At 36.5% G+C, this 72,089-nt stretch overlaps 4 protein-coding genes and 1 pseudogene across 4 annotated transcripts; 1 reads left to right on the plus strand and 4 right to left on the minus strand.

Annotated features, from left to right (window-relative positions):
- Positions 1-7,794: 7,794 nt before the first annotated feature.
- On the minus strand, positions 7,795-8,367 carry LOC113271781 (Werner Syndrome-like exonuclease). The gene has a single exon (XM_026521730.1). It carries the CDS (start codon positions 8,365-8,367, stop codon positions 7,795-7,797), a length of 573 nt encoding a protein of 190 aa, XP_026377515.1.
- Positions 8,368-10,864: 2,497 nt separating this feature from the next.
- Positions 10,865-12,197, minus strand: LOC113271851. The gene is made up of 2 exons (XM_026521800.1): positions 11,990-12,197; positions 10,865-11,893 (listed from the first exon to the last, which is right to left on the minus strand). The coding sequence occupies exons 1-2, from the start codon at positions 12,195-12,197 to the stop codon at positions 10,965-10,967; spliced, it is 1,137 nt and encodes a 378-aa protein (XP_026377585.1). The 3' UTR covers positions 10,865-10,964.
- Positions 12,198-39,321: 27,124 nt separating this feature from the next.
- On the minus strand, positions 39,322-43,517 carry LOC113271999 (annotated as a pseudogene).
- A 6,594-nt stretch (positions 43,518-50,111) lies between these two features.
- LOC113326746 (probable LL-diaminopimelate aminotransferase, chloroplastic) lies at positions 50,112-53,385 on the minus strand. The gene is made up of 10 exons (XM_026574406.1): positions 53,189-53,385; positions 53,040-53,101; positions 52,871-52,938; positions 52,301-52,417; positions 52,020-52,082; positions 51,751-51,855; positions 51,481-51,531; positions 51,079-51,399; positions 50,603-50,809; positions 50,112-50,504 (listed from the first exon to the last, which is right to left on the minus strand). The coding sequence occupies exons 1-10, from the start codon at positions 53,263-53,265 to the stop codon at positions 50,211-50,213; spliced, it is 1,365 nt and encodes a 454-aa protein (XP_026430191.1). The 5' UTR covers positions 53,266-53,385; the 3' UTR covers positions 50,112-50,210.
- A 9,778-nt stretch (positions 53,386-63,163) lies between these two features.
- Positions 63,164-65,632, plus strand: LOC113281896 (tRNA (carboxymethyluridine(34)-5-O)-methyltransferase-like). Its single transcript, XM_026530804.1, has 3 exons — positions 63,164-63,268; positions 63,594-64,662; positions 65,102-65,632. The coding sequence occupies exons 2-3, from the start codon at positions 63,692-63,694 to the stop codon at positions 65,184-65,186; spliced, it is 1,056 nt and encodes a 351-aa protein (XP_026386589.1). The 5' UTR covers positions 63,164-63,268; positions 63,594-63,691; the 3' UTR covers positions 65,187-65,632.
- The last annotated feature ends 6,457 nt before the right edge of the window (positions 65,633-72,089 follow it).

Genomic DNA, 72,089 nt, shown 5'->3' on the forward strand with positions numbered 1-72,089 from the left:
GGTGGTACCATTGATGGAGGAGAAGTAAGAAGCTCAGCAGTATTAGCAAAAAGAAATTTAGCTTCATCAAACACTACATAAGTAGTGACATATATCCTGTGTGTGTGCAGATCCATACATCTGTAGCCCCTGTGATGAATATTATATCCTAAAAAGACACAAGAAGCTGATTTGGGACTAAGCTTGTCTTTCATATAAGCTACAATATTTGGATAACATAAACATCCAAACACCTTAAGAAGTGAATAATCTGGTGTAGACTTATATAAAACCTCATATGGAGACTTGTAAGCAAGAAGCTTACTTGGAAGTCTATTGATAAGAAACACAACTGCTAAAAATGAGTCAAACCAGAACTTCTTAGCAAGAGAGGCATGAAAAGCTAAAGTATTTCCCATTTTTGTCACATGTTTATGTTTTTTTTTTTGCTGAGCCATTTTGTTGATGCAAATGAGGAAAAGATATTCTTAAAGCAATACCACTTGAGTCTAGTAACTCTGAAAGGACCTTTTATAAGTTCAAGAGAACCATCACACTGAAACTGTTTTATCTTGACATCAAAAAGATTTTCAACAAGAGACTTGAACATCTTAAAGCAATGAACATTATCTGATTTAAATTTCATTGGATAAATCCATGAAAATTTTGTACAATCTTCCACAAAGAGAATATAGTACTTGTAGCCTAAATGGGATTTCACAGGGGCAGGACCCCAAATATCACAGTGAACTAACATGAAAGGTAAACTAGAAGTACTACCAGTAGAATGAAAAGGTAGACACTTATTCTTAGCTAGCTGACATGACTCACAGACTGCAGAAGAACATTTTGCTGACATCTTGATAGAAGTATCCTTATCAAGTTTCTGAATAATCTTTTGTGCAGGATGGCCTAGTCTTGAGTGCCATAAAGCTGAAGAAGCTACCAAAACAGTGAAAGAAGAACTATGAAGTGAAGCAGGAGAAACTTTTGAAGCAGCATTGTGTGGCTTAGAGTGACCAGATAGTATTGGATATAATCCATCCTTCATCTTTCCTCTAGCAAGAATAAGATTGCTCCTCAATGAATCTATTTTATACCCCCAAGGATAGAAAAGAAACACACAATTGTTATCCTTAGTAAACTGAGCCACAAACATTAAGTTGTGTTGTAAATGAGGTACATAAAGAACCTTGTTTTGATTAAAATGATTGGATGAAGCAGATAATGTAGAAGAGCCTATTAAAGATATTGGAATTAATTTACCATCACCAACCATGACTTGTTCTGACCAGAGTGAGGAGTAGGAAGATTCTGTAGAATTGATGCATCATTAGTCATATGACTAGATGCTCCTGAGTCAGGAATCCAAATTGGTACTGAGTTTCTATGACTCCAATGGCCTCCACATTCATTAACATTGTCAAAGGGAAACTGAACATTATGATCAAATTCTTGTGAATCCCGAGGTGAAGCAGCAGTACTTCCTGCATTAATATCCAGACTAAGAAAAGCTCTTTGTGGTGGTGCATCACTGTTTCTAGAAGCAGAATAAAGAAATCTACAACGATTTGCCTGATGACCATCCTTATGACATATCTGACAAGGAATGTCTCCATAATTAATGATTTGCTTCTGTGTAGGATTAAATGTAGCTTTCCGAAATCCCGGTGAAGAATGATTAGTTGAAGCAGATGAAGATGATGGTGTTGACTAGGTGTAAAGGAAGGCATAGGTTTTCTGTAGGATGAAGTAGAATTTTGTGATGAAGATTGTCTTCTAACAAAAAATGCAGAATTTGTGGGATTTGTGATTAGAGAGGAATATGAATATGAATCTTGTTCCTTCAAGTATTGTTCATGACTTAAAGGTCGAGATCGAAGATCAGAGAAAGACAATGGAGGTTCCCTATTTTTCACACTAACCACAAAGTGAATGAATTCTTTACCAAGACCATTAAGAGTATACATTACCAGATCAGAATCTTGAATTGGTTCACCAATTTCTGCAAGTGAGTCAGCAATTGTTTTAATCTGATGAAGAAATTCATAGATTGTTGAAGAGCCTTTCTTGATAGTATGAAGTGGAGATCACAACATTGACTTCCTAGCAAGAAATTGATCACTAAATAGCTTAGCTAGATGCAACCACTTTTCCCTTGTTGTGTGTTTACTAAGAAGCTCAGACGAGATAGTTCTATCAACAGTTGCATTAATACAAGATCCAACAAATTTGTCAATCTGCAACCATTATAGATAGTTTGGATTAGGTAAATGTATGTTGTTAATCACCACTGTAGGCGTCTCAGGATGAACAGATCCATCAACAAAATCATAAAGGTTTGTACAGATAAGAATAGAAGAGATCTGATCTTTCTGCACTAAGTAATTTGATCCATCTAACTTTCCAGAGACAAAATTGGAGATATTTTGAAACAGAATTGTAAATCGAGTATGAAAAACAAACGGATTATAGAGATTTGTTTGTTGTGATGGTTGATGTTGAATGTGTTGTTGTTGTGGGAAGGTAAAAGTTGTATTTTGATGTAATTGTTGTGGTATATAAGAGGACTGAATAAGAGTATGTTGTAATGGTGATTGTGTAGTAGCAGTAAACAATGGCGGTTGTATTGTTTGAGAAGTGAAAAGCGGTGTAGATCGGTGTGTGGAAGGCGGTGTTGGTGATTGTTGGGATGAAGAAGGTAAAGATTGATGTGTTGGAGGTGGTGAGAAGAGAATAATGGTGGAAACAAAGTTGCAGTAGACATATTTGTGTTGAGATTGTTGTTGTTGTTGACAGCGGAAGAAGATGCAAGTGTTGTTTGAGTAGTTCTCACCATTTTTAGGTTTAAGTTGCAGGTTTAATGGTGAGAAGTTGAAGATTAGGTTAAGTTACAGGATCAGAAGGAAGTTGAAATTCCCTTTTTGGTATCTGATACCATGTAAGAACTGTGAACTATTGTATTCAATGAATTGTTAGAACCAAAGATACATGATTTGTCTTTTATAGACTCTCAGACTCAAGAAAAAAAAGGATACAAGAAATGACCGACATACTGCGATAACAGCTGTAATACACCCAAATCTAGTGGTTACAATTAACTGTAAGAAAATAGTCCAGTGAAAATAGTTCGTACAATGTACGGAGAGAGTATTAGAAAATAGTCGTGTGAAGATTATCTTCACTGAAGAGTAAATTTCTGTGAAGACTATCTTCACTGAGTCTAACAGGAAGTATTGAGACAGGTGCAAGGAAATGTACACACAAGTGAACGTGAGAATATTTCATGACAAAGCATATTTCTAGCTAAGAGTCACATCACATATTATATCAGTAATTAACTTCATATCTAGAAATGTTAAGGGAAGTATTTCGCAGACCATCATTTAAACAACTCAAACACCGTTCTTGCCATTTTTGTTAAGAAGCACTATCTTAGTAGCGCGCGTTAGGAAGTCCAAACATCGTGGTTATTAACATAAACTAGGTAACAAATGTAAAATTGCAACATACAAAAAGTTTGAAAATGAATTTAGTGATGGTCTTTCCTTTATCGGCCATCAAATCATAAATTCAAGAGATTGCAAACAATTCAATCCAAACATATGAATCAGTAAAGAAAGCAGCGTATCAATCTCATTCAATAGGCTAAAGCATATACTTGAACACTTGTAGTCTTGTAAGGATTTTTCAAGCCCAATTAGAGGAACTTACAATTTCTTTATATCAAGCCCAACAACGTCACAAGATGAATCATATTATGGTAAAACGGAACAAAATAACAAATTTCATTTCATTAAAAAGATGTCATTCTAGACACCGGAAAACAAACAGCTGAACACAAACCCCATCAAGCCTTCTTAAAATAGGGCTTAAAAATATAACCTAAACACGAAATCACATAAACACAAACTACTAAACCATCAAGACTCCCATCCACACAACACCCTGTTTGCAATTGCAAAAGAAGCATAAGCGTCAATGGTAGCATATTTGATTTGCTCAGTGCTGAGTGTCTTTAAACCCCAGTTCACATGCGCCGGTTTCTCCATACGAAATCCCATAATTTGATGCATCAAGGATTTCAATCCAGCACCACGAAAATGCTTGGTACCAGAAACTTCGTCAGCAAGTAAACCCAACTCAGTACCGGACCAGCACTTTAGACCATAGTCCCGATCCAGCTTCATGATATCCTCCGTGATACCCACGCCAACAGAAGTGACTGATCGATCGGAAAGTAAGTTTCTCAAAGATTTTGGGATAAAATTTAAGTGAAGCAGCTGAATGATAATGCAACGAGTTTTATGACATAACTGAAGAGTTGCAACCTTGTTGTGGTATGAAGTTGAATCCCATTCGATGTCAAGACCAATAAGACGCTTCGAACGAAACTCATCAAGAACACGGTCGACAATCAATCCTTGATTTGTTACTGTTGTTGCTATGTTGACCCAATTGAATTGGACCGTATAGTTTCTTTTTCTTTCGAAATGACGGGCTAAGATTTTAATGATATAAAAGATAACAACACAACAAAGGGAAGAAACAAGAAGAGGAAAAATACAACGAGACACTAGACGGTCAATCATCCACAGGCCAGTAAATGCGTAGTTACTATAAGCCATTTTGTGCTGATCGGTAACTAGTATTTGAATGCTCAGATTCTGAGATATTTAATGATGGGTATGGAGAAACTGAAGCGCAATGCTCTATCATGTACGGGGTATTTATAGGCCGGGGATTGGAATTGCTTCGCCTTCACCATTGAAATTTGAGAAGCCAATTAATTCCTCTCTAATCTCTACCTCTCTAGTCAAACATTCAACATATGTGAAAAGAAGAATGTAGTTACTACCAAGAGTGAATTGTCTTGGAAATCAACCAATAATGTTTCATTTCCAATATTATCCCACATTCCAATGAAACATGCCCTTAGAATCCAAATATGGTACATTCATGACACTAAAGAGATGAAAAGGCAGACCTTAACACACCAAACCTACGACCAAGAAAAAAAAAGAACAATTTTTTGGGACCATGATTTATTTTTTTTGGGACGATGATTTTATTAGGCCACCTTCCCTATACTGATAAGGGGTATCCTAAAACGTTGAAATGACTAACCTACCCTTAACCTAATTTAATTTAAAACCAACCTAATAACCATCTATATATAACCACCACCTCCTCCCACCATCACCGCCGATTACCACCACCACCTCCGATTATCACCACCGCCGTTTACCACCACCACGACCTCCGATTATCACCACCACCAACCACCGATTACCACCACCTCCTCCTCCTACCACCACCACCACCGCCTATTTAAGAAATGTAACAACATCAATGCAATCACAATTAAGTTCTATTACATGATAATTTTATCGAGTATAAAAGACGCCAGTCGCAGCCTGATTCTGCCATGGGACCACTCCGGAGGTATTTTCCAACAAACCCTTTATTTTAATTTGATTTTGATTGCTTCAATCGAATAGAAATCATCAAAATAGGGTTTTAGTAGGAGTTACAGAGCCATGTTCGGTTAGGCCGATTTTCCAAAAATAGGGTTTTACTAATCGAACTTCTTGAAAATGAAGAACACAAAGAACAGTTTGGTGCTATTGGATTTAAAACTAAGTCACTGAACTCTCTGTTCGGTTGTTTCGCAAAATTTTTAAAACTACAAAGCAACCGAACTCCACCCTTAGAACCGAAAAAAAAAAAACAAATCCATTCTAACCGAACTGTGTTGTTGTGGCCACTATCTTGAGTTCCAAAATAACCGAACTTAGCCAATAGAATTCGGTTTTTTCGCAAAAAATTTTAAAACTACAAAGTAACCGAACTTAGCCAACAGAGTTCGGTTGATTCGTAAAAAATACTTTTAACCGAACTCCTTGTATTAGAACAACAGAAGTCCGTAAGTTCGGTTCCTTCGCAAAATAAGGATATCACCGAACTTTCGTAGTAACCGAACGTTTGCCTAATCGCATATATGCATATATAAGCCCTGTTCGGTTGATTCGCAAAATATGTTGAAGTTTGCGGACCAACCGAACTTCTAACACTAGGTTACTTTTAACCTGCAGTTCGGTTGAAAACTTAGTTGCATTGAAGTTTGCGAACTAACTGAACACACAAGATGTACCCAAATAAATTGTTAAGTTCAAAGTTCGGTTACCTACCATTTTATCCTAGGTAACCGAACATTACACTGTACGACCAAAACCTCCATTAACGAGCGAGTTCGGTAACCTGCGTGTTTGGAAAACGTAACCGAACTACACTTTCAGGTGTGTTCGGTTACATGTTCTTGACATATGGTAACCTAACTGACCCAAATCTACATAAAAATTTTCATTTTTTTGAAAGTTTGGAGCAATTCAACCAATATTATCTAAGTTTGAAGCACACCTGGGTACCCAAATACCCTTCCTCCGGTTGTGGTTGGTAAAATCCATCGTTTTTCATGTTTTCCTTCTTCATCTTCTCTAACTTTACTCTTTCAATAATTCTACTTCTTTAAAAAAAAAACCATCTGATTTTTTAATCTCACTAATTATCTTTAACTTAATCATCTCACTAATCATTACACTAACTATTATTAACAGTAACTAATCATCACCCAAAATTAATCAGCAGGGTAATTTAGGTATTAATATAAATATCCAGATAAGGGGTGATCTAGATTTACTTCTAATGTCTTTACCCAAAATAAAATCATAGTCCCAAAAAAAAAAACCATGGTCCCAAAAAAATCGTTTGAAAAAAAACAATTAGAGGAACTTATGGTTCCCACTTTCATAATATCAAGCCCAACTACTTCACGAGCCTAATAGACTAATCCATATTGAACAAGTTGCAGTGAACAGAACACTGGCACGACCAGTAAGTTCAAGTCCACGAACGCATGCAGTCTTATAATCACGTCCAAGTCTAGCGAGATTCTGACCATGAACACTTACGGCGCCATTACAAGCAAAACGACTAGACGGATCAGATAGTAATAAATGAAGAAAATATGCGAAAGCATTCTTCTCCGAATGTAGTTGCTTAACTTGTGCTATCAAACAGCAATTGCCGGAAAAATAAATTACAGCTTTTTGTCATTGTCAAGAAGTTGAAAATTGTGGGCTGTTATAACATTACTTTGTGTATACCATATATGCAGAATATGTTGCGGTAGTCATATTGTTGATGCCAACTTCAAGCCTTACAGTCCTTCAAAAAATAAATAAAAGCCTTACAGAATATTGGAAATGAAACCACTAAGATCTTAGATGGGTGCAAGCAAAATATACACAAGTGAACCTGAGTATATTTCATGACAAAGCAGATTTCAATGAATCACATATTGCTTAAGAAGCACTCTCTTAGTAGAACCTGAGGATATCTAGAAATGTTTAAGGAATTTATGAAACAAAAATATTTCGCAGACCATAACAACTCAAAAACCGTTCTTGCCATTTTTGTTAAGAAGCACTCTCTTAGTAGAGCGAGCGCATTAAGAAGTCCAAACATCGCAGTTATTATAACATACAAATTGCAAGATAAGATAAAGAAGTTTTTATTAGCAATCTCATGAAAATATGGAACCAAAACAGGCGAAGTCATAACTAAAATAGCAAATTCATTTCATTCATCATAAATCCAAATACATCAAAAGATGCCATCATCCTAAACACAAAAGAGCAAACTGCAAAACATGAACCATAACAAACCCCATAAAACTATCTTAACATTGGACTTGAAACATAACTAAAACACAAAATAGCATAAAACAGCAACACACACTACTAAACCAACCAACTAGTTATTTCCACCCAAAAGCTTGTTTCCAATTGCAAAAGAAGCATAAGCATCAATGGTAGCATATGTGATTTGATCAGTGTTGAGGATGTTTACACCCCAGTTCGAGCGGGTCGCAAATTCCGATTTCTCAATACGGCCTCCCACAATATGTTGCATCAGCGAAACCAATCCTGCGCCACCAAATTGCTGGGTACCGTAAACCCTGTCTGCAAGTGGACCCAACTCATGACCATACCAGCACTTAAGACCGTAGTCACGATCCAGCTTAGTTATATCCTGCGTGATGCCTACACCAACAAAATTCACTGATCGATCCGAAAGTAAGTTTTTCAAAGAGTTCGGGATAAAATCCAAGTGAAGTAACTGAATGATGATGCAACGACTTCCATGACATAACTGAAGTGTTGCAACCTTGCTGGTGGGTGAAGCTGAATTCCATTCGATGTCGAGACCAATAACACGTTTAGAACGGAACTCGTTAAGGACAGAGTCGATAAACAGAGATGAGTTTGTTACGGTTGTTACTATGTTGACACCATTGAACTGGACAGTGTAGTTACTGTTAGCCATTTTGTGCTGAAGCTGAATGACGGGATTCCAATGGCAAAATTCTGAGATATTCTTGTTGAAGGGTGTGGTGAAAATGAAGCCTAACAAGATATGGGTATTTATAGGCTAATTGCTCTTCAACTTCACCATTGGAAACTGAGAAGCCAATTAATTCCTCTTTATCTCTTTAGTCAACATTCAACATGAAAGGAAATAAACCAAATAATGTTTCATTTCCAATATTCTCCATTGACAATGGCACATTGGAATAAGATTTATTGTTAAAATCGAATTAAAAGTACTCGAAAATTCCAAGTATATCATTAAAGTCCGTAGATCTCCAAACCTACCAACTACCAATTGGGAAAGAAGAATCGGCATCCATAGAAAAAGCTTACTCAGCATGGAATGTGTATAGTGTAACCAAAGAAACAAATGCATCAATACTATAGTAGCATTAGCATACTTGATCTGGTCACTCTAGTAAGGATTCGTCCAGGTCAATTAGAGCAACTTAGGGTTTCTAGCTACTTTCTTAGCACGACCAAGCTCAATCCCACGAATGCATGCAATCATATAATCACGTCCAAGTAAAGCGAGATTCTCATGAATGCCGTTGCCAGCAAAATGAATAGCCGGATCAGATAGTAATAGATGAAGAAAAAATGCGAAATCATTCTTTTCTAAATGAAGTATCAAACAGCAATTACCAACTGTTATAACATCATTTTGTAACCATATGTAGCATATGTTAACTGTAGTCATGGTGTTGATGCCAACTTTATGCCTTACGAAATCCCTTTGCTTGACTGATCACCAACTGCATATGTGAGTGGAACCATTTGGATCTTGGACGGTTCGAAACTAGAATAGAAGTATTGAGACAGGCGCAGGAATCTTACACAGATTTTTAAGGTCATATATTGTTTGAGTATTAACAGTACTCTAGGAATGTTTAAGGATATTATCAAACACAAAAATTTCGCAGACTGTTTTTAATAACTAGAAAACCGTTCTTGCCATTTGTGTTAAGAAGCACTCTTTGTCAACCGCTTTAAGAAGTCCAAACATCCCAGTAAATTGTAGGCTAAGATAAAGATAGATTGCACTAGCTATAAAACAGGTAAGTCAAAACCAAAATAGCGAATTGATTTCATTCATCATAAGTCCAAATAATCAAATGGTTTCATCCAAACCACAGAAGAACAAACTGCTCTTCGCAAACCATATTGAAACCCCATCCAACACAAAATAACAGAAGAGAACAGCACCAACACAAAATAAACCATCAAGAACCCACAAACCAACTAGATGTTCTCACCCCTTAATCTTAGCAGTTGGCACAAGTGTTCTCCATATTCGAAATAAACATAAGCATCAATGGTAGCGTATTTGATTTGTTCAGTGTTGAGGATGTTTACACTCCAGTCCGAGCGAGCCACATTTACCGGTTTCTCAACAGAAAGTTCAAACAAGTTATGCATCGTGGAAGCAAATTCAGCACCACCACTTAGATGGCTAGCCCTACCGTAAAACCTGTCAGAAAGTGCACCCAACTCATTACCTGCCCAGCACTTAAGACCATAATCACGATCCAGCTTCGCAATATCCTGTGTGATACCAACACCGACAAAAGTGATAGATTGATCCAAAAGCAAGTTTCTTAAAGAGTTTGGGATATAATCCAAGTGAAGTAGTTGAATAATTATGCAACGAGTTCCATGACATAACTGAAGTGTTGCAACCTTGCTGTCGGGTGAAGCTGAATTCCATTCAATGTCAAGACCAATAACGCGCTTCGAACGAAACTCGTTAAGGACAGAGTCAATAAGCGACGCAGAATTCGTTAAAGTTGTTACTATGTTGTCACCAAGGTGCTGGACAGTATAGTTACTGTAGCCATATTGGAGTTGATCAGTGACTAAGATTTGAGTGTCAAGTTCTGAGTTACTTGTTGCTGGCTGTGGTGTACAATAATCCAATGCACTACGGGTGTATTTATATGCCAAGGCTTAGTATTGCTTCAACTTCACCATTGAAATTTGAGAAGCTAATTAATTCCTATCCATCTCTGTAGTCAACATTCAACATACTAGAATGGAAGTGGTTGTTGCTGCAACCAAGAGTGAATGTTTCGTTTCCAATATTCTCCATTAATTGTCAGTTTAAATTAGTGATCTTTTGTGCCTTGCCTAAGTACATTGGAAAGGGATTTATCGTTACAATCGAATTAAAAGAATTCAAAAATTTTAAAACCATCATTTAAGTCTCAATCACCCAACCATATACCCAACAACCTATCATCCATCCAGAAAGAAGAACAGGCATCCATAGAGAAGCCTGTTGCTTGATAAACATGGAATGTGAGAAACACGGAGTAATTGCGACCGAAGTGTAAGAGCTAAAGTGGATTGGTTTAGTAATGCATGGTTTATCCCAGAGCCTACTGAAACAATCCCTTACTTGATATACTCCAAACTTGAAATCCTTATAAAAAAAAAAAAAAAAAAAAAAAAACTGCATGCTACATGCATAACACAAGTTTCATCTAAAGACATGAAAGTAAAACTAAACTAACAATCAAAGAAACACATAATGCATTTGAATTGAAACATCAATCAAGCAACCTCCATGCCAGCACAAGCTTCCCTTAATTCCTCGACTCGATTCATTTCGGGTCTAACAGCTCCGTCAGTATCGGGTTCGTTGATTATCGGGAACTTAATTTCCCTTATTGGTGCAGTAATTACTTCATTATTCTCTTCTGCATTATTATCTTCCATATTACGGACACCTACTTGTTCTTTCACATGAGGTCTTACCTCTTCTTCCATGAACTCTTGATGACCAGAAGATACATTTCCTCCTGCAACTGGCGCGAATATGTCTGAATCTTCATCCATTGGTTCAACGGCTACTTTTTGATGGTGCTCGCTCTTTATATCTTTTATAGTAGGCTTATTTTCTTGATCAGTAGAGTCTCCGGTCACCTCATGGTTGATATTCATAGTTGCCGATGCTACCATCACTTGCAATATTCGAATTAACCCCGCTTTGCTAATATTCCAAAATGTAATGTTTGGTAATGGGTTCCATTTAGGCTCATAAGGTGGCATGGACTGATATTTCCCCGAGACAACAACTCCATACGCTTCTATGGCTTCAACGATGTCAGAAAATGCAAAAATAGTTGGAGACGCCCGTGAATCAATACCATAATTAGTATCCTCCTCATTATAGTTGGTGTTTAGAAAAGTAAAATTGTTTGGGCTATAAAAGAGTTCTATGTGCTCATTAGGATGAATCCCACCAACAAGAATTCCTTTACTTATCATCTTTGTGATTGCTGACATTCTCACTACTTTGAGTGATCTCTGCCTATTACTTGTTTCGCAATTCACCATGCAGTAAGTAGTCATGAGATGAGACTTGTAATCTGTTATTGCACCTAGTTGAGTCAGAAATGGTTGAGTTATGTTTTCTATCTTGTACTGAGATGTTGCCCAAAAATTGGCATCATCTTCTTCTTGCAATGAACCCTGAATGCCTAACAAAAGCACAAGGAAATGAGGTCAGTGCAAACAATATTTGGGTGGCTTTTGCAGCATAATGCAAACAAAATAAACAGCAGAATGATTCTCACCGGCTGTAGTTTCCCTTCCTGGTGAATGATCTTCATAATGTCCAAACCTCACCAAAAGCTTCACAAAAGCCTCTAACTCCTTTTGGCAACCATCATCTGAAAACTGGAGTCCATAAAGCAAGCCTGGCATTGCAAATGCAAAGCTTCGGAGCCCAACTCGGATGACTGGGGTATCCTTAGTTAGTGGCCATTGCAAATCATCCACCATGCAAATAGTTATCATAATCCTGCTTTGGGTTTGTACGATAACATGGAATGAGAAATCTCCTTGTCTAACAATGCTAACTGTTTGATCGATATCGTGACCATGACAACCGCCTCCGGACATTGACCATAAGGCTGAGCTTTTAATTCGTAGGACTTTGATGTCTGTTCCAAATGGATATTCCATTGTGCTTTCCATCTTTGGTTGTGACTCGTTAGATGATGATTCAGCATCCATTAGTATAAATCTCTACACCAAAAGGAAAGAAAAACATGAGCGCATGTAAGAAAAACTGAAATGTACTATCTTGAGATCAAGAATTATACAGATTCTTACCGAACACAGCAAGCTCGGTGAGAACTAGGCTAGTAGAGTAAGATAGATCTAGAGAAAGAAGGGGTGATGCAATGGTTTGAAGAGTACAAGGTGAAGGAATGGTGGTATTGGATAGATGAAAAGTAACTGAATATATAGAGATGATGAGTTGCATTGCAACCGTTGAGGTATAGCATTGTGTTATGCATGCAATGAGTAGTCAGTGAGAAATTAATGGTGTAATTAGCAAGTGTTAGAAGTTTGTTTCCCAGCCATGACAAATGCCCAAATACATACAAAATCAAATCAGTGAAAAACAGTTTAATGGAAACGTATATATGGAGTGACAGAGAGACGTCAGAGATAGATAGTCGGCCTTAACTGGTTGTATAAGCGCGGCTAGCATGCAAATAGAGTGGCAGGACGCGTGAGTAGAGAGAGAGAGAGAGATGGAACAAGAAAGGTTCACCTGAATATTCTGGTGCCAATTTTGCAATCTTGTTACTTGCCATCCAAAGACGGGCACGATAACGATCCAAACGACGCGTTGCACACGGCTTCTGCGTAGCGCCAGTAAGCCTCTGGCACCATGATTAGCAGGATTATTCGAATGCCAGAGCAATTCGGACACGTTAACGGTTCGAATTTTGTCGATAAAAAGTTCTTAATTGGAATTGTTTTAATACCATAGGAAACAAACTGGCTAGGTGTTGTTATTTATTAGCGCATTGCCAGTGGAAATAGAAAGAAATCCGGCCACCACTTTAGAATAAGTTTCAGGACAATGCGCGAAACACAACCAACTGTACGTCAATTAAGAATATAATCCAGTGGATGGTAAGAAGGATTTTCATTATGTATATTGCAACCTATAATTTGTTATAGACAGTAGAAAATTCAGTGCCCGTGTACTGCACTTTAGCAAATGCATTGGGGCCTTGGGGGTTGATTAATAGGTGCCTTCCAAGAAGCTTCTCAGTTCTCACATTGTTACAAAGTTTTGGAAAATAATAACCGTTTGTTTTTTCAGTAGATGTAAATTTGGAAGTATTATTAACAAACCCAAACTGGTAACTGGTAAGTTTCTGACAAGAATATAACAAGTTTCATTCTTTCATCGGTTTGACATTTCATTGGATGATGCAGTCTGAAGATGCTGCATGATTGGCAATTGGCTGCACATGCATTTAAGAAACAAGAAGAAATATTGGGAGTTTTTTCTTCGCATGCATTGTAGTATCCAACTTTCCATTTCAATCCAATGTGGCATATCTATCAATAGCGCCATGCCACCAACTACACGGTTTCAACTTACAAGTTTCTTTACAAAAGCTAATGTCAACACTATACCCATGGTCAGATAGTACTAAAACGTGTGTTGATAAAAATATCTTACTCAAATACGTGGGTAATTAACAACATAATCTTTTAGGAAAGTAGATTATTGAAAAGCTTGGAGATATTTTGTAAAAGCCATTAATTAAGCAGAGATTCTTATCACTAAATGATATAAAGCCAATGGAATCTTATTAGATTTGCAAGAAGAGAAAGATTTCGATGAGCACTAAAACGAGAAAAAAAGAAAAGCAAAAGGAAATCAGGAAAGATTAGTATAATATTGTAGTCGGAATAACTACCGCAACATTGCTAAATTGTGCTAATGGTAGTACGGGCAAAGCGATTTTTGATTTGGGGATTAGTACGAACCCACTATGGTGCGATATCAAATCTATCTTTTAACTTTGGACATTCAAAAACATATATGCACTTTCGGATCCTAAATTATTATAGTTTAATGCAGAAAACACTTTACTAACCAACACACTAACCAAATAAAGAAAACAGGAAAAGCAAAAGAGTAGAAGATGTCAAGTCCAACAAGCATTAGACAAGGTGATGAAGCTTTAACGATATGGTTTGAGTTCTTCTTATCTCTTGCCAGTGCTTGGTAGAGTGTTTTTCTCTACAGGAATGATTAATCAAAATGGGGTTTTTATTCCTCCGCAATCAGAGGTATCACCACCATAGTGGAAGTCCACCCGCCAAGCATTTAGAGTTTAGACGCCTTATTCAATCTACCAGATCAGTAATTTCCCTCGTAGAATTTGGTATTAACAACCTTTGACAATCTAGAAGTTTCAGTCCAATACAGTTTTTTTGATCAGAATTGAGATATTTATTCAGAGATAAAGAATGTACAAATAATCTACCAGAGGTAGAACAAAGCAAAATACAACAGATTACAGAAAGACTGTACTCCAATGATGAACATTGTAAGAGAAGTTCAAATGAATTCTATTACCTGCACTAGCAGCCCACATTAGCACAAGAGTTTTAACCTGTAAACACAAGTCGTCATCAGTTTTGTACACATAATTATTTTCAAAAGTGCGGCAGTTTCTTTCCCTCCATAAAATCCAAACCACAGCTGCCGGAATAAGATTCCAAACACTTCAGTGACTTGTAAGTATATTTGTTCACCGTAGTCGTCATCAGTGATAGCCTTGTTGATGTTTTGGGGAGATGCTAGCTTACAGAATTTTCTTGTAAAATGGTATTTTCGGTTAGAAATGGCGTAGAAACGAATTCATTGACCACGTAGTACCAAACGGAACTCTTCGAACAATCGTGTTTTTGGACCAAATTTTAAGTTACTGTGCCTGCGCACGCCCGAGCGCCTTAAGGAGCTAAACTCTATTGAGCCTTTCATTTTAGCGCCGTACAACAAAACTATACGTACCTCAAAGGGTACCAACTCAACTACCAACTTGGTTGAAGATTTAATATGTTGGTTGATTAATTGTCATCTACCACCCATAAAGTTCAGTACTCCAGTATTTTTATTTTTATTTTGTTAGACGAAAACAGTTAATTTGAATTGGTATAATCTCGCTATTGATTTAAAAATTTGGAACTCAATGATTCATGGCAATATGGCATTCACAGTTTTCCTATAGCAAGTCCTTCAAAAATTTCGAGAGAAACTCCAAATTCTTCTTCCTATATGGTAAGGGTATATAGGACATGAGGACTACTACGTACTTGAGGAGATTAATAAAAATGGTCAAACTTCGAAGTTTACCAGTCTATGTACAACAAACTAAATATCAAACAGAATGAAGATAAACTCTTGAAAATTGAAATTTTATACAAATGACGGGCAAGCAAACTAGCTAGCATTACACATGCCTACGCTACACCACACCATTACAAGAAACCTTGAAACATTCATAAATTTCTTTTTTTTTGCCTGATTGACATTCATAAAACATTCATGGTATCATATATTTTGAACACCACTTGGATGAATTTTCTTCTTCTTGTTTTTGTAACTACTCTTTTCAAAGACACCAAAGCAACCATATTTCATATCTTCTTTTTCTTCTTCCTTACCTTGATAAGCAGTAGTATTAGTCTCACTTTTATTACATATCTCATCGTTTTCCATTCTTTCTTTTTTCTTCATCATTTCCTTTTCCTTGCACATTTTTTGTAAAACATATGCACTAGCAAAATTTGCAGCAATCGATGTCATGGTTGAGAGAAAATTTGTGGTTTTGATTCAAGTATGTGAAGAAGAAGCACTAAGGGAGGGACAAATGAGCTTTTACAGAGAGAGATATTTTGGTTGAGCTTGTTCTGGAATTCAGTTGGGAGAGATTTCGTGGGAATTTATAGGCAAAGGAACAATAATTTCCTTTTGTACCACCAAAAAAGGCAGTTGGCCACTTTCCTTAACTTTACATAAAAAAGAAGAAATGTTTCCATTGGGCGCCAAGAAACAAGGCTGCTACAGTTGTTTCCTAGAAAGCCAGTTAGTCATTTTCTTTGCTTCTAGAGATTTATGGGTCTCATAATAGATAAGGGATCCCATGACTTTCATAGATTCTTTACTTCAGCTGCACACTTCAGAATTTGGAGTGACCTCAAAACGTTGTTGTCATTGTTAGTTGTGAAATGGATCCATCCTTTGGCAATACATAGTCAAGATAAGATACACGTGGCTCCGGTGTATCTTGTTAAGGGAAGTCTTACGTTCCAATCAAATTTTCACATCCAAGACATTTATTTAGAAAAGAAAATTTTGCATCTTCCACGGGTGAACACTGTTTTCAACCTTTGAGTCCAGGCAGAAGTAGGAACGAAAATTCCACATCTCGTTTCTTACATGTATCCTCACTAATCAAGTGCAGTGCATTGAGTCATTTGCTCTGAACACATTATCACCAACACAACGTATGAATCTACTTAAAATAAACTCAGAACGGGGACTGGCCTGCCTGATTCTGCAGATCGATGTAATTCAATTTTTACCGATATATTCTTGTTTTATTCATCAAAATAAATAAAAGAACAAATCAGCTGGCTGTTGATAAAAGGAAATCTGGTTTAAACTGTTGAACTAGGATATTTGTGACTAGGAGTGGCTTGGTGCATACGTGTAATTTCCTACCCTGGCTTGATAACAATTTAAGTTGGGTCATGGGAGAGTGCTAACCGGCTAAGCTCCACTACCTATTTTTTCTAAAAAATTCTTAATTTGGGGGTGGCTTAAACTAAGAATTTATTCTAAGCCAGGTGAAGCCTGGGGTGTTGATCCGCCCCTGACTGTTGCGTATCCGCGCCTAATCACTTTAGTCAAAAGCAAATAACATTCCTAGCACTCCGTATGCACTTTTTATCCTAAATCCTAATCTCGTACTAGGACGGTAAACACTGTATAAGATACGGCATGATTCATTACTATTCTTTAGCCTCTCAAGATGCTCCCACGCTTTTTCTATTTTTTTTATTGGGGCTGCTGTTGAATAACACCTCCACCAGTCTGGCTCATTGTTGCTGTAAAAGCTAACAATGGTACCTTCAGTACTTCAAAGCGTACCCATGGCTGCTAGCTACATTAATTCGGATAACAAAAAACCGTTTACGGTGGTTAGTTGGTCATCCACCACCCAGATTTTTTTAATCAACTTGGAACTAATATTTTGTCGGAACAAAGTTGAAAATATTTCTCCATTTGGTATCGTGGAATAGATTAATTTTAACGCGCAATTTTTGTAAAATCGTAGGAGATCATATCATATCACAGCACACAAAGGCACCTCTGGAACTAAGGTACCAAAAAATGAAACTAGCCAAAAACCGTAGTGACACAGAATATAAATGACAACAAATTCTTCAAATTGTATACATATTATTGCCAACTAGCTAGTTAATTGCTAAGTACACATACATAAATCACTATCATTATTTATGTGAAATATAATTTTCGTGAGATTTTCCTGCAGAACTAGATGCTTCGTGTACATCTGGGATGAATCTTTTTTTTCTTATTTTTATTACTACTATTTTCGAACACACTGCTAAAACAACCATGTTTCTACTTAAATGGTTAGACAAACTGGGAATGGGGAAATTTGTTGTTTAGTCCACTAAACCCGACCCGGGTTAATGGCTAGTCCAGCGGGATATAGGTTTTATCTGGTAGTCCAAAAAGGTTTAAAATCCTATGAAATTACCTCTATACCCATAAGTGTCAGATTACACAAGTTCAACAATTGCTTTTTCTTCTTTTCAGTTTTCTTCTCTCTTCTCGTCGGTTTTCTTCTCTCTTCTTCTTTCAGTCACAGAAAAATTTCAAAATAAATTCACCAGTTACAGAAAAATAGAAGTAAAAAAACTCATCAACAACAGTTACAGAAAATCGATATACAAAAACATAAGTTTCAGACCTAATTTTCATTACATTCAACTGAAGAGAGAAAATGGGATTGAATAGAACAATTAAGAGGACAATTAGAGAAGAAATCGTAAAAGAAAACCCTTCTCCAGCAAAAAGAAGAACAAAAAACAATGATGATTCACCAACAACAAACACAAAAGAAACCCCCCCGCTGCTACTTCACCAATAACAAGAAGTAAGACTAAAGTTGTTACTCCTTCACCAACAAAGAGGAAGAAAGCAAATGTACACCAGAAAAAAGGTAAGTTGTAGTCGATTTTATTTTCGATTTTTATGCTCAATAGAATCACTACATCTCTGTTGGTGATTCAACATGTTGTATATGTAATTTGACACTACTTATTGACATGCAGTGTGTGATTCATATGTTCTATGCTCAATAGAATCACTACATGTTTGTATGTAGTGTGTGGTGTACATGTTTTCAACTATTGTGTATGTAATTTGATACTACTTATTGACATGCAGTGTATGATTCATATGTTTTATGCTCAATATGTTGTCTACATATGAATATGTTGTCTGACACTTCTTTGAGAATGATACTACATATTTGACTTGACAAATATGTTGTCTAGTGTGTGTAATTTGTTCATACATATTGACATGCAGTGTGTGAAAACTGCTTTGAGATTGAATAACCAATAATGTGTATTGTTTGCAGTGTTAAAACCAAAACATAAAGCTATTCCTGCTTCACCAACAGTTAGTAATTCTTAATAACGAGGGGGCGTTTCCCCCTCGACCCCCGTAAATGGTGATACATATGGCATTGTTGTGTTTGTTTATGAATATGTAGTGATATTGTTTTTGGATATTTGTTTTGATATTATTTTTGGTTTACAACAGCAAAAGAAGCAGCGGCTACTACTAAAGCAAAAGCAAAAAAGGTGACAAGGGCTGCTACTCCTTCACCAAAAGAAGCAGTGTCTACTACTAAAGCAAAAGCAAAAAAGGCGACAAGGGCTGCTACTCCTTCACCAAAAGAAAAAGGGAAGAAAGCACTTTTCCTGAGAGATGCTACTCCTTCACCAAAAGCAAAAGGAAAGAAAGCAAATATACCCGTGAAAGAAGGTATGTAGTAATGTTTTTCTGATACTCCCTCCGTCTCTAAAAGATAGGCAGGTTTGTGTGTAAATTTACACACAAACCTGCCTATCTTTTAGAGACGGAGGGAGTACTTTATATTGATATGTAGTAGATACTATAAGTCTAATTTAACATTCAAATATTGATATGTAGTTATAATACCAGTATGTAGTGGTATCTGATATGTACCATATCAGCATGTAGTAATGTTTGTCTGATACTTCATAATGATATGTAGTAGATATTATAAGTATAATTTAACACGCAAATATTGATACGTAGTTATAATATCATTATGTAGTGGTATCTGATATGTACCATATCAGCATGTAGTAGATATTATAAGTATAATTTAACACGCAAATATTCATTACATAATTAAAAAAGTACATGGTAGATATTATAACTATATATTGTTGTTATAACTACATATCAATATGGTAATATCGATATGTTATGTAATGGTTTTAGATTCTTGTTATTGTGTAGGTGGTAATAAGCGTAAGAAAGCAGCTGGAAAACCACGAAGTTTATACCGAGCTGGTTTCAGGGGCTTGTATGGGCTTGTGAAGACTATTAAGAAGACAAAAAAAACTTAAGTTGAGTAACTTGCAGCTGTAGCTGATCGCTGAAGCATCATATGGGAACCTGTTACTAATGTTTTGGCACACAAGTTTTTAATTAGAACATTGGTTGAAGCTTGAAGAGGCAATCACCAAAATGTTACGTTGTTGCTAGAGAGGTCATGAGCCAAAAAAGCTTATATTTTGCTTTGAAAGGCACGACACACCGCATGAGCTGGTATCCACACCAGAAGAAATGTCACTCGTTTATGGGATGCCAAGAACTCCAAATAGGGAATATCATTATTTAAGGCTTACATTGGTCAATAAAACAAGTGGATGGCATGAAACTGCATTCTTCAAAAGGACTTTTCCTGCTGACATGAGACGTCGTGATAAAGTAACTAGGCCAACAATGGTGAAGGAAATCTTGAAAATCCTTAAAAGAACACCAATTAATGTGAAGTCTGATAAAGATTCTCTTGAAAGTGTGGGTGATCAATCACATGAAGATTCTCAAGAATCTGAAGAAGGCGAGGAAGACGAGGAAGATGTCGAAGATCTTGTTAGGCTTATCTTCCTATTCATGTGCACTTCATTATTTTTCACAACAAAAGATGCAAATGCTTTGACTGAAAAATATATTGGTTTCGTTCTTGATCTTGAGAAGTCCAAGAATATTTCACGGCCTGACCTCATTCATTCTCACTCACAGCAAGAGCTGAATGAAAACGAGGAAACATTAAAACACACTAATGGTTGTGTTATTTATTTGTTGGTAAGATTTTCTCTACTTTAAAACTCTTTTGTTTTGTGTGTTTTCTACATTTTGATAGTATATCTAACACTGCATATCAATACTTACAGCCTTGGTTTGCGGAGCATACCCATTTGATGCAGCCCGAGCCTATAGTGACAGAACCTGCAGGAGTGTATGTGCCAAGAGTGTCTAGATGGAATCATACAAAGATATGTACTGAGTTCCTAAAGGATATTGATCTTTCTGAGTTTGAGGTAAACTTGCAGTACATATTTTGTCGAAAAGAAATACATATTGATAGTAAATGTAGTTTTACATATTCATGTATAGTGATATTTGCATCGTGTTACTTTGTTGTGCAAGTATGTAGTTATTAACATTGAATCTGTGGTGATACATATCAATATGTAGTGATAGATACGTAAAACAAATACATGTATATAATATGTAGTTGCTTTTTACATTCTTGATTTTGTACAGTTCCATGATGAATTCATAGACGAGATCACAAACCATGAAAAACAAATTCTTAATCGTATCTCAAGAAGGATTCAAGAGGAAGAAAAAACTGAAACTTCCAGTGAAGAAGATAATGATTCTGAATCGGAAGAAGAGAAATAAGAAGAAAATGCAAGTCCAACGGAAGAAGAGAAGGAAGAAGATGACTCAGTATTGGGGGGGAGAGGATTGGAAAATAAAATACGATGATTTGAGGAGTACAATATCTGCCAAATGGAGCGATGTGAACACAATGCAGCAAGAGGGTGAAAAGGTTGACGCTTCAAAGCTTGTGCTGATGAGACAAGAAGTTTACTTGAAAGCTTTCCCTTTGCAGAGAGAAGTCAGCCATGAATATTATGTTAGCTTGGGATGTACACCTACTCAAAGCAACCCCAATGAAGCTTTGAATGTGGGCCCAACAGTTGAGGTTGAAATGCAAGTTTCTTCGAAAGATCAAACAGATGTTAATGTCACCTCTGAAGTTGGTTTGTCAACACCGAAAGATCAAACAAATGTTAATGCCACCTATGAAGTTGAATTGTCAACAACACTTGCAGTATTGAAGTTCCGTGATGTTGAAGTTCAGCGTTCTGAGGTTAGAAGCTGGGCTAAATCTAATTTGGAGCAAAAAGTCAAAGAGATACAAGCGAAAAATACCAAAGAAAAACAAGTAAGTAGTGTGCAGTCTAAGTATGATTTACTGTTCACTTTTTACTGTATTAAAGTAGATACTTACATTCTCGTAGTGGTATCTACCATTACATATTGATATGTACTGTTTCAGAAAGAGCAGCCGATGCACAAAATAGACATAAAATACTTACTTGCCTTGCATCTGGATCCGTCCGCTTGGGTAAGTTGTTATCTTACAGTGCATATCTACACGGTACATATTCATATTAAAGTATGTAGGAATAGGTACTCGCAATGTTGTTGTGTTTTATGTAGGAATAGGTACACTACATATCTATATTGCATAAAACATAATTAGATATAACTATTCAAGTACATCCATGTTTTCAGTTCAATGTCGAGTTCCAGGATAAGCTCAAAGGAGGAGCAGAAGGTTCTGTTACAAACCAATATTGGCGATGGATAAAAGTATCAAGAAGATTCTTGCACCAATGTGCCATCACAATCTTCATTGGACGCTACTTGAGTATGACTGCGAAAAAATGGTGTTCAGCCACTACAATTCTTCTAAGGCTGAATGGGGAGGAATATGTTATCCAAACGCCACAAAAATGGCAGATTACATGTACAAATCTATCAACATGTACTTGGTGGAGAACAATAAAGAAACATTGAAGAATGTAGTAGTCAATGAATGTGAAGCACCTCAACAAGGAAAATCACTAGACTGCCTACTATTTGTGATGCATTTTATGAAGATGAAGTCGAAAAGCAAATATGTGGGAGTAGCTTTGAGAGATGATGATGAAGTGCAATTGAAGATTCAGAACAAAAGGGTTGCTTTAGCATGCAAATTGCTGACAACATCTCCACCAGAAATCGGTTGGAAACTGACACAATAGAGTCCTAATTGCTAAAAGTAGTCTGACAGTACATATTAATATTTACCTATTTTACTTTTATTCTTGGTTACATTTCATGAGTTCAAGAATGTTCAAAAACATATCTTAAATGTTGTTTTTCCTTTTATTAGTGATTTTTAATTTGCACTTGGGTTAGGTTTAATGTATTGATATTTCAATTCTCTTACTTTGTTATGTAGTCTAACTTATTAGTGATTTTGTGTTGTTAATACGAGGGGCGCTGCCCCCTCGACCCCCGTAGATGGTGAATCAGTTAGGAAACCACAAAGTTTAAACTAATCTTAAGGAATGGTTTAAATTTGATTTAAGTGATGGAAATGTCAGTATGTAGTGGAAGATGGTTATCAATATACTACTACATATCAGTATGTAGTGGAAGATGGTTACACTACAATCAGTACATATCAGTAAGTACTGATTGTATTCTTGTTACAATATCAGTATGGTTACACTACAATCAGTACATATCATTATGTAGTGGAAGATGGTTATCAATATAATGCTACATATCAGTATGTAGCAGTATATCGATAATAGCTTTTGAATATAAGTATGGTTACACTACAATCAGTACATATCAGTATGTAGTGGAAGATGCTTATGCTACAATACTGACATGTAATATCAATATGTAATACTACAATACTGGTGATAGATACTGACATGTAAGATCAATATCAATATTTCATTATATGGTGAATGACAAACTAACAACATATTTTATTATTTGACACTTAATGACATATTTCATTATTCGAAAGATCAATATAACTACATATTGATAGACTTATAATGTTTGAAAACCAAAAGAAGTTCTAAGAAAACAACAAAAACAGTAATTTCAATGCACTTATAATATTTGTACTGTAAAGAAACAGTTATTAACCAAATTCAGTTGGTACTGACGAATCAAAGGAAAAAGTAGAATAGAACAAGGACTACATGTTGATAGCTGGTGGTGAGCTTTTCAAATAATAGAAGGTGGAAACAATGGCAACGTCATCGGCATCACATTCTGCTGCACGTTCAAAGCCTGTGATAAAAGAAAAGAAAAATCAAAACACTACTTACTTAAAAAATACATTGTATGGTATCATCCTACCCCAAGATATATTTTTAATATGTACTGATTGAAACACATACCTGTCACAAATCATTCTTCAGAAAGTTCATACTGACGGATAAGAGTGCATGTTGCCTTGTTGTGATGAGTTTTCAAATTACAATTTGAACACTTAACAGATTTTATACTATTCTCCCATGTACTTTTAATACGCTTTCCCTTTTTCCTGCCTGGTGGAGCCCTAATTACAGCTGGTGGGAGAACGGTATCGTCTACGTGATACTCATCAGGCCTATGAGAAAAATACAGAATCGTAACTACCCACTAATATGTAAACAGTATATTGTTCCTTAAAAAACAACACAAAAATGTACTTTTAAAGACACATACCTATCGTGGTTAAGAACAGGTCTAATAGATTTTGTATATAGCTCACGATAACAGGTAACTTTGAAGTAATCTTCGACGTAGTCAAGTATCCTTCCTCCAGATATAGTAGTAGCTGCAGTAGCGTGCGAGCATGGAAAACCATACACGCGGCATCGTTGGCAAGTACAAGTTTTTTTCTCTAGACCTACCATATGAGACCTGCACACACAAAACACACCATATTATCTACCGAGTATCTACACAGTACATATTCATATGTTATTTGCAGTACAAATAAGATACTAGTTTGTTGGATATCACATCACAAGGCATGCTTCTTAAAAATAAAAGAAAAAATAACTAAAATTCAGATGATAAAGATTAGGGATAAATGCTAACCTTGGAGGATGTACCTCAAAGCGGTTAGCATCTGACTGTCTAACTTTCCAGGGACGACCAATTTGAATGTGTAGTTCAATCAAGGCTTGATACACAGGGGTTAGCAGTTCTGGGTTCATCAACACACTCTCTTCACGACGTTCTGACATCAACTACATAATACGTAGCCTACAATACAAGGAAACAACAAGTCTATTATACTACATCATACGTAGATTAACAAAACACACATGCTTGTACTGTTACAAAAGAAACTAATAAAATCTTCACACTACATATATAGCTTGTACTGTGACTAAGGGAATTGATGAAAACCTGATCTTGTCAACGAACGCACACGCAAGTAACTGCTTCTCGTGGTTGATCCAATTATTGAAAGATTCGGCAACGCTTGAAGAAGTCTGACCATACCTACAACCCTTGAAGAACGCACTGTACCACTTTTCCCTTGGAATGTTGCGGCAGTAGTCAGCAACCCATGGCCTTCCCAAATTTACCATTTCTTGAAGTGCTTCCTCGTATCTTGCGGATAAAGCGCATATGTTTCCTTTCGGAAAGCATCAATAACTTCTTTATACTTTTCGTCAGACTTTGCGATAGGTAAGTTTTTGTTCAAGTGGAAGTAGCAATAGATTTGATGAGAATTAGGGAACACTTTGGGAATATATTTAACCAACCCTTCACCTCGTTCAGTCATAAAAGTGATTGGGCGATCATCATCCAAAGCTTCCTTCAGATTCTTGAAAAACCACTCCCAATTGTCATTAGTTTCACCAGAAACTAATGCATATGCGAGGGGATAAAAACCTGCAAAAGGAATTATTCTTTATGTTAAGCAACTGCTAAAACGAAAAACAACCAGTACATATCAACATGTTGATATGTAGTCTTTTTTATGCTAAAAGGAAAACAATAACCAACTGCTTGACTAAGTGAAAAACTAACACTACATGTTGACATGCAGTATGATTTGCCTCATACTCAACAAGGTCAATATGTAGAAGTATACTCATTATAAGTATTGTATTAAATGAGTAATATAACTACCAGACACTACTTATCAACATGTAGTCCTTGTTCTATACTAGTATTGTAGGAATTATTAGCTTGCCAAGACATGTTGTACTAGTTATATGTCCTTGTATAGACAGTACTAGTTGTACTATTTATATGAAAAATAAACAAAAACAAGTTAACTTGATTGCCATTAAGGCTTGTTGCCGCCATGAGACCTCCTCTAAAACTCCCAGTAAGGAACACAGAAAATCATCAGAAGATAGAGTTTATATCCCTCTCTACAAGCTCCAAAGAAAATAAAAAGTCTATTGAATCTCTTTGTAGCATCATTGAAGTCGAAATCAATAAATGACCCGGGGTATGTTTCCCTAACAACATTCACCCACCAAGCAAGATCAGTGTAACAGCTAACATCATCACCAAAAATATGTTTATGCGACAACTCAAGTGCATGATATGCGTGGTAATACTTGATGTCGATCCCGCCACAACCTTTAACATAATCTACAATCTCTCATGGCTTTATGAGAGGGTTGTGCCTGACGCGTTCATGAATTAAATTGTTCATAATTAAGCTTTCTCGAAACTTTTGGATTCTTCAACATAGAACCACCACCACAGGTGTGCCTCCCCACATATTCCTTTATCTTAAAAACATCAATAGAACTGCCAATGGAAGTTGCATGAAGCTTCCATGAACAACCTTCCATGCTACATACGGCGGTGAATCTCTCTAGGTCATTCTTCAACTTTCTTACCTCATACCCACTTCTCATGCAGTATTTTTGGCAAGCTATACGTACAGAATCAACACCACCATAAAATAATTGTTTTGTATCCTCGAAGATGTTCTCCCAACCATCTGAAAAAATCACATTTGGAACCTCTTTACCATCTTTCAAATAACTGTTTTTTTCACTGACAACTAAGTCTGCATTACTGTCAACTTCCATACGCCTAGAAGAACTAGATGCGCCAGCTGAAATTACATCAACCTGCAAATCAAAGAAGGGCGATTTCTTTGCAGAATGTAATGCAGCGATGCTTTGGAGCGTTATGTCGGCAAGAATATGAACTATCACTTGATTCTGGACATAGTTAACGGCAATAGTAGATGGAGTCAACCAGCTCCACATATTACAGATGGAAAATTTCAAATCCTCTAAAGTGGAAGACGATGTAACCAAATATGCAAAGTGGTATTACTTATGGTATACATGAGAGTAGCAAGCAATTTCTGAATCGTGAGCAACGCCAGACATGTTAACCCTGTAAAAAATGATCCAAAAATTACATTTTGATATGATACATAACAATTTTATACGTATTGATATGTACTGAGTCTAAAAAAAAGTCTTTGAATGGATATGTGTTGTATCATTTCGATATGTATTGACATATTTATAATATACGTATTGATATGTATGTACTGAGTCTAAAAAAGAGTCTTTGAATGGATATGTGGTGTATCATTTCGATATTTATTGACATGTTGTATGCATTACATATTGACATGTATTGAGTCTCTGAATAAATATGCGTTATACATTTTGATATCTATTGACATCTATTGTAGGATGAAAAGAGAGCATGTTATATGCAGTACGTATTGGTATGTAAATGTAGGATGAAAAGAGAGCATGTTATATGGTAGTTTACTACATATCAATATGTAACGTGCCTATGAATAAATATGTTCCATATATTTTGAGACACATGATCATATCAACAAAAATGCATGCTGATGAACTGCAACTATATCAAAATAAAAAATAAAATTACTACACGATTTGTCTAAATGAAACAAACATATCTCAAAAAATACAAAAAATCAGATTACAAGAAACTAAACAGAATAACAGCAGAGAAAAGATGATTATAGTAACATACCTTGTTTGAATCTCAGATAAACCTAATTGGAATCTGAGATACCTAATTGAAAGACACAAAAATCACAAAATTACTTAAAAGATCGAAAGGAAACTGAATTGAACTGAAATCATCATAAAAGAAAAGATAACAATGTACATCATAAACAATTGTTCTGATAGAAATCGGATCAGAATAAACCTAATTATTCATCATGATTTCAAGAACAACACCAAAGCAAAATGATTACAGTAAATACCTTGTTCGAATCTGAGATAAACCTAATTCGAAGCTGAGATGAACCTAATTGAATGACACTACCAGCAGTAGAGAGCGAGAAAACACAAAAACGCAGCAGCAGAGAAGCGAGAGACTGAATCTGAGATGAAGAAAAAAAAGGAACGATTATACAGTTGCAGAAGGGTATGTTTGGTATACTGAAAGTAGGCTTTTGTTTGAGTCGCACGTGCGTGGACTAGAGAATAAAAAATCTGGTCCAAAAACATGTTTTTGGACCAGTGGATAAATAAGTTCTCGTGGTGGACTACAGCATAATCGGAACTGGATTTTCTGGACTAAACAGTAATTCCTAAAACGGAGAAAGGGCTTAGAGCCCGAAGCGGAGGCCCTTTAAAACAAGGGTGTGCAGTTACATACATGTGTAAATATCTACTATTGTGCATAGTTTAATTACTACTTAGTACATATTCTTATCTCCAAATCCAAATGGCTTATTAGCTTTAGATATTCCAAAACATGCATGCACTTTTGGATCCCAAATCATCATAATTTAATACCAGAAATAGAAAAGAAAATGGAAAGAGAAGAAGATATATTGAATCCAAAAAATAACAACTATTCTCCAAGATTTAAATATATCGTCGAGTTCTTCTTATCTCTTCCCAGGGTGTTGTGTAGAGTGTTTTTCTACAGGAATTAATGATTACTCAAAATAGCGATATATTTCCGTAATCAAAGGTGTTTTAATTAGTGGAAGCCCACCCGTGGAACATTAAGAGCTTAGACACTTAAACCAAAAATCAAGTAAATCAATTCTAGTCAGAGAAAGGGCTATGGAATGTTCGCTGCAAAAACCGGTGAGAGCCAAGCTGAAAGAGTGACTTCGTGACCATGGGCAAGCAAATTTGTAAAACAAAGTAAATGTGCATGAACATGTGACTCATAAGTATTTTTCTTATTTTTATATAAAACTCCAATGGGGCCCGCATAAAAGAGTCTAAACACAATAAAAAATAGAAAACCTCTTGAAACGGTACAACTTCAGCCGTTTTGAGTGAGCTGCACATCTTTAGCCTCCTAGTGAAGACTGTCGGACGTACACTCATTGATCTGAATGAGTATATGAATGATTTTGGGTGTATGGTGAGAGCTTTCATCCCACAGTAACACCGAATTTTATCTATTTTGATCAAACTCATTCAAATCCAATGAGGGATCTCATTCCGTAGCCTTTTCTATGAGGAATGGGAGTAATTGACTAGTAGAACCACAAATTGAAGCGACTTCTTTGTCAGTCTGCCTTTTTGGACCGAAATTTTGTTTAATTCGCTCTCTCTGCGTACCAAAGAGTCTTAACGTGTTTAAGCTTTTTGTTTTAACGCCGTACAACCTCTGTACCCTGTTCAAGTACCTTAAGTGTACCGCCAACTAGCATCTTAATTTAAGATCGCATGCTATGTGCAGTGAATAGTTATAGATATTATGTCACGTTCGTTGATTTTTATAGTCGACTCACATGGTTACATCCTCTTGTATATAAGTTTGAGGATTTTTGTACCTTCTTGAGGTTTTAGAAGTTGGTTGAGAACCCATTTAGTAGGAAAATTAAGGATTTACATTCTAATCCGGGTGGTGAGAGTATAGGAATGTTTCATCATATTTGGCTCCAAGTGGTGTTGGTCATAGTGTTTCGTGTCCTCACACTCATGAACAAAATAGCAGGGGTTGAAGGAAAAAAATAGACATGTAGCTTACACAAGTCTAACTCTCTTAAATCATACTAATTTCTTTCTCTCTCTCCAAATATTTTCCCCAACGAATACCTCCTCTAACTAAATATCCCTCTGCTCATAGAGCCGATCTGAGCAGATCAAGCACCATAACTCGCTCTTTTTCGTTCTGATCTATTGTATGCTGTTAGAAACTTAAGTTTTAGTTACGGTTTGGTTTCATTACCGGAACTGTTATTGTTTGCAATTTTTATGGTTTTTCTTCATCGATATTTGGATGAATATAAGGTATATGATGTAATGTTTCGCAGGGAAGAAAGCAATCCATACAATAAGATGGTTGGATTTTATTTTGGCTTGTGTTAGTTTTATGTGATCTTGATGCTCTAGGTTGTTCTAGCAATCTAATATTTTATAGATATGTTTTTTCTTTGTTTATTATGGTTAGTTTTAAGACTTACTGGTTTGCCTGTGTACTTTATTTTATGCGGAATGTTGAGCAAGCAACAAGAACATCAACAACTAAGAAATCAAAGGAAAATGCAAGAAAATCAAGATCATCAACAAGTTCATCGATTATATCAATTGTTAGAAAGACTCCAACGCTGAGTCGGGCCAATTTCCGAACCAAACTTCTAAACATCGATTCAAAAAATCTTTGTTACTTTATTTCCTGCTACCGAAGACTCAGTTACTGTTTATGTTACTCAAGACACTGCTACTGCTTCCGTTACTTTGAATTAGTGGTAAACACTTTTACTATAAAAACCTTAGGTCATGTAAGTCTAGCTTACATGTTCTTGAAATTACGGGGTTACAATAAGTTTAAGATCAAAAGTAACAGAATACAAAGTAACAGGAACATACCGTAAAAGTACAATACCGAGAAATCCGACAAGAGAAAGAGAAGGATTACCGGAGAAAGAAAAATATAAGTATAATTAAGATCCGATTAAATCGGAAGAAAAATGATTTTTCTCGAAATTAACTTCCAACCATTTAGTTTGTTTTTCTTCTATAGAAAGATGTGTTCCCAAAGTAGGACTGATTTGCTCAAATCTCTTGTAACTAGTGATGAAGCTTCCGTCGTCAAAAAGACCACCTGCAGAGATTTCGTCCCCGGATAAGTTGATGATGAAGATTCCGTCGCCGGAGACAACCAAGATGAAGATTTCGTCGTTGGAAAACATGGAGAGCATCACTATTGATCTTAAAACCCAACCCAATAACCAAGAATCGTTATTAAAGCAAAGATAAACCTCAAAAGAGTTGATGTAGATAAGTAGGAAATATAACAAAAAAAAACTACACTAAACTACTAGCTAACCTAAAAAATAAGGAATAATCAAGAAATCTGCTCAAATTTAATCGAAAAAGGGTTGTTCCCGATGGTTTTGTTGGAGAAGAAAGAGTGAGAAAGAGAGTGGAGGGGAGAGAGGAGGAGAGAGAAAGCACCTCCACAATATCCAGTTGATTTTTTTGTTTTTGTTGAATCTGAAAAGTCAAAAAAAAGAAGAATACTTTATTAATATTTGGAAACAATCCTCGCCCAATTCTATTTTCCCTCCCTCACCACTAGGCTCAAGAGTTCCTCCTAGTCTACATAGCACCGTTGTTCAACTCACTACTTTCCTTCTCCACTAGACGCAACCTAAGAATTCCTACAATGAAAAGCATTGACGCGTATGATTCTTCACCTTCTGGACCAAATCATGTATCTGGAATTGTGATTATGTGGGTCTTCTCAAGAATCTTCACGATTGCTAAGGGGAGTTACCGGGATTGCTAAGGGAGTATCGTTTGAATGATCTGACGGTTAGGATCGGATATAATTTTTTTGTGTCGTATGAAACGGTACTCCTGCTAATTGCGGTCACCCCTTTTACCAATCATGAGCATCTTGGCAAAAACATCCCAAGAACTTGAACCAGGGAAGTGTCCATAATTAAACAAGAAAAGTAGATTTTTGTGAATTTAGAGATAATTTGTAAAAGCCATTCTTATCTTCCAAATTTAAAATTATCTTTAACTTGGGATATTCCAAAACATATATGCACTTTCGGATCCCAAATCATTCATAATTAGAAAAGTAAAGGAAAATGAAAAGAGAAGAAGATATATCGAATCCAAGAATAACAAACAACTACTCCTATGAACAAGGTACGTGATAAAGCTTTAAAGACATATATGGTCGAGTTCTTATCTCTTTCTAGTGCTGTGTAGAGTGTTTTTTCTTTCAAAATGGCAATATTACTCCGCAATCAAAGGTGTTTTCAGTTCACATTCCACCAATCTTTACTTCAGAATCTGGACTTGATAGTCGGGATAAGTATCAATGGATGTCTTGTTAAAGCAAGTCTCCTGTTCCAATCTAAAAGATTTATTTAAAAAACAAATCTTGGATTATGCACATACGAAATTTCCACATCTTGTTTATTTCATGTTTACTTTACAAGTCAGATTAGCTGTTGATAAAACAGACGGGATTTTAAGTCAAAAACAAACCAACAAACCCCACTCTAATTTTATAATCTAGAGACAATTGATCCGAGTCTATCTTTAACTTTGGACATTCCTAGCACATATGCACTTGCTATCTTGCATCCGAATATTTTACACAGCTAGCAAACCCTGTATTAGATATGCCTTCAATTTTTTGGGTTTCCATATTGAGGTATTCAATACCAACGGTTGAATGCAGTCTAACTCAACAGACCGTACCTTCAGTCCTTTAAAGTGTACCCTCCTGTCTGCTACATTAAACCGTTTATGGTGGTTAATTGGTCATCCACCACCCAAATTTTTTAATCAACTTGCTTGGAATAGTATCATTAACATGCATTAGTATTATTCAAAATGCAATATAAGATGCTGTAAACTTTTGCAGTTTTAGCAGTTTTGATTTAGCTGCTGCATTCTTAAAATCAAGTTGTAAAGAAGGACTTTTATTTTTCATCCAACTGATTAGCTTGGCACGACACTGTCAAAGCCTCACAGGATGGTATACTTTACATCTTTGGAGCTAGCACATGTAGTTGAAGTAACCAAAACCTTGATGACACAGGGAACATAAATGCTTATAAATTCTTCAAATTCTATATATCATTGCCAAATACTTGATTACTAATTACACGTACATTGATCTGGCATAATAAAATACAATTCCAATGGATTTATCCAACAGAACAGCACTGACCTGAACTACATATTTTGGGTACAACCGGGATGAATCTTCTTTTTCTTGTTTTTATTACTACCAAACACACTAAAACAACCACCATATTTCATCTCTTCTTCATTTACCTCTTCATGATAATCAACAGTGGTATCAGTCTTTGTACTTACCTCATCACCGTACTTGAATCTTTGTTTTTCTTCATCTTCTTTTCTCTTCCTCATCTTTTCTTCACACCTCTTTTGCAAAACATATGCACTTGCAAAACTTGCAGCTATTGATGTCATGTTGTAGAATTTTATTTGAAGGTTTGATTCAAATATATGAACAAATAAGTTTCTTTTAGAGAGAATCAGAAAAGGAAGATATTTGGTTTAGCTTTGAGTTTATGCAAAAAAAGAGATTTGGAGGTGGGAATTTATAGAGAGGGGAAGAGGCAGGAAAATGGAGATGATATCCATTGGCACCAAGAAAACCACTTTGTCGTTTTTCTTTGACTTGGATAGGTTATGGGTCACAGGGATCGAATGGATTTTGACAACTTTCTTGTGGTGCACTTAAAAATTATAATGTAGTTGACATGAAATTAAAAATAAACAGATATTAGGTTAGTGGTGTTATTATTTAACAAAAATTTGAGATGATTAGGGATACCACGTGCTTGTTTGAGTTGATTAGGATTACAATTAGTGGTGGTGGTTTACACGTCTACCAGACAGTAGATATTCTTTGTTGGTTTTTAGTTCAAAACCAGGTTCTCAATGTTGTACCAGATAGTACCTCTAAGACTACTGTCAGTTAGGCTAACTCAACTTTAATGGTGGGCGGCCAACTGTACTCTTGCCAAACAAACGTTCCAAACAGCACCAACATAAAAATAAAATAAAATAAAATAGTGTGATAAGGGAGGAAGAACGAAATAAATCGAGCAAAACAATCAAATAAGAGTACTCAACAAATGAACGGATATAAACTCAATGATATTTCTGGTAAAATTATGAAGTACCAAACGTATTATAAATGTTAAAGGACTACATTGGGCTTGATCAAAGTAAAGGACTGAATGGGAACTCTCAAATGAATGAGTCATCCCTTTAACCAAAATAGGGTTTCTTATAACAACTAACCACTATTATAATCAAACGAAAGGAGATAAGAAAAATCTAGTCAAAGAAGATAAGATTGTGATAAGGTAGAGATCCAACTTGGTCAAACTTAATGGCAGCATAATAGAAAGTGGGAGTGTAGGGCACGGTAGTTGGGGTGTTGGACGGTAAGAGATAATTTAGAAGAAAATCTTTTTGACAAATTAATGCAAAGCTGTGAACAATGAAGATTTTTTCTTTTCTTTTTTTGTTTTGGCGGAGAGGAAGAATGCTAATTGTTTTTTGAATTCAAATTACGGACATTAAACACCAAACGACTTTACTAAGAACGCGTAATTGGAGATATTTATATTAATCGGGGACAAAGGAATAAGATAAAAACGGGATATAAATAGTAGATCAGAGTTACCCCTTATCCATGTATTTTAACTAATTCCTAATGTACCCCTCACTAATCATGTTTACTGGTTAAATATAATTAAGTAAGTTAATAGATTAATTTGATAATCATTAGAATAAATCGTTATCATAGAATTTGTTGATGCAACAACATTAAATCAAGATATTTATGATCATGAAGGTTCCGGTGAAGAACCAATCCAGGAAAGTAAACAAGCTGAATACACAAGTACTCCAATTAGTCATATATAGGTATTAATGTATTGAAATTTGATTTTTTTCATTGAATCAGCCATTGTTACGCCTGAAAAACTCAGTGCCGACATGGTGAAAATATGAATACCATGCCGGCAAGGACCAAATCGGCATGGTATTCATATTTTCACCATGCCGATACTCAATATCCCTCGATTTTGAAAATGTAAGTACACTGCCGGCAGAGAAAGTTCATTATCGAACATGCCGGTAGTAGTGCTGACACGGTCGATTCCCAAGTATATCATGCCGATTTGAGGACAAAAACTGATAAGGCACAACGGAAGCAATTGAATAACAACTGACCACGCGGTGAATCCACTCCGGTAAGTAACTGATAAGATCTCCAATCCAGGAGATAAACAAACTAAATTGATAATCCAATCAATGATAAACACTCTGAAAGAGTTAGACGACAACTTTGATAAAGTTCTGTTTAACATAAATGAGCTAAAACCAAGCTGAAAACAAATTGACGAAGTCTAGGGCTTTATAAAACCCTCACGACCTAGTAAACAGGAAATAAAAGAGTCTTAAGATAATAAACGAAAACAAACACGCCCTTCATGCAATACGTCCCGTATCAGGCTCCCCGACTGCAAAAAGACTCGACCTCGAGTCAGTATCAGCGTATACAGGCCCCTCTGGAAAATATCGATAAATATCCGACACGTTAAAAGTGTTAGAAATGTTCATGTCACCAGGCAATTCAACCACCTATGCATTGTCATTGATCTTCCGTGTGATGCGAACTGGTCCATATTTCTTATGCTTGAGCTTGCCATAAGTCCCTACAGGAAAACGGTTCCTTCGAAGGTGCACCATCACTAGATCACCCACTTCAAATGCCTGAATTCTGCGGTGTTTATCCACTCGAGCCTTATAAACTTCATTAGCCTTTTGTAGATGTTCAGCCAAGCGTTCAGCAGCAACATTTTTGTTAGGCACATCAGGAAGGGACGCTAAGTCCAGGGAGAGCTTGGGTACCTTGGTATAAACCACTTCAAATGGCGTTTTCCCAGTACATGAATTTTTCATGCTATTATAAGCGAATTCCATTTGAGGAAGATTTACATCCCATAGCTTAGGCTTCTCTGCGCAAAGACACCTTAGCATATTACCCAACGTTCGGTTAGTGACTTCAGTCTGACCATCGGTTTGTGGGTGGCAGGTACTACTGAATTTTAGATTTGTTCCTAGTCGTCTCCACAAGAATCCCCAAAAGTGGCTCGCTGTATACGTGGCAGTCCCAAAACGAAATCCATCGACAGATCTTCCCAAATATTTTCTGGAATAGGTTGCGGCATGTATAATCCAGTATTTTGAGCACGACCTTTGCTTGTTTGACATATGTAGCACCTCTCCACAATTTTGCCCACATCACGTCGGAGTTGAGGCCAGAAATAACGATCGGACACCAATTCTAAGGTGTTGTCCCTGCCCAAGTGAGCACTAAGATTTCCATCATGTAACTCTCGTATTACCGCTTCACGGAGTGATGTCCGTGGTAAGCATAACTGGTTTCCTTTGAACAAATATCCATCTTATGTATGATAGTCCAGTTTTGGACGTCCCTGTTCACAAGCTCCCCATATTTCCCCAAAGTCAGGGTCACCTTCATAACACTCCTTCACAACTTCAAACCCAACCAATTCAATTTTAAGTTCAGTAAGTAAGGTAGCTCTTCTGCTCAGTGCGTCAGCTACTTTATTTTGAGTGCCTGACTTGTGCTTCAAATTGAACGTGATTTTTTGGATAAAAGTAAACCACCTAGCATGCATGGGATTGACATTCTTTTGGGTGCTTAAATATTTAAGAGCTTGATGATCACTGTAGAGTATAAATTCTCTTTGCATAAAATAATGCTCCCAATGCTTCAATGCCCTCACCACTGCGTAAAATTCTGATTCGTATACAGTCCACCGTTGTCGTGACTCCCCCAGCTTCTCACTCATGTACTCTATTGGTTTCCCTTCTTGTGACAGTACTGCACCAATGCCCCTCATCGATGCATCGCAGTCAACCTCAAACAACTTTGAAAAATTCGGTAACGCCAATACGGGTGCGGTACATAATTTTTCTTTGATCAACTGGAAACTCTTTTCTTGCTCTTCCCCCCAAATAAACCGCCCCTTTTTGAGACAGTCCTTGATAGGAGCAGTAATAGCACTCAAATTGCGAATGAACCTTCTATAGAATGTTTCCAAACCTTGGAAGCTACGGACATCAGTTGGTGTCTTTGGAGTAGGCCACTCACGGATTGCACGCACCTTTTCTTCATCAACTCGTATTCCATCAGCTCCCACAACAAACCCCAGAAATAAGATGCTCTTCATCATAAAACTGCACTTTTTAATATTCATATACAGTTTATTTTCTCGCAACGCTTCCATGACGGATCTCAAATGTTCTAGATGCTCAGCCTCTGATTTGCTATAGACTAAGATGTCGTCAAAATAGACCACAACAAATTTGTCTCGAAATGGCTTGAGAACCTGGTTCATCATCCGCATAAAGGTACTAGGTGCATTCGACATTCCAAATGGCATCACCAACCATTCATACAACCCCTCTTTTGGCTTGAGAACCTGGTTCATCAACCAGCCTCTGATCTGCTAATTGATCTAGCAGATCCTCAAGGCGAGGAATAGGAAATCCATATTTAATAGTGATTTTATTAATGACTCGGCTGTCAATACACATTCTCCAACTTCCATCCTTTTTAGGAACTAATAGAGCCGGTACTGCACAAGGACTCATGCAGTCCCTAATAACCCCCTTCTTCAATAATTCTTCAACCTGTTTATGAAGTATCTCATGCTCTTGTGGACTCATCATGTAATGAGCAAGGTTGGGTAGGCTTGCACCTGGAATAAGATCTATATGATGTTGAGTATCCCGCAAGGGTGGAACACCACTTGGTAATTCAGCTGGTGCCAAGTCTTGGAATTCATCTAGTAAGGGGATCACCCTCTCATGGGTTGATTCTGAATCTTCTCCCACTTTTTCTTTGAGGATCAGTGCAAGGCCTTTGTCTTCTTCACCCTAATTTTCTTGCAGCTCGCGACCACCCACTGTATGAAAGATGTTTTTAGTTTCCATGTCACTTTCTTGTGGTGATCTTCGTTTACATGGCATCAAAATAATTTTTGTTTTACTCCACATAAACTCATATGAGTTGCTCCTTCCTCTATGGACTGCATCAGTGTCATACAACCAAGGCCTACCAAAGATTAAATCACAACAATCCATCTCCACAACATCACATTCAACAACATCAGCATATTTCTTTCCAATAGAAATAGGTACCTTGCACGTTTTAGTGACCCACATCTCTCCACCCCCTTTGATCCATCCGACCTTATATGGATTAGGGTGTTCTTCTTCTTCCAAACCTAGGGTTTTGGACAAACCTTTGGTTATCATATTTTCTTCACTACCACTGTCAATAATAATACGACATAATTTTCCATTGACTACTCCTGGGATTCTAAAAAATTTCTTACTTTGATCACCATTAGTATTGTCAATTAAATAAGAACGATGAACAACAAAAATCTTACCCAGATCTGGCATGGGTCGATGATGATCCTCAATCTCGATTGCCTTCTCATCTATCAACTTTTCGATCCATGCTTTAACGAACTTTCAACAAAACCCGAATAGCGCAGGAAAAGCCTGCTCTGAATACCACCTGATAAGGCACAGCGGAAGCAATTGAATAACAACTGACCACGCGGAGAATTCACTCCGGTAAGTAACTGATAAGATCTCCAATCCTGGAGATAAACAAACTAAATTGATAATCCAATCAATGATAAACACTTTGAAAGAGTTAGACGACAACTTTGATAAAGTTCTATTTAATAGAAATGAGCTAAAACCAAGCTGAAAACAAAATGACGAAGTCTAGGTCTTTATAAACCCTCACGACCTAGTAAACATGAAATAAAAGAGTCTTAAGATAATAAACGAAAACAAACACGCCCTTCATGCAATACGTCCCGTATCAAAAACATACAAAAAATCTGTCTGAAATAGCAAGTTTCGACACGGTATTCATCCTGAGAAACCATGCCGGCACTAGTATCGGCACGGTATCATCCTGAAAAACCATGCCGGCATTAGATATTGGCATGGTATTCATCCTAAAAACCATGTCGGCACCAGATATCGACATGGTATTCATCCTAAAAACCATGCCAGCACTAGTATCGGCATGATATTCATCCTGAAAAACCATGTCGGCACCATATAACGGCATGGTATTCATCCTAAAAAGCCGGCACAAAAAAAAGTAGGGTATTCATCATGAACACAAGTCAGGAGTGGATTGAAACAACAACAACAACACTTTGAATATGATTGGGTATCATATACCTTCTCAATGAAGCCATTTCTTCTTCTTCTTCTTGCTCAACAAAAATTCAATTTAACATATCTTTAAGAACTTGTTAGGATTTGATTTTGATAATGATTTTTAGTTTTAAATTTTAATTTAGATAGAAGGGTATTTTAGTATTTTTGTCCCTAAAAAACACCCCTTAGCGGACACTATTGGATGGGGTTAGTAATTCATACCCCCAATTAATAAAAGTATCCCCAATTGCTCATTGTTTACTAAACCGTTTCTTGAATTTAAGTTATAGACATTATATTAATTAAACATCCAACGATTTTACTATTCTATTATAACGACAGGTCAGAGGTCATATGTTCAAATTTCATTTCTTTTTAGCTCGATAAAGAAAAGATTTATTAGACGAAGGAGTACCGTCAAAGCAGCAAAATCCCACCAAAAGCAGACTCGGAATCTGACAGAGATCACATATAAGACTTTATTCAACAATATATATTCCTTCTAAATTTTACAAGGCATAAAATGTAATCACAATATAGACATTGTACAGTTGTCATTGAAAGAATGCATGGACATGGAACTAATGAAGCATGTAAAGTACTTCATTTCAACAAATCTCTATGAAGCTTCCAATATGGAATTCATGTGACCAAAATCACTAACCCTTATGTATTCTTCACCGTTTGGACCAAAATCCTGTACCTAGAATTGTGATTATGTGGGTCTTCCCAAGAATCTTGGCGAAAACATCCCAAGAACTCGAGAGCCAGGGAAATGTACACATATGTATGGAGCATTTTTTCCACCATATACCTTCAAACCAAGTGATTGAAATGTTTGGAGCAGAATTTTCATGTTCTCCTTGTGGAAACCAATATTATTACAGGAAACCCATTTAAAAGTTCAAGTTCTTCAGGTACCACTGTCCAACCAAGACGAACTCCAGTGAACCCGGCAAATTTGGAGAAGGATGATATCTCAATGGCCTCCTGAATGACAATCACAGCTTATCAATTGACTATTCTTTGCCAAATAAACAGAAAATAACAAAGTATACATTTTTGCATGCACAGTTTCTCATTTTCTGTTTTCGTATTTTCTTCTCCAAAACAGGTAATAGAACACCAGCCTAGTTAGATAACCGAAAATAGGAATACCTAGATTTATATTTGTTTGTACCATGAGTAAAAACGCCACATATTAGGCCAGATTGCTACTTGAACCACCGTTTGGTCCTCATTCAAATCTACCATTCAGCCAACCAATTCAGTATACAGGTTTCCTAAATTAGCGACCGGTCAACAGTCAAAATCCGTGACATGTCAATGGTCAAAGTCAATCGCTGGTCAACAGTCAAAGTCAACCATCGATCAACTGTAGAAGCCATGTTGTCAATCGTTCTTCTAGTCATTTTCCAACCAAGTTGTCAGTCGCGCTTCTAGCCAGCTTTCATCCATGTTGCTAGTGATGCTGCCAACCAGTTTCCAGTCATGTACTCAGACGCACTGTCAGCTAGCATTCATCCATGTTGCCAGTTGTGATGTCAGTCAACCTCCATCCAGTCTCCAGCCATGTCTCCAGTCAAGGCAGTCTTCCAGTCAAAAATCGATAGTTGCAGTCAATAGCAAAAGTCAACCCTGTCAGTCAAAGTCAAGGTCGTTGGTCAAACCCCCATGTCGATTTGGCCTGTTTCTACTGATCCCTTGTAAAAACCCTGGAAGAAGATTCTGGAAGTTTCTGGATGACTTGCTGACCAAGTTGCTTCCATAAGAAGTTTATCTCGAAATTAGGATTTAACCCGGATACTCAACTGTATAAATAGAGGGGAATCATAACCCTAAAGATAAACGTCCTGATACACGAAAATACATCAGCAAACCCTAAAAGGGATCAGAAATCAATTGTATTGATCACATCAATGAAATATCACTCCCTATGGGGATTCGTTCGTAAATGTAGACAAAACTTGTCGAACCACGTTAAATTCGTGTCTTTCATGTTTATGCTTATTTTGTGAAAAACCCTAATTTTCATCATCATCATCAAACCGATTGTGTTCTGTGCACGGAGATATTTATGGGTACAAACGGTACCCCTATGGAGCCTGTGACTAGAGGAAGGGAGGACAAATAAATAGGCTAATATGCTTACATGTGAAGTACGAAAATGAGTAGCTAAGTCAGACAAATACATTGGTACAATGACTCACCTAACACTAGGAATTCAAACTAGGGCTGTCATCTGATATGTATGCAGCATAAGCAGAGTCATAAATGATAATTGATCCATTTTTCTTGGAAAACTTGACCAGTTTCTCCAACTGATCTCTTGATGCAGCATAACCAGTTGGATTGTTTGGGGAAATGAAGAAAATGATATCAGTCCGTGGTGTGCATGGTTGATAAATCAGGAAAGAAGCTATTTTCCGGAAATCCCACTCCTTGGCAGAACTTTACCGGAAATGAAGGATCTTGGACAGCCATTGTAACGTTGGGTCCTAGAAGCAAATGCGAGGGGAAATCAAGAAATAAAAATGAAATATGTATCAAAATCCTATGATGGAAGGAATCAGAACTCTCCATAGTACTACGACAATTACTTTGTCTAATAATTAATGGATTTCATAAATTCAGTAATATACTAAAGTCCAGTACGGACAGTCAACTTTCAAATGAAAATGAAACAAGAACAGTTGTAAATGCTAATAATCCTGAATGCGAGATATGTCACATTGTGCACCATCTGAGACAATGACTTCAGTGTCTTTAAAAACAAACAGATAGGTATAATCTCCATTAAAAATGCTTAGGTTTAACAGAATTTGAGATGATTAGAGATTCCATGTGCTTCTTTTAAGTTGATTAGTTAGTATTACTAGTGGTAGTGGTTTACTCGTACACCAGACTATGTTAAGTAGATTCTTAATCTGTTAGTAGTTTTAGTACGAAACCAGGTTCTGATTGTCGTGCCAGATGGTATCTAAGAGTACTGTTAGGTTATTTTCCAAGATGCACAATAGCAAATTCAGTTGAATACTTGGCTTTCCATTAATCACTTCGTACTTTGGGACCTCCTCGACTTTGATCAGTAAATAATAAAAGTTCGTGCATACTGAACTTTAGCAAGCTTAAATACATATTCTTTTAGAAAAGTAGATTATTATAAAATTTAGAGATATTTTGTGAATGCCACTACTTAGCAAAGATTCTTTATCCCCAAATCTAAACGCTATCAGTTAACTTTGGATATACGAAAACATATATGCACTTTGGGATCCTAAATCATCATAATCTAATACAGAAAAGGAAAAGAAAATGAAAAAGAGAAGAAAATATCAAATCGAACAGTAACAACTACACTAGACAAGGTGGTAAAGCTTTAAAGATTTGGTTGAGTTCTTCTTATCTCTTCCCAGTGCTGTGTAGAGTGTTTTTTTCAACAGAACTTAATGATTAACCAAATGGCAATATTTCAACGCAACCAAGTTTTTTTAAATTCACAGTTCACCAATCTTTACTTCTGGTCCACTCCAGAATCTGGAGTTGATAGTCAAGATAAGAGGATCCATCCTTTGGCATAATTGTCAAGATAAGATATCAATTATTGCATGTCTTGTTAAAGCAAGTCTTGTGCTCCAATCAAATTCGCACATCTAAGACATTTAAAATTAAAACAAGTCTTGGACTATGCATCTTCCACGAGCCTTAAAAACACTGTCTTCAACCTTTTGGTCCAGGAGAAAATACATATGAAATTTCTACATCTTTTTTCTTCATGTATAATTTACAAGTCAGGCAAGCTGTTGATAAAATGAATCTGGTGGCGTACTCGAGTTGTTGTGCATCCGCGCCTAAACACTTTAGTCACACGGGATTACTAATCAAAAACAACATTCCCAAAACTAAAAGGCACTATGCAGTACGCACAACTGTATCTGAATCCTAGCATATCTGATACAGTGTTCTCTAGCTTGCTGTGTAAAAGATTAGGATGCAGGATGATAAAAAGTGCATGTTGTCGGAATATCTAAAGTGAAAAGATAGATCTTAGATTTGGATCCATGAGACCCCATGGGACATGCTAAGCCCAACTTACTGCTATTTCTGACTATACCACCACCATTTTGCATGTAGTTTTTGTGTTTCCTTATCGGGTATGTAGGAACCGAACGGTTGAATGCAGTCTGACTCAATGTTGCAACAGACCGTACCTTAAGTACTTTAAAGTGTACCCTCCTGTCTGCTACATTAGTTAAATCGGATAACAATAAACCGTTTATGGTGGTTAATTGATCATCCACCACCCAAACTTTTTAATCAGTTTGCTTGGAGTGGTATATTAACATGCATGTGTTAGTATTTTATCCAAAACTGCAATATAGGATGCTCTAATCTTTTGCAATTTAGCAGTTTCAAATTAGTTTGATGACACAAGAGGGAACATAAATTCTTCAAATTCTATACATATATAATTGCCAAATAAACTAATTTATACATACATAAATCACTCTGGGTATTAATAATAAGATACAATTCCATCTGTTTTAATCCAGCAGAACAGAACTACATATTCTGGGTACAGCCGGGATGAATCTTCTTTTTCTTGTTTTTATTACTACTCATTTCAAACACACTAAAACAACCACCATATGCCATCTCTTCTTCTTTTTTATCCTCTTCAGTTGTGGCATCAATCTTAGTACTTGCCTCATGGTTGTACTTCAACCTTTGGTTTTCTTCTTCTTCTCTTCTCTTTTTCATCTTTTCCTCGCATCTCTTTTGCAAAACATATGCACTTGCAAAACTTGCAGCCATTGATGTCATGGTGTAGTAAATATTATGTACGTGAACGAATAAGTTTGTTTTGTAAATAGACTATAAGATTGATACTTGGTTAAGCTTGTTTGTGAGTATTGAGAAGGAGAGATTTGGAGGTGGGAATTTATAGGGAGAGGAGGAGGGAAATTGATATCATATCCCTTGCCACCAAGAAACCCACTTTGTCATTTTTCTAATTTTCTTTGACTTCAATTTAAGATTATGGGCCTCAGTGTCTCCCGATCCTAGTTAGCAATTCGGGATTCGGCAAACGTACGAGTATTATACGGTTTTGTAAAATTCAGATTCGGTCCAAAATTCGGTCAACGGGACGTGATTCGTCATTAATTCGGAACGCCATACGTACGTGTATAATTCGATTTATAAATGTGAGTTCGGCTCTGAAAATTCGGTATCTATATATAACAAATAATTTGTATTTATAAGGTCATAGACCAATTTTTATGCATATGTGTGAGTTATTTAAGGAAAAAATAAACTCAATATGATGATATTAATAATATATACAACATTAGTTATCCAAAAGGATGTCGTATAGTGGTTTAGATGCTTGGTTAGTGAGTTTGAGATCTCTCTCACCTTCATCTTCAAATCTCTTCAGTCGTTTTTGTTTCATAAAAATTACAACACGTCTAATATTCGGTCGTGTATGTTCGGGAGGCAGTAAAGCCCAAAAAATGGAGTCTTTGAAAAGTAAAAGCTAAAGAATTTATGGCGAATTAAGCGGACGTATCATTCGGGATACGTAAAATTCGTGAACGATTCGCGAATAATCCGGGAATACCACATAATACGCGATTTGGGTTCGGAGTTACAAACGTACGCGAATAAGACGGTAAAATTCGTGATACGGAAAAATTCGTGAATCATTCGCGAACTTACTAACTAGGCTCCCGATAACTCAAGGGGGGTCCCAACTCCCATGAATTTTGACTCTTTTTTCTTGAGGTGCACTTAAAAATTATAATGTGGTTGACATTATTTTTAGAACAAACAGATAAATTTTATAAACTATGTTGTTAGATTAGTGGAGTATTATTTAACAGATATATTTGAGATGATTAGGGATTCCACGTGCTTTGTTTGAGTTGATCAGTAGTAATACTATTAGTGGTGGTGGTTTACACGTCCACCAGATTATCATCAGTAGATATTCTTTGTTGGTTTTAAGTACAAAACCAGGTTCTTGTTGTACCAGTAGTACCTAGGAAGAGTACTGTTAGTTTCTGTCCTAAGCTCAACCTGAATCGTGGGCGGCCAATGGTAATTCTTAACGAACATCACCAAAAGAAATAGTGGAAGAGGGAAATGGACGGTAGGACATCCGACTCTTAAAGGGGGAAAAAACAATGCAAAGAAAGATAATTTTAGTGAAAATATTTATAGCTTGTCTGGATTTCGAAAGCAGAAGTTAGAAGCAAAGGAATTTGTTTCATAAAAATTTAAATTTTTTGCTTCCAATCCAAAAATTATTTTCAGGTTACCCAGTCAAGAGCGTGTTTGGATACCAAAAGCATAATTTATAAGTAAAAATATGTTAATAGCGTTTTTGGATATAAATCTGTTTCCAATTTCTGCTTTTTGAAAGGTCGAAATCAGAAGCGAAACTATTTTGCTTCACAAAAAATTAATTTTTCGATTTCTAAAAATCGTTTTAAAATTTGATAGCCAAATCGACGTCTGACTTTTCGACTTCTGAAAATCGAATAGTCACTTCTGATGTGCTACCTAAACAGACTATAAGTCAAAAGCTAATTTTTTTTATTTTTAAAAGTTGTTCACAAATTTTATGCTCCAACTAATTTCTTCCTTTTTGGCTTTTAAAAGCCTGGCGTTTTTAGGGGCCACTCAAAAGGATTTAGGGGCCAAAAATAAAACAAAAAAGGTCACCCAAAGGGAAAATATAGCCAGCCCTTATCTCGCGTAATTCGTAATGGCGAAATTACCCTTATATATTCGGAGGATATGATAACATTGTTACCCTCCGAATGCAATCGGAAGCCAAAATCGTTCCCATACTTCCGATTATACGAGGTGCAGTATTTCTTGGTTCGTGTTTTGGATTCAGCGTTAATCGGGAGTTAAATATATTACAAAACCTACCGATTATAAGTTGCCGCAAATTCAAATTTTGAAAGCTACCATAATCGGTAGATATGCTAAATCTAATACCTACCGATTATTGGTTTCTCCACATTCAACTTTCGTCAAATTAGCCGTTGGAGTTTTTGGGAAAAACAAAAAGAGCCGTTGGACCCTAAACCTATATAAAGAAACTCATATCTATCACCCCAATTGCACCAAACTATTTCCTCTCTTCAGTTTTAATTTTCATAACAAAAAACATGGATATTGCTTTTGCCGAAGAAGAAGATTGTGCTATTTATAGAGCGTGGGTTGTGGTAACTACTCATGATCGTGTTCACAAGCTCCACAAATCGGAATCCGAAGAGCAGATATGGAACCGTATCTTAATGGTATTTGAGGCCTTAGATGGTAATCGAATTCGAAGATCATCCAATGACATTAAGATGAGAAAGAATGCGCTAGATAAGGAGATTGACAAACTTGAAGATGAGGAACGGTTTGTTAGGAACGCTTTTCCTTGGTGGACGTATGAAAAACGAGTAAGTATCTCTGTAACTCCAATTCACATTAACAAAAGTTAGTACTAACTTGTTACTCATTCGTAATTTCAGAGAAATCTTGCGGATCGCCGGTATGTGGACCTCTACGGGAAACGATTTGAACATGAAGGATGCTACAAAATCAAGAGGGACAATTTCTATGGTCACTGGAAGTTATGATCTGTTTTAATACTTTTATGGTCAATTAGGAGTATGGATTTAGGTGCTTTTGACGAAATTGTAAGGTTAAGGCCGTTTGAACTTTATGTAATGGATGTAATCGGAGTATTATTAATATAAAAACTAGCTGATTATACGAAATCGGTAGATTATTTTGTTAAACAACCTACCGATTGTAATATTCGGTTATTTTATGAGTCAACTTTCTTTCCGATTATGGTGTTGTTTGGTTCCAGGAAACAGTTTGTTTTGAACTTGTGATATTCGGAGGATAGGTTTTTTATAAAGTTCCGAATGTACGATGGCCCAAAAATCAGAATTTGGAAAAACTTATACTTTTCAAATTTTGTCTTTGAAATAATCGGAAGTTAAATTAGTTACCAAAACTTCCGAATTTGGGCTGTCTAACCTTCAATATGGGCCCTTGGAACCACCTGGAGCCATGGCGTGGTTTTTCTTGAACTTGTGATATTCGGAGGATATGTTTTTTATAAAGTTCCGAATGTACGATGGCCCAAAAATCAGAATTTGGAAAAACTTATACTTTTCAAATTTTGTCTTTGAAATAATCGGACGTTAAATTAGTTACCAAAACTTCCGAATATGGGATGTCTAACCTTCAATATGGGCCCTTGGAACCACCTGGAGCCATGGCGTGGTTTGTTTTGAACTTGTCATATTCGGAGGATAGGTTTTTTATAAAGTTCCGAATGTACGATGGCCCAAAAATCAGAATTTGGAAAAACTTATACTTTTCAAATTTTGTCTTTGAAATAATCGGACGTTAAATTAGTTACCAGAACTTCCGAATATGGGATGTCTAACCTTCAATATGGGCCCTTGGAACCACCTGGAGCCATGGCGTGGTTTGTTTTGAACTTGTGATATTCGGAGGATAGGTTTTTTTATAAAGTTCCGAATGTACGATGGCCCAAAAATCAGAATTCAGAACATATTCATCAAAGCTGTAATGTTGATCTGTCTTGTTCTATAACTGGCATGCCTCCTAAACTCTGTTGTTGTTGTCTCTTCATCCCAACCTAAGCACTTGTTAGTTAGAGAATAAAGTTGTGCCCAATTTAACTGTTTTGTGTAGTTAAACTTCACAGCTGTGCCTTGGTCGGGAAGGTTAAGAATCTGCACAACATCATCCGGGGTGATCGTCATCTCCCCAAACGGCATATGGAAAGTATCGGTCTCAAGATACATTCTCTCCACGAACGCCGATATGGCCACACTATCATGTTCCAACAATGAATTCTCAGCGGCATTAGCTAACCCCGAGTTGGCAACAATTGTCTTGAACCTTTCACATTCACCGGATAAAGGCCACGCAAGCATTTTTGTTGGTGCGGCGGTAGGTTTGAGTAGACGGACCGCATCTTGATGATCCTATTAAAGTACATAAAAAAATCCTTAATACAAGTATTACGATATAACACATAGACAATACATTAATAAAAAATAGTAATTTTATTACCTCGGTTTCATATATTTCTCTGGCCCATGAGTCTTTGTATCCAAATAACAATTTTCCTCCATCCGCTGGTAGTCCAAGGATTGTGCCTGCTGGAATACCCTTCTTCTTCAAGTGCTGAGGGACAAGATGTGATGCTTTCTTAGCAATATCCTTCCTTACAACATCTTTTCCTTTTTTGGATTTTTGGGTACCACTTGGTTGTCCTTCTTCTTCTACTCTTGCCACTGGATCAACTGGTTCAACACTTGGTCCTGCACTTTGTTGAGCGGCTTGTTCAACACTTGATCGCACCCCTTGTTCACTGCCTTGTTGTTCAACAGTTGGTTGCACTCCTTGTTGACTGCTTTGTTCTTGTTCGCTTTGTTGAGCACCTGAATTATCTTTGGCACTCCTTTGCCTCCTAGCACTAGCTATCACTTTCTTCCTCCCTTCTCGACTTTGTCTAAACAACAAAGAAAGGAACAATATTTACAAACTATACAATCGGAAGACAAAGTATGGAAATATAACCCGAATGTACACATTCGGACGTAAGAAGACACATATTGTTCCCGAATACAAACAAATCGGAAGCTAACTAAACATATTTGCAACCGAATATACATCAATTGGAGTTCAGAAGCTGTAAATTTTTCATCCTACACAATCGGAAGAAAAAGTGCACCTCTATAACCCGAATGTACAAATTCGGAAGTAAGAAGACACATATTTTTTCCGAATGAAAAACAATCGGAATATAACTAAACACGTTTACAACCGAATATTCATCAACTGGAGTTCAGAAACTCTAAAATTTTATCCTACACAATCGGAGGTATAAAACATTATATTGTCTTCCGAATAAATACTGGCCCCAAAATGGGATTTTTCCTATATCATAAATTTTGAGATTTTTTCAATATATACATTCGGTAGTGAGTGTTCTTCCGAATACTTTGTGTCTACTTAAATATATTCGGTAGCCAAAAAATTCATTAAACTACCGATTATTAGCAGTTTGTATCCAGGAAGATATGGCCACCAATATTCGGCAGATAATCATCAAATCTTTCTCCCGAATACTGTCGATGTTCTTGAAAAATGAAGAACACGACTACATTCGGAAGTAAATGAGCATGCATATCGTCCGAATCTGGATAAATAACCGAAAACCCTAGAAAAATTTTTTCTCGATTCGACGAATTAAAGCGAAATAAACCCCAAAAATGATAGATTCTTACCTAATTGGGGACATTTGAAGTTGACGAAGTGTTTGAGTCTCGGAATCGCCACCACCGACTACATTGCCGGGTACTTGTTCTTCGCGTTCTTCGCGTTCTTCTTCATTTGCAACAAGAATTTCTTTATTTCTTGCTAAAATTCCAATGTTTGGATCGATACCCCGAGCAACATTTTTGGTTCTAGGTCTGTGGGTTTCATTTCTCTTATCCATTGTTTTATAATCGAATCGACGATGTTTTGATTTTACGATTCGGGGCGATGTTTCGGTTGAACGAGGAAATTTTTTTTTCTTCCACAATCGGAAGATAATATGAAACTGGAAGAAAAAGAGTTGAAATGAGTAGAATTGTTTTTGATTTGGTTTTTATACGGTTTTACCATAAGGGCATTTATGTAACTTCAATATCATATAGGGTACCCCTTAACTAGAGTCTTTGGCTGGGTATAAATTGATGGCCCCTAAATCCTTTGGGATGGCCCCTAAAAACGCTAGGTTTAAAAGTGGACAAACTACTAGTCCTTGGATGTGTATCCAAATATGCTCGAAACATGAAGCTAATTTGGTTTTTAAAGGACTGGCGGGAACTGTTAAATGAGTCATTCCTTCAACTAAAATGGGCTCGTTACAACACTAACCGGGCGGCAATGAAAAATCAAAAGAAGAAAAAAAAAATGAAGATAAGAAAATCCAGTCAAAGAAGATAAAGATTTTGATGTAGCTGGTCCAACCTGGTCAAACTTAATGGCAACATGATAGAAAAGTTGGTAAGCATGAGTAGTAGGAGTACTAGACGGTTGGAGATAATTTTGAAAATTAAACAACATTTTTCTCATCTTTTTGACAAATCAATGTGGAAAGATATGAACAACGAAGGTTAGTCAATGCAGAAGCAAGAATGCCTAGTAGTCTATTCGGATACACACTAAAGAGGTCATGTGCCCGAATCCCTGCTAAGTAATAAATAAATTTACTTCTCATATATTTATTTTGACAGTGTTATCTATGGAGTAAAAAGAATACTTTATTAATATTTAAGTTTAACTTTCAATGACTTTGGAATACAACTGAACATTTTATTCAACAACAAATTTATTTTCATGGTAAATTTTACAGGGCATAAACTGTAATCACAATATACACACTGTACAAATGCAGAAGCTTCATTTCAAAAGATTTGTCAACCTCTCTGAAGCTTCTAAGATTGAATTCCTGTTACCAAAAGCACTAACCCTTATGTATTCTTCACCATTTGGACCAAATCCTGTACCTGGAATTGTGATTATGTGAGTCTTCTCAAGAATCTTGGCGAAAACATCCCAAGAACTTGAACCAGGAAAATGCACCCAAATGTATGGAGCATTCTTCCCGCCGTACACCTTTAAACCAAGTGATTGAAATGTCTCGAGCAGAATTTTCATGTTCTCCTTGTAGAAATCAATAACACCTCGGATTCCCTGAATTCACAAGAATCAATAGAGGAAACCAAATGTGTTCAAATTGCGCTGTTTCAGAATTATGCTAGGATAAATATCATATTGAAATGGTTACAAACCTTGTAGCCTTCTGGAGAAAGACAAGCTAGACCACCAGCTTGAGCAATACTCGAAGCGCCATTGAAGCAAGTGCAGACGACACGGTTGAAATCATTTATTACAGGAAACCCGTTTGAAAATTCAAGCTCTTCAGGTACCACTGTCCAACCAAGTCGAACACCAGTGAAGCCAGCAAATTTGGAGAAGGATGATATCTCAATAGCCACCTGAATGATAATCAGACCTTATCTCAGAAGGATATTGAATGACTACTCTTTGCCAAATAAACACAAAATAACTAAGTAAACATTTTTGTGTGCACTGTTTTTCATTTTCTGTTTTCGGTTTTTCTTCTCCAAAACAGGTAATAGAGCACAACCTGGTTAGATGACTGAAAATAGGAATATCTAGAATTGTACCCCTATGGAGTCTGTGATCACTGATCAAAGAAAAGGAGGAAAAATAACTAGGCTAAAATATTGGTGTGGCGACCTACCTCTCGGGCACCAGGAATTTCAAAGATAGACCTAGGACTGTCATCTGATATGTATGCAGCATAAGCAGAGTCGTAGATGATAATTGAGCCATTTTTCTTTGCAAACTTGACCAGTTTCTCCAACTGATCTCTTGATGCAGCGTAACCAGTTGGATTGTTTGGGGAGATGAAGAAAATGATATCAGTCCGCGGTGTGTTTGATAAATCAGGAAAGAAGTTATTCTCTGGTCCACATTTCATGTACTCTATTTTTCCATACTTGCCATTTTCTTCCTGAAAATTCCCACTCCTTCCCATTATAACACTTGTATCGACATATCCCTGTTGCCAAAAATAAATTAATCAGGTTTTTCTTAGCTAAAGGCCTCCGATCTCTAAACATTTAAGATAACAGAACTTTACTGGGAAGGAAGGATCTTGGACAGCCATTGTAACATTGGGTCCTAGAAGCAACTGCGAGGAGAAATCAAGAATCAGGATCCGAAATTCAAGCAAATTTGATCAAAATAAAAATGAAATATATATTTATAACGGAAGAAATCTGAACTCTCCACAGTACTAGAGTTACTTTGTCTAATGGATGTCATAAATGCAGTATTATACTAAAGTCCAATGTGGATGGCCAAGTTTCAAATGAAAACGAAACAAGAACATTAGTGAATGCTCAAGTACCTGAATGCGAGATATGTCACATTGTGCACCGTCTGAGACAAAGACTTCGGTGTCTTTAATATGTACGTCAGGGTACAGAGTTTCCGCAATTGCCTTCCTCAATTCCTGGTACCATAGGAATAAAATAATAAAAATAAACCTCCATCTCATAATACCTTAAATGATGGACAAAAATGACCTCTGGCGAGTTCACTATGCTACACTAAATGCATGTTCAGTAACAGAGAATGTGAGAAAATGGAGAAGACGTTTAAAAAAGATCATTATACCTTGTTCCCTTGCTCAGCTCCATAACCTCTATACCCCCCAACTGTTGATAGAGCACGGGAGTGCTACATAACAGTAATATAAATGGTCAGCTTTCCCTGTAAAACTGAAAACATATTATCTCAATCTGCTAACATTTCCTAGATAGAAGTTCTCTTTATGATATATATAGTATTAACCATAGATGTGATTTGTTTTTATAGATATAACATATCAGACATGAATCAATAATGTACCGATTCTAGGTAAATTTTCAGGCAGGTTTTATGAGAACCACACTTACTGCGGCCATATCCAATGTGATGATGTCTGGAATAGGTTCCGTAGTATCCCCAACCCCAAGGCTTATCAATTTCACATTTGGGTACTTTTGGACATGTTCAAACTCATGTCTGGAAATCTGAGGATAGAAAACGGAAGATTAGAAATATATTTCAAACTTCAAATTGCATATAATATTGTAATTGAGTGGTCCACTTCAGTCATCAGACAGTACCATCTTAAAATAGATATGCAAGGTAGCATGGCCAACCAAAGGGACCTGGTTAGAAGGGATTATGCACCACAAGGTTGACATAGTTTATTGATGGTGAAATTTAATGAATTGAATTCTTCATCAATCCAGGGTGAAATAGAAAAAGAAAAAATAGCTGGAGTTACATTTTCATAATCCTGAAATTGGATTGTGAAACACAAAACTCTCCGAGTAAATGTTTCTAAAATGCAAGAAAACAACATAATTCACAATCATCCAATGTCCTCAGAAAAGAATACATACATGTGAAACTAGGTGTACAAAACTGGACAACCACAGATAATACGGATTTAACCTTGTTAGAGAGAAATATTTTACCTCTGGGAACAAGTAACCATTTTGCAGTTTTTCTAAATTTGCATTGCGTGGAACTTTGGTGAGACATACTGTAATTGTAATCCATAAGAACAGTTATTGACAAATTTTGTATTGAATGAACATTTAAAATTGTTGAAAATATATGAGAGCTTTGCAAGCAACACATTACCAGTCCTCATGTAACGCCGTCTAATGAACATTCCGACTCCTCTCTCCTTACTGGCTGTCGAGCTATATAGACGTAAAAACAATTTTATATTATAAACTTTGACAAATAACCATTTAAGAAAGAGCAACAACGGAAGTAAAAAACATTACCTGTTCTGCACCAGTTTTCCCTGAAATAAAGCAGCAGAGCGTGTGCATGTGGGCAACGATAGATGAGATAGATACATATTTGGTTCCAGAATCTGGATTTCTTGGTAACTCCAATTACACTAACAAGTACTCTAAAAGCTTGAATGTAATATTTGGTTCTAAAATCTGGATTTCTTGACAACTCCAATTACACTTAACAAGCAAGTACTCTAAAAGCTTGAATGCAATATGCCTGCAGAGCCGCTGCTATTTATATAGAGACGATGCAGTAAAATCACAGTGGTAGTCCTCACCATACACACATCGGAAACTCCACATTCTATGGCCCCAGCAGTATTTTCTGCGGTGCTGGGTCCCGACAAGCAAATAGATGTGAACCCAAGTAGTTTATACTCATGACTTTCCATTCAATCAGAATACAGTGAATGATAGTCTGACCCGTTACTCATCGATACAAAAACAAGGAGTATGTTTTCCGCTCTATTCTAATTAATCCGTACCTTTAGGCAATTTTGTAAAACCTTCTTGATAGTCAACATCAAGAAGTCTAAATTTGGTTATTTCTATGAACCTAGACTAAGTCTCAAGTTTCTAAAGATGCTAACTAGATTCTCCTGGAAAAAGTTACAAGTCGGACAAGTCATGATGCATGAAAAGAGAAGACCAGTTGTTCATGCACAAGGTGGCTGAGGTCGACTCTGATGTTACTTTTCTAAATGTTACCAAATAGAACATGGTTCTTTTAAGTTTCATGAGCTCCACTTGAAAATGACCCATGGACAGTAACATTTCTTATGCTTATAGAAAACCATTAAACCGATACCTGCCACATTCATTCAACAATAACCTAGAAATAACATACTGACTCATCCAACTAACAAAGTTATATGAAACTGCACACAATCCACAAGACCCCACGCATCTAGTAGCTGCCAAAACCATGACACAGAAATTATTGGTGTGGGGGTCATATGTTTTTTCATTAGCTCTGACTGTGTGTCACACAAAACTTGAATTATAAGAATGACTCAAAGTTGTAAGTATAGATTAACAAAAAAGAACCAAAACATGAACATACAAAGTCATATACACACACATAAACAAATTTCCACTTCATTTCATATTCTTGGACATGGATTCTATTTTCCACAGTATGAAACTTCCATTCTGTTTTAAATGAAGCTTCTTAGAACACTACGTACATCGCGTTTACAAGTCTTGGTTCTACCAGAACTCCATCCATATTCGTTTAACCATTGTTATCTTAGTAACTTACAAATTGTACTATACAATTGCAGACAATGTACAGGAATTTTCACAGCAAGAATGAGAAAATTGAAAAAGCTAGAAATTTTCCAATCCACTTAACATAAGACAACAAGCGTTTCGTATAGAATAAAGATGATGTCGACTAGACTACAAACTCATTGCAATTGATATAAGAAAAAATGAGTCAAAGACGAGTTAAGTTAGGTTACCAAACAAGATTACAAACAAATACATCAACATCGTTACGAAAATTCTTGACTATTATTAGTATAAAAATCAAAAATTTAATACACCCATCAAGTTAAAATGATGCCCTTAATCATAAATTACAAAATGGGGGTAAAAATCACGTGTTTGATTAGCAATACAAAATGATTTGGTGAAGAAGACTAAAAGAAGTAAGAAGAAAAATACTAGTTTTAGGTTAAATGAGAGACTTCAAGGAATACCCCATTAACGACCACCATTTCTTCTCTTTTGAAAATGATGTACCAGCGAACATTTTAATCCAGTCAAGGTTTTGACTTGAGAACTCCAAAATTTTCTACGGAAAAGAATAAGAAATCAACTCTACAGGGACTCTTCAGTATATAAACCTGACTCGGGACTGACTCAGTTGAAGAAACCTATTTTGAGGCATACAGATTTTTTTTTAGACAATATCAAATAATGTCAAAATAAGGTCACTAAATAAAAAAGCATCACCATCCCTTATATATCATTTTTGATAATGGCATAACTATTCTTGATTAATTAATGTTAATAATTATGATTAATTAATAATTTTAATGATTGACTAAGTTAAGTTGTGAGTGTTATATCAATTGAAAACTCTGATTTTTTTAGTTTGAGTGTGGTTTTTGAGACAAAGGAAGAAAAGTGAAAAAAACTAGGGTTTTTGAGATTTGTGAGGTTTATGTGATTTTTGTGATTCAAAATGGATGATCCAGGAGAAGCTTCATCTCGTAAAAGCGATATAATACACGTCAACTACCACAATGATCCGTATTTAGCTGATTTTTTGGATTATGAGAATGATTTTGTTCAAACTTCAACTCAACCTCAAGCTAAAAGTCAATATGATGGTTTCTATGAGCCAAATCCAGATGATGAGTACATTATGGAAGAACCTTCTGCTGATAATACACAGGTATACTCTTATACGGTATCTAATCTCCTTTTTATAGCTTCGATTCTTTTAAAAAAATGAATTTTCACAAAGTTTTTCGAAGTTCGGAAATAAGTTCTGTAGTAAATTAATAGTCGAACTTTGAAAGAGGGAAGAACAGTTCGGCTAGTTCGATTGCTTTCATAGGATAGTCGAACCTCATATTTCTTGTTGTTTTTTTCGAGTTACTGTGTTAAGTTCGGCTCAAATATTTTCAGCCGAAAATTAATTATAATTCCACTTTATACAAGTACTAAGTTCGGCCCTTGATTTTTCAATATCGAGTAAGCCGGACCTTGTTCTACTCTAATATTTCGCTTGGTTCGGTGGTTTTTGAAATTTTTCGAATTAGCCGAACCTATAGTTAATTTCTTTGGTTAAGTTATCTTACCACGACGTATTCTTGTAGATCATGGTTTATGAACCTCAACCAATGAACGAGAAACCTTCGGCTGTTAACACTATTTACAAAGACAATCGAGATCACTTCCAAAATGACTTGGTAGGTAACCAATTGAGTGATGTATTACTTTATATGTTAAAAGTCTATATCTGAAACGTTTACTAAGTATATATGTGACCTTGTATTCCTGTAGAGATGGGGAAGTAAAGCGGAAGCAGAAACATGGGCTTATGAACATGGATTGCTAATAAATTGCGTGCTAGTTACCGGGCAACAAAGCCGATGGAACCGGGTTAAAATGGTTTGTGAGAGAAGCGGCAAAGACGTCGATAAACATAAAAAAGGTTCCGTGTATGTTGGGAAGACGGGTAGAAAGAACAAGACCAAGACGAAGAAAAGAGAATGTCCTTTCAAGATCGTTTTTAACTACATAGAAGAAGAGAACGAAGGTGAAAAATATTGGACTATGAATAAAAAGATGGATTGTCGTCATAACCACCCACGTGCACTTGATCTTCATGGACATGCAAGAGTCGCAAGGATCAAAGACCACGAAATGGTCAAAATAGATAAGATGTATAAAGCACGTATGCCACCGATTCAAATCCTAAGCATGTTGAAGGTGGATGACCCGCAAAACAAATCCACTCTACGAAATATCTACAATGCCAAAAGTACTTTGAGGAAGAAAGAATTGCAAGGTAGAGTAGTGATGCAACAATTGATGTGGTTGGCGGGGAATAACAACTACATGGTCCAAAAGGAATTGGATGAGTTCGTCCAAGTCTTACATCTATTTCTTGCTCAACCGGATTGCGTTAAATTAACTCAATGTTTTCCGCAAGTGCTTATAATGGATTACACCTACAAGACAAATAAATATGAGATGCTGTTATTGAACATAGTGGGGCATACCTCAACCAAGGCACCATTCACCGTGGCCTTTTGTTTATTAAGAGATGAGTTGAAAGAAGTAGATGCAAATGCCGATTTGTGGGTTTTTGATAGCGGAGACTTTTGATTGCTTGGTTCATTGTTTCGGGAGGGTTGGTAATAGTTTCACGTATGCGCCGCTAACGAAACCTTATCGTGAGGGTCTAAAAGATAGAAGGCTCGTTCTTGCGTTTGTTCAAGGATATCATTTTATCGGCCTCAAGCTTAAGCCCGGTTTCCCATTACCTCCTTTTAATTGTGAAGTCTTTTGGCCGGGATTCCAACATAATTACTCGATGGATTGGTGTGCAAACTACGCGACGGAAATGGACCTTTGGAAAGCTTCGTACATCTCGCTTATTAAAGATCAAGTAATTGCAATGACGGATGAATAAATAAGTGAATATGAAGAGGACGATGTCGATGAATCTGTGGTAAGATTAGAAAGTCCATAAAACATGATATGAAGTCTTTTTGGAATTATCATAAACGATCGGTTGTTTTCTTTTGTGACAATGAGGTGAGATTATAGATCACATAAAATGTATCCTTAAATATACCATATGGTTTAAATATTTTGATTTTTTCTTATTTATATGTGTGTTAATAAACACTTTCAAAAGTTACTGAGTTATGTTCGGCTTTATATGATTGCACCAAAAACAGCCGAACCTGACAAAATGCAAAAAATCCTTTGCAAATTAGTCAGGTTCGGCTTAGAACCAAGAGCACATTTAAAGCCAAATCTGACATATCCCACAAAACTGCGTTGGATTTGTCAGGTTTTCAAAAGTTACTGAGTAATGTTCGACTCTATATGATTGCACCAAAAACAGCCGAACCTGACAAATTGCAAAAAATTGTCAGGTTCGGCTTAAAACCAAGAGCATATTTAAAGTCGAACCTGACATATCCCACAAAACTGCCTTGGAGTTGTCAGGTTCGGCTGTTACGATAACAAGCACCAATACATTACGAGTTGAACCTGACCCTGTCACTTGTATAAAGCACCAATAAGAGGATGATAATCTCAGTCAAAGTCTACTCAATACCATAATAAACTAACATCCAAACATCAGAGTAACTAATATCCAAAACTAAAATACAAAATAAAGTCTTAAAAAGAAACAAACTAGCATTCAAGACATTAAATTGTGCTAAGTAAACATTATCACTTCACTAACGACCTCCTCCACGACCTCTTTTGGTAGTTCCATGTCCTCTTTGGCCTCCACTTCCGCCTTCATTGTCATCACCACCTCCACTTGGGCCTCCAGGTTCTAGGCGGGTTCTTTTTGCCCTTTTCTTTGAGCCAATAGCTTGACCAGTGCTAATGATGGATGCCAAGTCGTTGCAGAAACCTTATTGCTCAGCCACTGAACGCATTTAACTCAACGTTAACACCAACCCAGTACAAGTTTCTACTGCTAAAATGACTATACTTATTCTTCTTATTCTTATTCTTATACTTGTGCAATGGAAATCAAGATGATGCAAGATGAAGAATGCACACAAGTAAAGTAAAATAATTACCTGAAGGAGACTAAAATTTCCTCCAATGTTCCTAGGGTCACACCTCGAGGTTGTCGCAAGTGATTGGAGAAGGTATGCAACACAAGAGGTTCCCCAAGCGTACTCACTTACCTTTGAGAGATCTTTCAAGAATTGGAGGTACTGAGCAGTCACCTTGTTGCCACTATGATCGGGAAATATAATACGGCCAAGAGTGAACAACAAATAAGCAGCATCGGTCTGATTTATTTTGGCCTCATCCATCACCAGGGTCCCACTCGAAACTTTCGCCTGAGTATTCTCAAATTTTTCTTTCAAGCGTTTCATCTTGAATGACTTTAACATATTTGGTTTGTTGCTGCCGCCAATCTGCACGTTGTCCACCTCTTTAGTGGCGTTACAAAACTCTGTCAGGGTAGTAGTATGATCCCAACCAAGAACTTCTTCAACCAACTTATATAGTTGGTCCCAATCCAACTCATAATATTCAGCATTTACACTCCTTCCACGTGCTCTAAGACCTATAATCTTTTCCGTATCATCAGGTGTGATTGTCATCTCGCCGAATGGAAGATGAGATGTATACGTCTCTGGTCAGAATCTCTCATAAAAGGCAGAGGCGGCCACTGAATCACATTCCTTCTGTTCATACTCGATTGCTTTCCATAAACCAAACTTCTGAACTATAGATTGAACCTCAACAACCTCATTTTTCAAATCCCAAGCTGCTTCCCTTTGGTGCCCCAAATTTCTGATTGCAGTCCTATGATCCGGAGTCTCATAGATTTTCTTTTCCCACGACTCCTCGTAACCTATCAACACCTTTCCGCCATCTACAGGAAGAAATTGTATTGGTTCGTTCCTCTTAGGAGGTATTATTTCATGAGGAATATGAAGCTTTGTCTTGCGAGGTACAACAAGTTTCTCTTTGACTTGTTTTCCTAGTTGTAGTTGTGGTGGTTCTTCTTCATCTTTATCTTCAATGGATTTCTTTCCTTTGCTTCTTGATCTTCGTTGATCATCTTCATCATCATCATCTTCTTCTTCTTCTTCTTCTTCTTCTTCTTCTTTTCCATTTAGGTTACCTAGTATTTCTTCTTCTTCATCTTCATCTCCATTTAGGTTACCTAGTACTTCTTGTTCTTCATCTTCACTCTCATTGCTAGCAGAAGTATCTCCCTTGTTAGTTTCACTTCCTTCAACTTCTCCTTCTATTTGTTTCTCTGGCTCTCGGTTCTCTGTACCGGAGGTTGTAGAGCCCCTTTTTTCTGCACCCAAATTTTTGTTGCCTACTCGAGGTTGGGGCGTTTTAGAATTTGAAAGAGTTACTTCCATAGACCTCTTCTTTTTACTCTTCTTGTTAGTTATAACTCTACCACTAGCACTAGCTTTTTGTCCCCTAACACAAAGAAAGAAAAAAATAAGTACAACAAAAACTAGTCAGAATGAGGGTATTAACAAGAAGATGGCATCGGCAAGAAGTCGATTCCAAAATCAATACATAACAAGGATACTCCACTTTCAATATTATATAATGAGTGACACAGATGTATACAAGATTTGAGATATCACAAACTAAGACAGATCATGGTTCAGCTCAAAACCTAGCAAACTCGAATAAGCCGTACTCGAATAAGTGACACTGTTCTTCTAAATCCTTGGTTCGTCCGAATATTTTGAGCCGAACATACACCTGTAACCCTAATTTCAATTTCTAAATCCTATTCAATCGATTAAACATTCTCAAATCAATCATAAAAAGGATGGGTTTCTTATAAATACCTTCTAATATACATCTTAATGCCTCCGGGGTCCGGATTTCGCTCTTCACCGACGCTCACATCGATTAGGGCTTCCCTTGTTTGATTACTTTCTTGGTTGTAATTGATTCCAACATGCGTGTCTGGATTTATATCTCTAGCACAACGTTTCGTTCTAGCTTTCATTTTTAGTTATAATTTTAATCGACGATCAAAGATTTTTCATCGAACGATTAATCGGGTTATGGAAATGGGGTGGGAGGAGTCGGCTGCTGCTCAAATGGAGATGAAGAAGGAAGAGAAGAAAGAATGTTAGACTGATTTTTTTTGTTTTGAACAGTTTTAGTCTAGATTTTTATTTGGTCAAAAGGTATTTAAGTAATCTAATCGAATTAAAGGGTAACCTAGTAATTTTGGTATGGTTTAGAGACCCCTTATAAGGATACCCTAGATGGTATAATCATTTAGTATGCCTCAAAAAAAATCAGTATGCCTCAAAATAGGTTTCCAGTTGAATAGAGTTAAATTAGCCCAGCTTAATAAAAAGATAATAAAACGTTTAAGAACCCCAATACGTTTAAAAAGCCCGTTACGAAACCAAAGTTTATTTTCTTCTCACTAACCTAGAGCTGGAAACCGAGCTGAAACCCGCGGGTTTACCCATGCCCGTCCCGTGAAAACCCAAACCCGGCTCGGCTGGTTTCTAAACAAGTCGGGTTCGGGTTGGAGAAATGGTGGCCCGTCAAGAAACGGGTTAACCCGACCTGGACCGTAAAACAACGGGTTAACCCGTTAACCCGCACATTCACTTCTGCCGCGTGTCCCTCCCATTTAATATACGTGTCTCCTCTCCTGCCATGGGTATAAAAACAGAAAATACCCTAATTATTTCGTCTTCTCCGTCCGCAGCGGCAGCCTCAGTTCACAAACACAATTCTTTCGTCTTCTCCGTCTGCTTTCTAGGTCTTCGATCTTGATCTGTATAGCATGAATTGATTTGTATAGGATGAATTCATTGGTATTGATGTTCTTCTTCTTTTTATGATGATTTGTTATGATTTAGTTGCATACTTGCATAGATAGAAATATTATTTGCAGGTGTAAAAATTGATTGTTTGGAGTTTAGTTTTGTACTTAATTTGATGAAATTAAGAAGGGACTGTGGCTAGGTAAGAAGATGAAATTTGATGTTATATTATTGGGTTATTAGATGAAATTCTATCAATTTATTTGCTTAATTTCATGAATGGAGTTTGGGTTTTTGTTTATTTGCAATCACCAGGGTTTCTTGGTTGGTAAATTCTAATTTAGAATGAACAAACTGATTTAAGTTATTTGGTTACAAACTTACAATGTTGCTCTTCAGTTGTATTTGTAATTTTGTTTAGCATAATTTTGTCTTTATCCAGGATGTCAAGTGTGCAAGAACATTATAATGATGTTATGAGTAGTGAGGGTGAGGATAATGATGTTGAGATGGTAGATTCCGAGAATGTCTCTGCAACTGTTGGTTGTGCACCTGCACCTGTTTCAATTGGAATGAAAGGAAACAATTCAAAGAAATCTAGACTTAGGAGTTAGATCTGATTCTAGTTGGTTTGATTAAGGTTTTGAGATGTAATTTGGGTGGATTTGTTTGAATTTCACATGTTTTAGTTTATTGTATGATTGTAATTGGTGATGATTATAAATACAAGTTCTGTTTGATTTGGTCATGTTGTTCAGTTTTTAATTCAGATCCATGATTTACTTGTTCCAGGTATTCGTATTCAACAGTTTTGCTTGTGAAATTGAAATAATAGTAATGGTATGGCTTGGAATTGAATGAGCAGTTTAGAGTTTGCTTGTGAAATTGAGATGGTCTGAATGTGGCCGGAAATAGCCCAGAAATCGGTTTTTGGCGAGTTGACTCAACAAAAACCAGTTAACCCGTGAGCACCTGTGAACCCGCGAGTTTTACCCGGGACGGGCGCAGGTGGGATAAATGACCACCCGTGAAGAATTTCAACCCGCGAGCTCAGGCTTGTATTAACCCGTAACCCGCGGGTTGGTCACAAGCCAGACCCGTCCCGCCCGTTTGCCAGCTCTACAAGATTTGAGATATCACAAACTAAGACAGATCATGGTTCAGCTCAAAACCTAGCAAACTCGAATAAGCCGTACTCGAATAAGTGACATTGTTCCTCTAAAGCCTTGGTTCATCGGAATATTTTGAGCCGAACATACACCTGTAACCCTAATTTCAATTTCTAAATCCTATTCAATCGATTAAACATTCTCAAATCAATCATAAAAAGGATGGGTTTCTTATAAATACCTTCTAATATACATCTTAATGCCTCCGGGGTCCGGATTTCGCTCTTCACCGGCGCTCACATCGATTAGGGCTTCCCTTGTTTGATTACTTTCTTGGTTGTAATTGATTCCAACATGCGTGTCTGGATTTAGATCTCTAGCACAACGTTTCGTTCTAGCTTTCATTTTTAGTTATAATTTTAATCGACGATCAAAGATTTTTCATCGAACGATTAATCGGGTTATGGAAATGGGGTGGGAGGAGTCGGCTGCTGCTCAAATGGAGATGAAGAAGGAAGAGAAGAAAGAATGTTAGACTGATTTTTTTGTTTTGAATAGTTTTAGTCTAGATTTTTATTTGGTCAAAAGGTATTTAAGTAATCTAATCGAATTAAAGGGTAACCTAGTAATTTTGGTATGGTTTAGAGACCCCTTATAAGGATACCCTAGATGGTATAATCATTTAGTATGCCTCAAAAAAAATCAGTATGCCTCAAAATAGGTTTCCAGTTGAATAGTGTTAAATTAGCCCAGCTTAATAAAAAGCTAATAAAACGTTTATGAAGCCCAATACGTTTAAAAAGCCCATTACGAAACCAAAGTTTATTTTCTTCTCACTAACCACTCCAGACACCTTTTTGTTCAAATCAAAACCCTACCACACCTCTCTTTCTCTATCCACTCTTCTGCTCCTTCAGATTCAGCCATTGGAGCGTACAGATGCGTGCCAACCAAATCAGGTATTTATCAATATCTTGTTCTATCCAAAGAAGTTAGGGTTTGTATTCTTTTTTAGGATTTATTGAAGTATTATGCAGTATTGCTATTGAAATTGATTGAGTTTTTTTTTTTCCTTCAAAAATCGAAACTTGGTTTCAGATTTGTGAACTTAGTACATAAATAAGAAACCCCGATTTCAAATAAACCTCTGGAATTGAACTTATAGTTTGACTTTCGTTTGCTTCTGTACAGTGTTTAATGTAGATTTTGGAGGTGAAAACTCTTAGTAATTGAATCAGTTCTTCATTCATAGATTGAGTTTGTTCTTGTTTTCTTGTGTTGTAGTACAGGGATTTTTCAGTTTTGTGAGGACAGGGCAATGCTTGGGTAGATTACAGGGAACTTTTGCATCTACCAGACTTGGTGTGAGACTGTTTAAGTCAATGACTGGTTTATGTGTTGCTGATTCTTTGAGCTCTTCGTCTCCTCCTGTATCTGATGGAGAATTAAATCTCCGGCCATTATCTTTAGGTAGTGGAGATCTGAAAAAATCTTCATCCACAAGCGTTCAATGTACACCTGACATTGAAAAGAAGTATGTTCATCGTGTTTATGAAGCAATTGCTCCACATTTCAGTTCCACTAGGTTTGCCAAGTGGCCGAAAGTATCGACGTTTTTGAATGCATTGCCGCGTGGTTCTCTTGTTTTGGATGCGGGATGTGGTAATGGGAAGTACTTGGGATTGAATCCGGAGTGTTTTTACATTGGTTGCGACATTAGTCCTCCTTTGATTAACATATGTTTGGATAGAGGAAATGAAGTGATGGTTGCAGATGCTGTAAATATGCCTTACATGAATGATTTCGGTGATGCAGCGATTTCTATTGCGGTACTACATCACCTAAGCACTGAAAGTAGAAGGATAAAAGCTATTGAAGAATTACTCCGAGTTGTCAGGAAAGGTGGGTTGGCCCTTGTAACAGTTTGGGCAGTAGAACAAGAAGATAGGACTTTGCTTACCAAATGGACTCCTCTTGCTGAGAAGTACTCAAGTGAGTGGGTGGGACCAGGTAGCCCTCGTGTACGTAGTAGTCCTTCACCTTTTGCACTTGGAAGAATTCCAGAAACTGATGAGAATGGTGGAAATAGGATAAAACGTGATTCAGAGGAGAAGAGAGAACATGAACTTGTAGCTATAGACGAGGAAGGAAGTTCCTTGACATCTGGAAATGAAAACGACATTGACAGCCAACAGGAGTATTTTGTTCCATGGCATTTGCCATATCACCGTGCTGAAATCAGCGGCGCATCTGTTGGTGCTCTTGCAAGCGGACTAGCAAAAAGAGACGAGAAGAAGGGCACTGTGGTATACAACCGATACTACCATGTCTTCAAAGAGGGAGAGCTTGAAAGGTAAGACACCACCTAAATTTCTAGTTTCAATTTTCCTCTCTATCTGATATCTCATGCTACTATTACTGTGCTTTTGCCTTCTCCTTCTACTTTTTTCTGTAATGATTTTTACTGTACATTTTAGGTAGATTTTCTTATTCTGCCCGTCTCTGCAGTTACCTGTGTAGCAACAGATTTAGAATTTTGTGTGCTCCATAAATTGATATTGAGGCATCTGATTCTCACATAGATAAATCACCTATAATTTGATATTGAGGCATCTGATTCTGATCCATGGTATTAATGTATCATGGCTTATTCACCACATTTAGCACACGTGTTCTTCGGATAATGCCAATCAACCTTTCTGTTGAGTTTTACTTCTATTTTTTCTTTATTGGTGTACTTGGAAATTGGACGTGTGGTACATGTTTATCAGTGTTTCCTGGTCGTCTTGCAGGTTAACTTGTGGTATAAAGAATGCAATCATACGCGATCGTTTTTATGACAAATCTAATTGGTGTATCATTCTCGAGAAGACATGATTTTCGAACGCATGCTTTATTGTCCATCCCCACTCCCATGGTGGAACTACCAAACAATGAAAATGGAAGGCAAAGCACTTAAATTTGGGTGTTTGCTCATCCAGTCTCAAGTTGAGCAGAACATCTCAAAAGGGTCCTACAAAATCATAAATAAATGTTAAAAATGGGGCACACAGTCAAATTGTTCGGTGGTACCAGTGTTAAAATTGTCTGCCATCCAAGTTGATGGGAAAATGGGCAAATTTAATTAGCCCCACTGGATTTTCCCTTAGTAGTTAACTGTATAGCAACATATTCAGAATTTTGTCTGCTACAGGAGGCTACGAAGATAAATCACCCATAAACTGATATGGAGGAAGCTAATTTTGATCTTTGGTATTATAGCTCGTTCACCACATTAAGAACATTTTTTCGTCCGATAATGCCGACCATTCTGTTTCTCATCACTTTTACAGTTTACTTATATTTTCTATTAGTTGTTGAAAAGGAGGGCGTACCAAATACATCACCAGCATTTCTGTTCGATAACCCGTATGAACAAATCTAATGCAATTGCGATTAAACCTACTTAAAGATTCTTGAATAATATGTATAAAAAGTTTATTTCTTTCTCTTCACAATCAGAAAGTCAAGACAATAAAGTCCATGCACCTGATTGTATAGAAGAGTACTTGGACAATCTCAAAAATCAATATCCAAGATTAATCTAGCCGTGTCCAAATAAAGATGATCAGAATTCTTCCAACTATGAAACTTGTTATCTATCTTTCTCAATATGAATTCTACAAGAACAAGTCTCGTAATATATCACAATTAGTATGAACTTCTACTAAGATTGATTACGTACTACTTGTGTTATCTGCATAATAACGATACAACAATATAATGCGGAAAAAGAAAAACATAAGACACCAGAAGTTTTGTTAACGAGGAAAACTGCACCTGAAGAAAATCTTAGGACCTCGTCCAAATTTGAGCACCGAAATGTATTAAATCGCTTCAGACACTAGCATGTTGGGAAAAAAAGGGTTTCACAAAGGATGAATGACACAGAGAAGAAAGTGTTGCACTCCAAAACTTTCAAGGCTTGTATAAATTTCTTTTAGACAAATATTTCTACCCTCCCAATAACAATTGGCGATTACAACAGGTATGCGAAATATTGCCTTCAGGATACAATGAAAGCCCTGCAACGAAAACTGAATTCAAGGTTTGTACCCCTTGATTCAATCAAGAACACACAAAGAGATTTCTGATTTCTGATGATGCTTTTTGAAACAGAGAAAACAGATTGATTTTTCTTATATGTTAAACGAAACTGGGAGAAGCTATTTATAAAGGGTTTTGCACCTGTTGGGAATAGGTTTTTTTTATTCGCCAACAGGTTTCTATTCACGAAACGTCAGGTTCCTTCATCAACAGACATCAATGGTGTCTTTTGGATTCGAAATTTTCGAACAGGCTTTTATCGGCCAAATAAAACCTTCAGTTCAAAAAATTCTTCCGGGGGCGTTGCCCCCTTGAAACCCCCACCAGGGGCGGTCTCCCCTGGACCCCCATGACCTGACCTGTCAGGTCGACCACAGCCTGGAGGGCGATGCCCCCCAGGACCCCCCTTTGGTTAGCGGCGTTGAAAATATTCCAACATTCTCCCCCTATTTTCAAAAACCATAAAACAAAGTTAAAACTTTTAAATCAGAGTGACTGCATCACCGAAGTGACTGCCTACGTACCCGAGTGGGATCAAGCCAACGTAGTTCAAGCACAATTGAGACTAAGCATCATCGTTGAAATCAACACATAAATGATAGGTATTTTTTGGATTTGAACCTTCACTTAGTGTAAGAAACTCAAAGCCTTATCGAGGTTCTATGGTGAAACCAGTCTTGAACCAAGTACCCCTTATGATAAAACCGGAGTCTCCACACATATTGATTTCATAAAATCATGTGTTCTGTAGCCAAGCACGTTAATGGCCATGTGCTTATATCCTTGTTCATGAGTCTTCTTTAGAGAACGGTCTTCTTCTCTAAGGAAACGGCCTTATTTCCATACTCATATAGGTAAGTCTCGAAGGTGTTTCTGCGATACACCTTTTACTAATCATAGACTCATTAAGGATTTACATCCATCCTATTTTCTTGCAGAAACCAGCACTAATAAGAAATGGGAAGTTTTTTATATTAGTGCTCCATAATCCACATCCATAACTTGTTGGTACCACATTGAACCTTGTTTATCCTTTTCAAAACATAGGTTGGGTTTCTGCTATGGGAGATCAAACTTCCTTCACAGACCTTAGTCCCATTTCTTTCCTTTTTATTGAAACCACTGAACTTGGTAGACTTTTCGTAAATGGGTCTGCCAAATTCCTCTTTGATTCAATAAAGTTAACCGTAACTACTCCCCTCTTGAGTAGTTGCCTAACCATGTAGTGTCTAAGACTTGCATGTCTAGACTTTCCATTATAAGTCTTATTAGAGACATTATAGATTGTAGCTTGATTATCACAATTAATCAAGACCGCCGGAGTTGGCTTCTTCCAAAAAGGAATTTCCATAAGTAGGTTTCTAAGCCAATCTGCCTCCTTACATGCATCAGTTAAAGCTATCAATTCTGACAACATTGTTGAATCAGAAATACAAGTCTGCTTCTTGGAACTCCAAGACACAGCAGCACCCCCTAATGTAAAAATCCATCCAGAAGTTGACTTGGAATTTGATTCTACATTGTTCCAGTTAGCATCGATGTACCCCTCTAGTGCAGCGGGATAGCCTTGGTAATGCAAACCAAAATTTATTGTTCCTTTCAAGTAAGCCATAACTCTTGAAACTGCTTTCCAGTGTTCATATCCTGGATTACTTGAGAAACGACATAATATTCCCACGGCTTGGGCTATGTCCGGTCTTGTGCAATGCATAGCGTACATAAGACTCCCAATAACACTAGAATACTCAAGTTGAGCATGAGTACGGCCGGTGTTCTTCATTAACTTGATAGTATGGTCTAAAGGAGTAGGTGCTGGATTGTCATCAAAGTGACCATATTTCTTGAGAAATTTCTCAATATAATGAGATTGAGTTAAAACCAACTCATCTCCCTTTCTTAGGATCTTAATTCCCAAGATTACATCAGCCTCTCCTAAATCCTTCATATCAAAGTTAGAACTAAGAAACTTCTTTGTTTCTTCCACAACAGATATGTCAGACCCAAATATTAACATATCATCAACATACAAACAGAGAATCACACAACCAGAACTATCATGCTTACTATAGATACATTTGTCCGCATCATTCACCACAAAACCATATGACAAAACTACTTTATCAAACTTCTCATGCCATTGCATAGGGGCTTGCTTCAAACCATAGAGAGATTTCACTAACTTGCAAACTTTCTTCTCTTGGCCTGGTAATATGAAACCTTCAGGTTGTTCCATATATATCTCTTCTTCTAAATCCCCATTTAGAAAAGCAGTTTTGACATCCATTTGATGCACAACCAACTTATGAATAGAAGCAAGTGCAATCAAGCAACGAATGGATGAGATGCGGGCAACAGGAGCATATGTATCAAAGTAATCAATACCATGTCTTTGTTTATAACCCTTGGCAACTAGCCTTGCCTTAAACTTATCAACTTCACCATCAGCTCTCAACTTTCTCTTGAATATCCATTTACTTCCTATTGCTTTAGCACCAGGAGGTAAATTTACTAATACCCAAGTCCCGTTAGTCAAAAGCGAATGCTTTTCATCATTGATGGCTTCTTTCCAGAAATTTGCATCTCTAGAACTCATGGCTTCAGCATAAGTTTTAGGGTCATCATCAGTATGCATAACATACTGGTTAACACTAAGAATTCTATTCTTATTTGCCTCTACAAGGTAATAAATAAAGTTTGGATCAGGCTTTTTCTCAATCCTTCCTCTCTTACTCCTTCTAGGTTCAATATCTTCAGTAGGCACTGAAATATCATTGTCATGAGTAGGAGAGGGATTTTCATCATTGTTATCAATCTCCATAGGTTCTAGATCAGGTAACAATGGATTCTCCATGGGTTTCTATTCACGAACCGTCAGGTTCCTTCATAAACAGACATCAATGGTGTCTTTTGGATTCGAAATTTTCGAACAGGCTTTTATCGACCACAGCCTGGGGGGCGATGCCCCCCAGGACCCCCCTTTGGTTAGCGGCGTTGAAAATATTCCAACATAGCATACAATCATACTTCGAACTGGGTTATAGTTTGGACCGAATTTAATTAACCCTATAAGCAGTTCAGATGCAGTCATTCACCTTACGTCTCTTGAACCTCGCAAGCCTCTACGTAATTGATTCCCTAATTAGCGGACGTCCTTTACATGTTAAGAGTTGGTTCAACCTAAGTGAAGACTTTTGAAACCAATCTGCCTCTAACATATAATCCTATTTTATTTTCATTTATATCGAATTGATCACGGCTTGGAAATTTATTAATTTGCAAAAGACAAGGATAACAAACCACACAAATCTGAAACCCTTACCCATAGTTAGCGGAGAAGCCTGGATTATTAATCACCCGTGAAGAACAATCTTAAACCTATCAATAAATAAAAGTTTTAAATATCTATCTTGAGGAATCACAAAGTCTGAGATAAAGAGAACTTTGCAATTTCTATCTAGATAGTTCCTAAGAGATTACTGAAACCTCGATAATAGAAAGAACAAGATCAGGATACACGAACAGTCTCCTATAACAATCCAACTCATAACAATATCCATTGCTATTTGTTTTATTAATTATGTTCAATTAATCAAGTTTCATATCCCTATAAGGAGTGGGTTAGAGTTTAATCACCATTATTACAAAGTGCACAAGTTATGTTTTTATTTTGGAATTATAAATGCAACTCTCAGACTATTAGGAAGTATATATGGAGTGAACAGCTTTCTAGACGAAAATTCTAGTGGCCAAGTTACCTTTATGTTCCATATTTCACTCCAATCCTAGATTACTTTTATTCTAGTGGAGCTGCAAAAAAAACCTTGAAAATAAAGTTACCTGTAGCGTTTAAATTTCTAAGGAGTATATTCCATACCTATACTTAGTATATGAATTCTTATACTCCCTCCGTTCCACTTTCGATGATGGTTTGGGAATTTTCACGCAAATTAATAAAAATGAAAAAGATTAAATTTTTTTCCATGTCCATGAATTTTTTTTTTGAAATATTAATTGCTATTACTTTGTTAAAAGAAACCATATAATCCATGAAGACGTTTTTGGTAGTTTTGTGAAAATATATGGAAACTCTCAAATATATTTTGGAACTATAATACAATCCTGAACCATCGTATATTATTTTTTTCAAATAAGACAAACACCTCCAGCAACATCCCTTAGAGAAATAAGATGAAAATCAATAACATTAACTTACTTTGTTATCATAAGCGTTTTCTCACTCACATTATGCTTTGTTTTTTTGTTGAATAGTGTGGACTTTCCAAATAGGGTGCTTCTCTTATTATTGAATTTTCTGATTATAACCACTGAAAAATGTGAAAGGATGTGTACATTTTTTCATAAAAGAGGAGAACCTTAGAATACTTTCATAAACATAACCGATTTTGGAAACCCGAAACCATTACAACATTTTTTCAAGGTCATCATACAATAAACATATCTATAGTAACTCCACCAATTCTTGACTAGCCACCTTAATCTTACAAGCACAAAAACTATTACAAAATTCCCAAAGGAACAAATCACATCAAGGGGACTAATCAGTTTTATAAACAAAACTAATTTGCATCACTGCATAGAGCAGGGATTGGATCAGATCCAACCCAGTGTTTGCAAGAACATGTAAGTCTAAGTTACATGAACTGAAGGTTTTAAGTAAAAGTATCTACAAGAGTAACAAAGTCTATAATAACAATGTCTAGAGTAACAAATATTTTTTCGAATCGATTTTAATGGTTTGGATCAGAGTATGTTGGTATGAATGGGTGTTGGAGTCTTGGTAACATGTTGAGGTGATGAGATTGTTCATATTCTTGAACTTGTTGTGTCTGCCTTAGTTTCCATAGGTAGAGTTTCTGGTATTATTGTTGCCCTTGTAGATGATTCTTCTTCATAATTAAGTAGACGTTGATCTTCGATAAGAGCAACAACATCTTCAACTGAAGAAAACAAAAACCCAAACCAGAAAAAACCCAAGTCTAATAGTAGCTAATAAACTTAATGTTATTACTGAAAGTCAAAGATAAAGAAGTTACATCAAACCCTTACTGGAACAAATCAGTAAATCCAAAGAAAACAAAGCTAAAAAGAGGAAAAAGAGTGATTGAATGAGAAGAAGGAAATGATTTGAAGTTGGTCGGCTCAGATCTTGCTCCATGGGAACAAAGTCCGAGCCAGCGGCAGTTTTAGCTATTTAGGTTTTCTCTGATTGCAGAGCTTAAGAACAGAGGAGATAGGTTTCATTAGATTGGTCTTGTCATTCTATATAAAGGACGTGTACTTTATACCTCATAATCATACACATAATGTTGATATTGTAAGCATTTAATTCTCTAGTGATTTCCAAAAAATGACCAAATTCAGTTGCCAGGTAATTTTGACCATTCCAGTAATAATCTTATTTTGCAGTATTCTTTTTAATTTTAACGATATGAATAAGTTATTAATTATAAGATTTTACATTTTCAAATGAGAATACGTCGCCATGTATATTCTATACTCCATCTGTCCAATCAAAGTTGACCTATTTCAAGTTTGCACAATTGCTAAGGCAAGAACGAAAAATGAATTTTTTAGGTGTTTTTTTCCAGTTATATCCCCGTGGGTAACAAATAGTGGAATTTAGAAATGACATATCTTTCAAAATCCACACTACACAACAAGTATTTGTAAACT

The sequence above is a fragment of the Papaver somniferum genome, chromosome 1 (genome assembly GCF_003573695.1).
Source record: "Papaver somniferum cultivar HN1 chromosome 1, ASM357369v1, whole genome shotgun sequence".
NCBI lineage: Eukaryota > Viridiplantae > Streptophyta > Magnoliopsida > Ranunculales > Papaveraceae > Papaver > Papaver somniferum.

Coding starts and splice junctions, on each gene's coding strand:
- LOC113271781 (XM_026521730.1), bottom strand. CDS start 8,367: ATGGCTAACAGTAACTACACTGTCCAGTTCAATGGTGTCAACATAGTA.
- LOC113271851 (XM_026521800.1), bottom strand. CDS start 12,197: ATGGTGGATGATTTGCAATGGCCACTAACTAAGGATACCCCAGTCATC. Junction 11,894..11,989: donor AGGAAGGGAAACTACAGCCG/GTGAGAATCATT, acceptor TGCTTTTGTTAG/GCATTCAGGGTTCATTGCAA.
- LOC113326746 (XM_026574406.1), bottom strand. CDS start 53,265: ATGTATCTATCTCATCTATCGTTGCCCACATGCACACGCTCTGCTGCT. Junction 51,856..52,019: donor GAGCTGAGCAAGGGAACAAG/GTATAATGATCT, acceptor CTATGGTACCAG/GAATTGAGGAAGGCAATTGC. Junction 51,400..51,480: donor TCCAAGATCCTTCCTTCCCA/GTAAAGTTCTGT, acceptor TTTTGGCAACAG/GGATATGTCGATACAAGTGT.
- LOC113281896 (XM_026530804.1), top strand. CDS start 63,692: ATGACTGGTTTATGTGTTGCTGATTCTTTGAGCTCTTCGTCTCCTCCT. Junction 64,663..65,101: donor AAAGAGGGAGAGCTTGAAAG/GTAAGACACCAC, acceptor GTCGTCTTGCAG/GTTAACTTGTGGTATAAAGA.